Genomic DNA, 72,089 nt, shown 5'->3' on the forward strand with positions numbered 1-72,089 from the left:
CAGGAAATGCCATTGGCTTAATTTTATGATTATTTGCCATACCATTTCATTTTATAGGACGAATTTTGCAATTAGGGCTGTTCGGTTTGTTAAGAGACCTATAAAAGTTGTCTGTGTTTTAAGATTGTATGCAGCCTTTCCAGAGTGCATAGAGGTGCTGAGCCCGTGCGTTGCTGGATAGCCTATGCCGGGCGTCATAACAAATTGCTAAAACTTGTTAAAACAGACTAAGCTGCTTCTGCTTATTTGACCAATTCCGGGACCGAAAGGCCCCTCTTGGGCGTCCAGATTTACAACAGTGGACGTATTATGATAACCTCCGTCATTTCAAACTTGGGATTCCCGGAAATAAGTGTCTGTGGGTGTTAAAACTCTCAAGGGCTTTCAAATGAAAGGAAAAAAATTACAGAGGCAGAGAACAATGTCACAGCAGTTTATTTTTACATTATTACTAAATAGTACACTGACCATGATTTCTACTGTTGCACTTACTTTGTTTTGCCCTTTAATGACACGTTGATAAGGAACTAATCTGACAAAGTGATAATCGGAATGTTGGAGGAGCCAATATTCCTCACGTTCACCATCCTGACCTGCACGTCGTGCCCCCACATTCATTCCAACAAAATCTCAACTCCATTACAACTTAAGTGTTGTTGAACTGCTCCTCACTTGGGGTCACGTAGAAATTTGAAACCCAGACTGGAAACGCTGTGACACAGTCGGCTCACTTTCAGACGTGCAGTGTTTTCATTCATTGTGTAAATTATGCCATTGGAGATTTCAGCGAATGCTTGATTTGGTGCCTGAACTTGGACTGAGTTGCTGTGTAAATTCATGAGTTTGTTCAGAAACTCAACCCCCTCAAGCCATGTTTCTAAATTCTTCAAATATTATTTCGGAATTCGTGTAGTCTAGTCCTCGAGTGATATACTTGAAGACAACCAAAAGAATGATCCATCACAGAAGTGTCAATCTGGGTTATATTTCAGTGGGTCACTGACTGAATACAAGTCTAAACAATACGTACTTTCAATCTAACCATCAGAGAGGGAGACAGACTGATGTTAGGTCTGATAGAAGGCAGGGTGAAGACTGGCGGTAGGTATGACAATGTGAGAGAGAGAGAGAGAGAGAGAGCACCGTTGCTAAACAAAAATGTTGGGGGATCACTTTCAACTCAAGACAACAGCGAGGGAAACAAAGAAAGAGACTGGGATTTTTATTCCTCACGTTTTAATTCATTCATTCAAATTTCTGTCTCGGAGAAAGTGCAGGTAGACCTCATCAAACACACACACACACATAAAAACACACAAAGATACAGGGGCCCACCACGCACACAGAAACGTAAACACAGATGAACATCGAGACAGAGAGAGAGAAACGCACACAGACACATATACAGTATATGTTCCTATTCTAATATCAGTGAATATGAGAAAAAGAATCACATTAATTGAATAAAGGTGTCGTTAGTGTAATCTATGTTCTTTCTGAGACTTGAATCCTGGACTCTCAGGTTAAAAATAATGAGACTGAAGACTGAATTAGCAAAAACTAAGACACTATTTGCTATTGAGATTGAATTACATCCGAAAGATGAAATTCAGGTGTTGAACCGAGAAAAGAACACTAAATCAAATTGGAAATGACTCGCTAAACATTTGGAAGAATAAACCAAAAGGAGGTGATGGAAGAAGAATGACAAGAGAGCAAATAAAGTGACAAAATGTGCAATGTGCAAACTCGAGACTTTTTTAATTTGCTGTGACTTGAAAAACATATTGTCCTTCTTCGACCATCAACCTGCACATGTCCACCCCAAACTCAAGCTGCTGCCATCACCATGTGAGCATTTTCTCGCCAGTCAGATGCTGCTATTTGAAAGACACAACTGGAGACCACACTTCTGAGTAATTCAGAAAGGAAAGCAAAGTTAGATCATGGTGAAGTGTGGCGCTGGAAAAGCACAGCATGTCAGGGAGCATTCGAGGAGCAGGAAAGTCAACGTTTTGGGCATAAGCCCTTCACCCTGATGAATGGTTTACGCTTACAGCATCAGAACTCCTGATTTTCGTTCGTGCTATTGGTGGTTAGGTGCTGGGCGGGCCTATTGGGATCATGGACTTGCTTCTTGTTCAACGTGCATTGTGCATGCATGTTGGACTTACCTCCTTTGATAATCTCCAAGACCTTCCTGAAAATCCTCTGGGTAATTAGTTGTGATTGTATCCTGCCAGCTATATTCTAACAGCAAAATTCTGAGCCAATCAAGGTGAATTTTTATCAATTGCGCCCCATCCAACTTGGGCCTGAGCCTTTTGCTAAAATCAGTGGTAACTGAAACTGCTGCTTAATCATATGAAACCATCACTGAAGTTGTACACTTAGTGTGAAAAGGTTACCCAGTGTTGGTTGTCAGTCGAATCGAGGTCTTAAACAAACTTAATTTGGAGTTCAGAGGGCAGTTTCTTAAAGACAAACACTTCAATCAATGATATGGCTGCACCAGCACTATACTGCATTAGAGCTGGGTGACCATTTCAACAGGTACTTACTTTGGTCAGTTCTGGATTGTGAGCTGCAAAGCAATTGAATTGTTGCAAGCCAGGTGTAGGTGGGCTTCCCGGAGTGTGCACCCTCCTGGATACCGCCCTATGAGTTCTCTTACTCAATTCAGGCCCAGTGGGACACTTCTTTTCTGACACTTCTAATTCCAGCAGCAGCTACATTGTCTTTCACAACCAGGCCCTGAAGGAAACGTGAACCGCTTGGCAAAGACTTGATTTTGCTTTCGAGTTTTGCTGTGGGCTGATCTGGAGACCCTCTGTCCACGATATGTCCTGAGTGAAGCTGTGTAATTGCCTCCACTCAAGTGGGAGCCCCAGCGCAGTTGTTCTTGCGAGGGTGTCTATGTGCATCGACATACGCTGAAAATCCTATGCTCCACTTGCTGCATTTCCAGATGGCAAAGCCAATTGAAGTGCCTGTTTGAAGTTCGGTGTGGCTTCAGTGAGTAAATGTTTTTGCAAGGTTATTTAATTAATCCCAGTGCCACAGATGCCACTATCCCATCTCCAAATGATCCTTCATTTACACCTGAAAAGCATTTGACATTTTTCCAGCTTCTTCAGACTAAGCTTTCAATGAAGAGAACTCTGACACTCCCATTTATTTTTTTCTTTTTTCTTTTTTGCTTCTCTTTTTTTCTTTTTTTTAATTTTATTAACCCCCACACTACCACCTAAGTGCGGTAGTGCTTATTTTTTTACCCAGCACCCATGGTGTGTGTGTGCAGGTGTGAGTCCCAGTGAAAGACACAAAGTTAATGAATTTCTATTCAATTTCCACCACCAGGAAGATCGGAAAACACCCGAGTGGCCAGTGACAAACACTGCCCTTCACATCAAAGGGCAGTGCTGTTTGATCAAAAACAGTGAAGGGGAAGGTAGGGACTAAATAAAAATAGAGTTGGAGGGAGAAATGATGCACTCCACTCCCTGCGGCGCTCACCTCTCCCTGAACAACTCCAGGGTGTTGGTCGACACCGCGTGCTCCTTCTCCAAGGACACCCGGGCTCTAACGTAACCGCGGAAGAGGGGCAGGCAACACTCCCATTTATATTAGTCGGCCGGGACACCCTGATTGGATCAGGTTAACAGCTCCAAACACAGAAGTCATTTTATGAAATTGACCTGGTTCACCTTAGTATAAGCACAACACCAACTACATTCTAGTTGGCGTCTAACCCCTCCTCACTTGGCTCTCTACATGCCTGCCACATTAGCATCCAAGCCACCTTGCACCCCTACTAACCTGATGTCTCACTTCATTCCCCCTTGGTCAAATTACTCATCCAGCACTCACAAATTGTCCTTTCTGCATGTCACAAAGATGGTTCTGTTTTTCCAAAATCTGGACCTTTTTCTGAGGATACTGTGTCCTGTTTTTTTTTTCCAGAGGGGTCGTAAATGCTACCAGTGCCGATTAAGTGGATTTGGTATAGAGATTAAAGCGTATTGAGAGGCTTTTTTTATGTGTAACCAGATAAGAATTCAGGACAAGGTGGTCATGTTCTGGAAGTTACCTGTATAAGGAAAGAGTAGTGGTCAGCTCTCTAGCAGAGCAGTTCCGTTCAGTCCAGAACTAGTTAGGAGTTGAACAGTGAGCTGTGTGGAAGATCTCTCTCTCTCTTTCTGCCCTTCTAAATTCAACCTGTAAGCATCTGCTCCATTTTCCTTCCTGACATTTAACGGGCTTTGCCTATTGGAACTGTTGTGTATACTCAGAACAGCATAATTAAGTCTAGTTTGGATAGATGGAGTTCAGTATGGGTTCTATATTCTGTTCTTTGTATTTTATTGTATAATTTTGTGAATAGATTATTTTGTCTGTTTGAAAACCTGGTAGTCAACTTAGCTAGCTTACTCTGTGTAAATCTCACTGTACACATACTGAAACAAATTGCAAAGTTATGATCTGGGTTGCCTGCCGAAGATATTTTCGAGTGGTCTGGCCTAGTCCATAACAGATTGGGGCTCTTTGCGGGATTTTAAACAGCAAGTGGTAGGTGCTGGTGTCTTTACTTCGGGTGTTGGGTTGGTTGGGTAGGCAAAGCTTGGGATAGTAATGGCTCTTTCTGTCGCCAAAAGTTTTCTGAAAGAGGATGTGGTGATTTGGAAGTTTCATAAAAGGTAAACAAGACCAAGCTGCAGGAATTAGCAGACGAGCTAGAATTGGACCTGCCTGCTTCTGTGAGGAAAGGAGAGGTCATTACAGCAGGAGCTCTGCAGTTAAACTTGCTGGAGAAACCATCAGAATCAATAGAGATGGCAAGAATGTAATTGCAAATGAAGCAGCCTGAGTGAGAGGCGAGAATAAAAGGAAAGGATAGCAGAAATTGAATAGTTTGAGTTGCAATTAACTGAAGAGGAGAGGGAAAACGAGAGAGCAGAGAAAGGAAAAGGAAAGAGCTTTTGTACTTCAAAAACTGACAATTAAAAAGGAAAGAAATTTTAAAAGGCAGGAGATAAAGGCTGAAGGTCATGTGGAAAAGCAGACATTTAAAATGGCAAGGGGAGCAGCTGAAGTGGCTGATGATTATGTGCTGACCCATAAAACTCGGTTTGGCTTCCAGAATCAATGTCAGTCCCTGAGGGAGATAAATTTGGGCAAAGAGACATCCTCATGTGGAAAGGGAAAAGTAGATCTCAGCGAAGATCATAAGGAGAACTTGCCCCAGGGTAAAAAAGAAACCATTGAGGGGGACAAAGAAGTTCATTTTGTAGTAAAGTGAGCCACATGCAATCACAGTGTTGTTATGCTAGGTGTGGAGAAATCAGACAAGCCTGGAAGTTTTGCTGGACTCGTAACAAAAAGCACAGGGAAATTAGATAACTTCCTCGGAGTGTACAAGATGATCAGAAGTTAATTAAGGAGGAAGTGCTAGATTTGCTTCAAAAATATACATGCAAGGGACACATTGGCCAGAAGTAGTATGCAAAGAGGTTACAATATTAAGGGACACAGGATCCTATCAGTCTGTAATGCTGAAGGATGAGAAGATATGCACTCCTGAGGGACTATTGCCAGTACAGGTACTTGTAACAGGAATTCATGCGGAGACAAACAAGTGCTCAAATATATAAAGTGAGGCAAGAGAGTCCAGAGGAGAGTGGAAAATTTGTACCGAACAAACTCTCAGCTGCAGGAATACAATTTGTCCTTGCAAATGATATAGCTGAGAGAGCGTAGGCGTGCTGCCTCATCTACTTGAAAAGCCAGTGGAGACACAGGCAACTGAAGAAATCAAGAATGTTTTTCCAGAAATATTCCCGGATTGTGTGATCACAAGATCAGAGGAGCACAAGTTGAAGCAGCAGAGATCACAAGGCATAGAAAAGGAAGCTGACAAAGCTTTATCCAATACGTTTTTTTGATCAGGTAAGTGGCACAGAGCAGGAGCGAATAGATAAACATGCAAGTATCTTTAGCTCTGCTAAACTGATTGAATTACAGCAGAAAGATGAGAACTTAAAACACTTGTATCAAAAGGCATTTAGAGAGAAGGAGAGTGAATGCATGCCTGTGTGTCTTTACTAAACAAATGATGTCTTTCTAAGGAAATGATAACCAATACACTTACAAGCCGAGGAGAAATGAGCAGGGATTCATCAAATTGTTTTGCCCATAGGGTATAGAAAGGCAATGATGCGAGTGGCATATGAGTGACCACGTGGAGGTCATTTGGAGGTGAGGAAAACTCAGGTAAAAATACAAAGGCATTTTTTATGGCCTGGACTATACTAGGATGTCGTTGAATTTTGCCAGACGTGTCTAACATGTTGGCTAATCAGAAAATCGCAGGCAGTAATAAAGCCTGCACCTTTAATACATATTCCAGCATTGGAGGAACCTTTCGCAAGAGACTTGATTGATTGTGTAGGTCCCCACCGCAAACAAAAAGTGGGAATATGTATTTATTACAATAATGGATGAGTAGTCTAGAGTTCCAGAGGCAACACTACAGCTAAAATGTTTGGAGAAGAATTTCTTTATTTTGTTTATTGGATACGGACTATCGATTGAGATCCAGTCAGATATAGGATTAAACTGCACATCCAAACTATTGAAGGATGTTATGGAAAACTTGGGAATAAAGTAATTCAAATCTATTGTGTACCATCTGAAATCGCAGGGAGTGCTTGTGAGATGGCATCAAAGATTAAAGCCCATGTTGCCGGCTTACCGTCAGGGTCATACAGATGATTGGGATAAGGGGGCTCCGTTTGTGTTTTATGCAGTTAGGGATACTTCGAATGAATCGACCAAATTGAGTCCATTTGAATTAAATTTTGGGCATGAACTAAGAAGACCATGAAAATTGATTAAGGAGAAATGAAGAAGTCAGAATTCAGAGACCACCCATTTGGACTATGTGTTAAACTTTCGAGAACGATTAAATAGAGCTGGAAAGCTGCCGAGACAGCATTTAAAGTATCACAGCGTACAATGAAACAGGAAGTGCATAAGAAATCACGATATGGCAATTTTGCAATTGGGGACAAGGTATTTGTGTTATTTACATTTATAGGTGACCCTTTAAAAGCAAGGTTTAATGGACCTTATCGAATTGAAAGGAAACTAAGTGAGGTGACCTACTTGATAAGGACTCCAAACAGGAAGAAATCTCACGAGAGCGTATCATGAGAATATGCTCAAAAGGCATTTTCATAGGGAAGGAAGGCAAGAGGAGAAGGTGTTAATGATTACAGCAAAGAAGGAAGAAGCAAGTTCAGAGGATTCTGAACTGGACAGTCCTCAAATCAGATTAGACAATGAAGAAGTCGTCAAAAGTTGGGGTAAAGTATTGAGTTACCTTCCACAAGAAAATCGAAATGACCTGAAAAAGTTATTACTATCACATGGGGAGATCTGTGGAAATAAACTGGGAAGTACTAACTTAATTGTGAATGATGTAGATATAGGAGATGCAATTACAATGAACAACATTCTTGTGGGCATAACCGTCCAAAGTTGGCACAGGTTAAGAAGGGGATTGCATGCTCCAAGATGGCATATTCAAAATAGGATACAGTGACTAGAACTCACCCTTAGTCATGGTGACAACGATGTTACCAACGATTAGGTGTGGACTATTGCAAACTCAACACCATTACAAAGAATGAAGCATATCCAATTCCACAGTCGGAGGACTGTGTCGAAAAAGTGGGACAAGCAACTTATAATTCTAAGTTTGACTTGCTCAGAGGCTACTGGCAAGTATCTCTGTCAGAAAGAGCAAATGAGATTTTGACTTTCGTAACGCCAAATGGACAATATCAAATCATTCGGTGCGTAAAACGTTCCAGCCACATTTAAGAGACTGACTAATAAGGTATTTGCTTCATTTGGTACAGAGATTAAAGGGTATTGCGAGGTCATTTTGCTTATATGTAAACAGATGGGACTTCAGGCCATCGTTGTCATATTATGGAAGCTACCTGTACAATGAAAGGGGAGAGGTCAGCTCTCGACCTGAGCAGTTCAGTTCAGGCAAGAACTAGTTAGGAGTTCAACAATGAGCTGTGTAGAAATTCTGTCTCGCTTTCTGCCCTTCAAACTTCAACCTGGAAGCATCTGCTCCATTTTTGTTTAACTGATTTTTAAGTGGGTTTGCTTATTGGGAATGTTGTGTGTTTTTGGAACAGCATAATTAAGTCTGGTTGAGATAGATTAAGTTCTGGAGGGGCTCTATATTCTGGTCCTTGTGTTTCATTGGGTATTTTGGTGATTTTTTTTGTCTGTTTTAAAACCTGTAAGTCAACCTAGCTAGCTTACTCTGTGTAATTCTCACTGTACACGTACTGAACCAAATTGAAAAGTTATGGTCTGGATTGCCTGCTGAATAAGGGTTTGTGTGTTCTGCCTTCGTCCATAACAATTATAAGACAGTTCGAGCCAGGAAGCAGCTGTCAGGATGGAAATATCGTGCCGCATTTCTGAGGGTGCTCTGAATGGAATCTCCTTCCAGAAATACAGAGCTCCCTTCTTTGATCAGAGACAATGGGGCTCAAGTGGCTATCTGTGTGAGATGCCTGCTCACAGAAAATCTCTCCATTATTTTGTTGATGTAAGAAGCAACAATGAAGGAGAACCTACACCTCAGTATGTTATACAATAGCTTTATTACAAACAGTAGCCCATTGTTCAACTTTTTGAAAATATTTGAAAAGTAGTCTTTTACCTTTTAACGTTACTTCTTTATTTTTTGACTTCATACTAAGAAGGATTGTAATGTTTAACTCTTAACTTTGTTTCTATACTTTTCTATTATTGGCCCAATGTTTTGCACCAAGGTTCCTTAATACCTAAGATGGTGCTGGAAATGGCGAGATTGCACAATTTTCACTGCACTCAGGTACTTCTTTCCTTGAGTACACGTGACAATATAACTTAGTCCTACTTCTCGGGAAATTAATGGCATTTCTGTCATCAACACAGATCCTGTTGCGCTGTAACCCTCAGAGGAAAGTGCTTTATTTGATGCTTGTTTAGATTACTATGACTAATGTAATTAGTGATTCAAACAGATTTCGGGCCTCACAAGAAGTTTGGCTTCCAAATAAAATGAGGTTATCTTGACAATTTTATTGTATTTCGGCGGACAGAATCATTGTCTCTACAGCAACAAATGGACCAGCGTGGAACAGAATGAAATATTCAGCAATCTTACAAATAGCAAGAATCTACTACCCGATACTTGCAACTATTGGAATTCTTGGTAAGTGATCAAATCCACTAATATTTGTGTTCAACGTGTTTAACTCTACTCCCCATTCTTTTATGAAATTTGACACACTTTCCCCACTTTTGCTGACTTCCAAGTTACGCATTCCTCATGATTTCACCAATAGTGTTGATTTCCATGTGCTGAAGCTGTTTTATTTAAGAACGTTTCACAGAATAATTAGTGCAATACTGAGGAGGCTGAGTCAGCATTTATTCCCCATTACCGAATTACACTTGAGAAGATGGTGGTGAAGGGCCTCCTCAAACAAGTGAAGACCAGTTGTTGGAAGAGCACCCACATTGAGTCATGCAGCACAGAAACTGATCCTGACGTCCACACTTGCCCGCCTATGGCCCACGTCCTGCTAAAGTGTTCCACTTCAAGGAACTGTTCAGATATCTTTCAATTTATCCATAAAACTGAACGAAGGGCCATGTCTTTCCGTGATAGGAAAGTGAGTGGCTTGAAACGAAGTTGCTAGTGTTGCCATTCCCATACATCTGCTGCTTCGAGACAGTTGTGGTTGTGAGGTTCAGAGGGGGCTGCCCGAGGAGCCTTGGTCAGCTTCTGCAATTCATCTTGCAGATGGCACCCACTGCTTTCTCTGAACGATAGTGGCGGGTCAGACTGAAGCTTTATGGATATGATGACAATCAAGCGGGCTGATATTTCCTGGAAAAAAGGCAAACTACTGCAGAGTATCTTCAGTAAAGAAAGGAAAAGTTAGATAAACCAGAAAGAGTTGGCGGTTTCTGTGTAGAGTTAGGAGGTGAGTCTTTGGCTGCAGAATTCCTAGCCTCAGACATACTGTTATGGAAACAATCCTGATGTGGCTAATCCAGCGCAATGTTGGATCAATGGCAATCCTCAGGATGTTGATAATGGTGGTTCACGTGATGGTAGTGTCTCTGAATATCAAAGGGGGATGGTTAGAACCTCTTTTGTTGGAGATAGCAATTGCCTGACACTTGGGTGGATCAAATGTTAATTGTTACTTTCACAGAGATCATGAGACTATGAAGTAGAGGAGCAAAGCTAACCCATTTGGCCCAACGAATCCTCTAGGCCAATCGATCATGGCTGAAGGGTTTCTGAACCCCATTCTTATGCCTCCTCTCTGCCACCTTTGATTCCCTTACTCATCAAGAAATGATCGCTGTCTTAAATGCACACAGTGATGGCCCCCGCAGCCTTTCTATGACAATGAGTTCCACACTTTCTGGCTGAAGACATTCTCACATCTCAGCTCTTCAAAGTTTCCCTTCCCCCTAACACTGTGTCCTCGGATTCGAGTCTCCCCTCCGAGAAACATCTTCTCCACGTCCTCTCTATCCGTGTCTCGGTGTTCTGTAGGTTTCAGACTTCCCCTCATTCATCCAAACTCCACCGAGTACAGATACATTGTCCTCAACTCCTCCTGAAATAACAAATTATTCTTCTCCAGGATCATTTTTGTGAAATTCCTCTGAAACCCCTTTAAGACCAAGACATCATTCCTTAGACTACATGTTCCAAAATTACTCATGATGCCTTGAGTGAGTTGTAAATGTCGCCTAATGAGAATATGAAAATAATGAGTACATGGAACTTTCACTTTTATTGTGTATATGAGCTCGTTACCTTTTCACATAGTTCACTATGATTTCACTGTTTTGTGATTATTGCAATAATTTTCCAGTGATTGTTACTTATGAAATATATTCCCCAATTGCTGGTGATTACATGGTCCTGAATTCAAGCTTATGTATGACTGATTGTTTTCAAAGGCCAGTTATTGGAGGAAGATGTAATATTACATCCAACATTATCAAACACATCAATGCAAAATAACCTCAATTTAGAACCATCAGGTTAGTCCCACCATGTTCGCCTCATATAATTATTGATGCCACTGTATTTGTCCGTTATGAGCTTGAATAAATATTTCCTCAGTATGATGCCTGTGATTAATTAATATGTACTACGATAATCTGACTGTTACAATTTAATCTGGTCGAGTTGCATTGCCTCCACAGTAAATTGCTGGCAACATTCAGCTCTCCTGTCTCGATGCTCTGAGTCCCAACCTGTGGACCACTACAAGTCCCACCTGCTTCACAGATGTGTCATGACATCTCTTAAGAGGTTGATTCGAAAAACATATGGTTGCGTTTAATTACCTGGTGTTGTCATTAAAGCCAAGTCAGATCATGTGTGGTTTTGCAGGACATGTTCAGATTTTTCTTCCAAAAATAATGTTGAGTTAAATCTGGTATTTTTTCCCAGAAGTGCACATCACGTTTATTTGTGTAATTTAATGTTATAAAATTGTGAAACAAAGAGGATTGATGAGGGCAAAGCGGTAGATATGATCTGTATAGACTTCATTAAGACATTCGACAAGGTTCCTCACGGGAGACTGGTTAGAACGTTATATCTCATAGAATACAGGGAGAACTAGCCATTTGGACACAGAACTGGCTCAAAGGTAGAAGACAGAGGGTGGTGATGGAGGGTTGCTTTTCAGACTGGAGGTCTGTGACCAGTGGAGTGCTGCAAGAATCGGTGCTGGGCCCTCTACTTTTCCTAATTTGGACAAATGATTTGGATGTGACCAGAAGAGGTACAGTTAGTAAGTTTGCAGAAGACACCAACATTTGAGTTGTGTGGACAGCGAAGAAGGTTATCTCACATTACAACGTATCTTGCTCAGATGGGTCAAAGGGATCAGAAGTGGCAGATGGCGTTTAATTTAGATAAATGCGAGGTGCTGCATTTTGGGAAATCAAATCTTAGCAGGACTTTTGCACTTAATGGTAAGGTCCTCGGGAGTGTTGTTGAACAAAGAGACCTTAGAGTGCAGGTTCATAGCTCCTTGAAAGTGGAGTCGCAGGTGGATGGGATGGTGAAGAAGGATGTTGCCATGATTTCCTTTATCGGTCAGTGTATTGATTACAGGAGTTGGAAGGTCATGCTGCAGCATTGGTTAGGCCACTGTTGGAATATTGCATGCATTCTGTTCTCCTTCCTATCGGTAAAATGTTGTGAAACCTGAAAGGGTTCAGTCAAGATTTGCAAAGATGCTGCCAGGGTTGGATGATTTGAGCTATAGGGAGAGGTTGAATCGGCTGGGGGCTGTTTTCCCTGGAGCGTTGGAGGCAGAGGGGTGATCTTATGAGGTTTATAAAATCATGAGGGGCATGGATGGGATAAATAGACAAAGACTTTTCCCTGGGGTGGGGGAGTCCAGAACTAGAGGACATAGCTTGTGGGTGAGAAAGGAAAGATATAAAAGAGACCTAAGGGGCAACATCTTCACGCAGAGAGTAGCACGTGTATGGAATGAGCTGCCAGAGGATGTGGTAGAGTCTCCCACATTTTTAACATTTAAATGTCATCTGGATGTGTATATGAATAGGAAGTGTTTGGATGGATGTGGGCCGAGTGCTGACAAGAGAGGCTAGATTGGCTTGGGATATCTGGTCAGCATGGACAGGTTGGACCGAAGGCTCTGTTTCCATGCTGTACAACTCTCTGACTCGATGACTCTGAATGGATATTTTGCTCTACAGGTGGACCAACAAGATTGCATATTTTGTGAGAATGATATTTGTTTTCCATTAATTCTGCTATTTCAGCACTTTCATACTCTCTGAATTTTCTTCCACAGAACAGTTCATATATAATCATAGAATGACAACAGTGTGGAAGCAAGCCATCTAGTCCATCGAATTCATACAAACATCCAGCACAGACACATCCCTCTCCACGATCCGTGCAACTTTGCACTTTCTTTGCCTCATCGATATGGGCTGCACATCCCTGAACATGTGGACAATTTGGCATGGCCAATGCACACTAACCTACAAATCATTTGACCGTGGGAGGAAAATGGACCACCCTGAGGAAACCCATGTAAACATGGCGAGAATGTGCAAACATCACACAGTCGCCCGATGTTGTTATCAAAACCGGGTCTCCGGCACGGGGAGGCATTAGTGCTCACCGCTGAGCAACCATGCCAGCTTTGAGCCGTTTCTCAGTTTCTGTGCACCCTCGTGTCGTTGTCAAAGAACAAAGAGCCTAACAGCACAGGAACTGACCCTTTGGCCCAAACGAGCTTCCGCCGATCCAGATCTCAACCTGCCGCCTATTTTGTAAGGATCCGTATCCGTTTGCTCTCTGCTCAATCATGTATCTGCCGAGATAAATCTTAAATGTCGCTATAGTTCCCTCCCCAAAATCCCCACTGGCAATGCATTCTCGGCACCTACCACTGTCTGCGTGAAGAACATTCCACATATATCTCTGCTGCTTTTTCTCTCTCACTTTGAACTTGTGACCCCGAGTAATTGAATCCTCCAATCTGGGAAAACGTTTCATACTATCCACCCTGTCGAAACCTCTCATGATTTCGCAGAACTCAGTCACGTCCCCCCCAACTTCCTTCTTTCCAATGAACATCCTTCTAATCTACTCATCATCTCCTCAAATCGAGCACCATCCATGACAGACAACATTCCATTGAACCTTCGCTGCACCCTCTCCAAATCATCCGCATCCTTTTGGTAACGAGGTGATCAGAACTGTGGCCAGTATTCCAAATGGGGCCGAACCAAAGTCTTATAAAACTGAAACATGGCCTGCAAAGTCAATATCCCGTCCAAAGAAGAATACCACGCCGTTCACCAGAAAGTCCTCTCTACATCAAAGCTTCTATTTCTGAATGTGGTTCTGAATGCTTTCTTCTTGGGGTTCTGCACTCAGCTGTTTGCAAGCAGATTTGTTTTTACAGTTCAAAGTTCAAACATGGCTGTATGTTAATTTTGATGATTGAAGTATTCAACAAACTTTTTTTCTGATTCCCTGGAAGTCTTTCCTCCCATACGTTGATCTACTCTAAAGCTTGAATTCTCACAATGTCATTATCGTTACAAACCCATGGTAACTGAAGGATCTTGATTGGGAATAACAGCATGCTACATCGAAGCAGAAATAGGCTATCCTCAAGCCAGCTGGCTGTTCGATGAATTCAGGGCTAACCTGTTATTTTGTGCTGGTTCCACATATCACTTAACTACATGAAATTTCAAAAATCTAACTACCTCTTCTTCAAGTAATTTCAGCGAGCTAACTTCCAGAATTTTCAGTGTTTCGAATTCCAGGCAGTCACTAATCTCAGAGAAGCAATTCAGTTTTAGCATGCCCAGTACGTTTGAGAGTGACACCAACTTCCGTGGTGAAGTAGACAGTAAAAACGTTTTCTAAAATTACAAGGGGACCTTGAACAATTGGGCCAACAGGCCGAGGAGTGGCAGATGGAATTTAATTGAGATAAACATGAAGCATTGCATTTTTTTTTTACCAGGGCAGGACTTATATAGTAATGGAGGTTTCCCGGGACTGAATGTCAAACAGAGAGGCCTCATGGTTCAGGTGCACAGTTAATTCAAAGATTTGTCGCAGGTAGACATTTGGAAAATAAGGCATTTGGCTTCCTTGCCTTGTAGCTCAGATCAACGCATGTCAGAGTTGAATTGTCATGTTGCATTTGTACTGGCCGTTTGTGAGGCTAGTTTTGGATTATTGTGTAAAATCATGCGGGGCATAGATAAGAAGAATAGCCAAGCTATTTTCCTTATGGTCGGGGAGTCCAGGATTAGAGATCATAATTTGAAAGGAAAAGGAGAAATCTTTCGGAGGGGCCTGAGGAGCAACGTCCACAGACAGAATGCCCTTCGTATATGTCGTGAACTGCAACAGGAAGTGCTGGATGCAGGTGCAGTTAAACTTAGAATGTATTTGCACAGGTGAAGGAACAGTACAGCTTTAGAGGGGTATGGGTCATGCACAGGCAAGTGAGACCAAATTAGTTTGGGGAAACTGGTTGGCAGGGACAAGTTGGACTGAAGTGTATGTTTCCGTGATGCATGATTTTATGATTGTCTGATTGAAAACAAACATCAAATTTAAGATGAGTCGCATCAGAGAAACGTTTAATAAACACTATCTATTGCTTCATGGAGTTGTGTTTCATTAAAGGAAACAGACCTCTATAAATAAGAGCCAACGTACATTCCCAGTATTCAACTTATTTATCGCTGAAGCTTACTTTTTAGATGAAATCTTAGAGTAACATAAACCGATCTACACTTTAATTGGAAACCACCACTTTGGCCCCTGGAGGTGGCAGCCTTAAATAGTAATGAGGGACCCATATGCTAGCGGGATTATTGAATTGCATTTGCAGAAGTAGAATATTGGAATGTGGTTTAATAAAGCACGCATTATAAAGCTGCAACGTAGCGATAAGGGTGACTGGGAAATATCACAAGATCATGGAATACTAGCAGTCATCTATAAAGACTATCCATCACTGACATCTCGTCACATTGTGAATTGGATTGGGAGCGTATGTAAGTAATTAATAACATGATTGTTCTGTAATTGCTGAAGGTGGGACAAAATAAATGCGCAAAGGTTTATATCTTTCCTTTGTTCAGTGAAGAAGCTTCTGAACCTTCAGATGTTTCTACGCATTTGTTTGACATCAATTATCTCTTTGAAGGTAGAAGTGGAATCCGGGGATCAAGTGACTTCTTTTGTCATTCCACCCAAAAGCATTTGTTTCATGCCAAAAAAATCTTTTCAATGCAAGTTATCTTAAAATGAACTTACATATTCAAACTGAAATCTGGATTCATATTACGTCATTTCTTTCATTCATACGTGGGACATGAGCATAATTGGCTGGGCCGGCATTTTTTGCCTGTCTCTCATTGCAATTGAGAGGGTGGTGTTCAGTTTTCTTCTTGAAACGCCGGAGTCCACCTGCTGTGAGTTGACCAGAATGCTTCAAGAGAAGGAATTCCTGGATATTCACCCAGCGACTGTGAAGTAACAGCGATATATTCCGAAGTCAGGGTGGTGAGTGGCTTGGAGGGAAATTTGCAGGGGATGTTGTTTCCTTGTTTGGCTACTGTCCTTCTGGGTGGAATTCTTTGTAGATACGGAAGATGCTGTTCGTGACATTTTGCAGTGAATCCTATCGATAGCACGCAATGCACCGAATAAGTGTTATTGGGTGGAGGAAGTGGATGATTTTGTGGATGTAGTGTCAGTCAGGCAGGCTGCAAACACACCTTCCAAATACTGGATTATTTTTCTGACAAAGGACCACATCTACTAAATTCAATAATGATTCTCACATGCTCCTATACATCCCCATCCCCCGGCTCTTTTGCACTCAATTTGCAGCTCCTGCAGATTTGTGATAAGCATAAGGGAGAAAGCATGGACGCTAGTAAGTGACAGGGCCAGTCCAGTAACCTAAACCTCATATTGGACCATTTGATTTCCCCTTCCAAACAAAAATTATCCTAGCGGTTCACGTGCTCAGTTTCTGCCTGGGTGAATTGATGTAAAATACCTTGTCCTTATTCCCACTTTAATTTGTTTTGCTTTTCTCCATGTTACCAGTTTGATAAGCGTGGAAAAGGTTATTAAACGTTTGTTGAAACTGTCAGCATCACATACTTGCATTAAAATATTGCATTCATTATAATTGTCATTCCTCGCTGATTGATTTAGTCTGTTTGTCCATTGGTTAAAAGCTCATCTTTCTTCTCTCCTGGAGTTTGCTTGAATCCATAATTCCATTGTATTTTTTCACCATGAATGGTATAATATGAACCTGAGTCAACTGGTTTGATTTAGATGACCAGTTAACCTATTGTTTTTGCTATGAATATAATCATGCGGAGGTGCATCTCTCTTTATTTTTCTTACAGTTAACGTAGTGGCAATTGTGATTCTGAATCGAGGCAGGTGTGGACTCTCTCGGTGCATCACTCGCTATTTGTTAGCAATGTCAACAGCAGATCTACTTCTCGTCATCCTTAATGTCTTACTGAACCGAATTAACAATCTTTATTTCGCAGTTACTTTCTTATCCATTACTCCAGTGTGCGCTGTGAGAGTTGTTCTATTCCTCGCAGCACTGGACTGTTCAGTTTGGCTCACAGTTGCTTTCACATGTGATCGGTTTGTAGCAATTTGTTGCCAGAAACTCAGATCAAGATACTGCAACAAGAGAACTGCATTTGTGGTCATAATAACTGTGAACGTGGTGAGCTGTTTGCGCTCAATTACTTGGTCCTTTGTATTTATTCCTTCGTTTGTTATTGACAATATACCATGGTTTTGTATCGCAGTACCAAGCTATTACACATCATTATTTTGGAAAGTGTATGAATGGGTTGACAGTATAATTACGCCGTTGCTTCCAATCGTACTGATTTTGATATTCAATGCTCTGACTGTCAGACATATTATAATATCCAACCGCATCCGCTGTCGCCTTCAGATCCAGGGAAATGGACAGAATAATACTGACTCAGAGGTGGTAAACCGGAGAAAATCCATCATCTTGCTCTTTGCATTGTCTGCTAATTTTATAGTGTTGTGGATGACCTAAGTCACACGTGCTTTAATATGGCAAGAAACAAACTATAATTATGAAGACCAGACTTCAAACGACCCAATATTTACCTTTCAAGAAATTGGATTCATGCTCCGGCTTCTGAATTCGTGCACCAACACCTGTATTTACGCTCTAACACAAACAAAATTTAGGAAGGAGTTAGTCAATGGCATAAAATACCCGTTTATTCGAAATGTTAAGCTATGCAAATAAGCATACAGGTCTGACCTCTATTTGAAGACATACTTCTAGTCAAAAATCAGGATCTCCTTTTTGAAAGAGCTTTTGGAAAATCTCTGGTTTCACTAGCTGAAAAGAAATTCATGTCCTAAGAATTTGAAAGAACATTTCCAGTTCCTCAACTTGTAAATAATTCACCCGATGGAAAAGATATGAATTGAAATTAGCATAATTTCTCAAGTAAATTGTGCCTTTCTAAAGCATGTTGCTGCTCAAACGGCCGTGTCATTGCTTTTGTGCTTGATGTTAACACCCTTCCTAATTTCTATAATTTTGAATTTTCTGATTAATAAGTTTCTGTTCTTCTGCCGAAAGGGCAGTGGCAGCCTCATGTGAATATGTTTACTGACCAAATACAAAGATTAAATGTAAAATCTTCCCAACTGCTGTCGCTGAGGAATCTGACATGACAACAGCTGTGACCAAAATACACAACGTTCAGAAGTATTTTCCACAATACACAGTCTCTGGCATTGCTTCATAAAAAAAAAACACTTGAGTGATCGTTCATGTTGTTGTACACCATATCCCACAATCCATTCTTGAATCTGCCTCATTGCCAACACATCTGAAACTTCTTCTTTGGGTGTTCCTTGCATGCTCCTTTTCAGCTGTTATAGAAGACCATTTGAGTTTTCAGCTCCAAAATGTAGTTGTGAGCTGTGCGCATTAAATGCAAGGCACATTGGATAATGACCTACTTCACCATGTCAGAACAGTTTCCCGAACATTGAAACTGAACACCAAAAATCACCGTGAAAGAAATTCTGTGGACTGACACTAATGATGAAGAACATTCTTGACCACTGTGAACGAAATCTTTTACGAGCCAGGATTTGCAGAGGTAAGTGGAGACAAAATGCGCGATCTGCTTTGATCAAACGATGAGCCCATGGTAAACACGGCGACTTACACCCTTCGTCTTTGAAATAAACCCTTTGTTGACCGAAATGGAAATGAGTGTCAAGTGGTTGGGTTAGCATTGTGAGCAACGTTGGGCCCCATACCTCGGGAAATATGTATTGGCCCTGGAGCGGGTCCAGAGGAGGTTCACGAGAATGATCCCAGGAGTGAAAAGGCTTAACAAATGAGGAACGTTTGATGACTCTGGAACCATACTCGGTGGACTCGAGAAGGATGGTGGAGGTGGTGGGAGTGGGTGGGGGGTCTGACTGAAGCATTCAGAATACCGAACAGTCTGTATGGAGTGGATATTGGGGAGATGTTTCCATTGTCAGAGAGATGACAACCTGAGGGCACAGCCTGAGCTGAATGGGAAGACATTTTAGAACGGATATAAGGATAAACTACATCAGACAAAGAGTGGTAATTGTGTGGAATTTATCACCACAGAAGGCGGTGGAGGCCATGTTATCGAGTATATTTAAAACAGAAGTGAATAATTTTGTGATTGCCAAGGGGATCAAAAGATGGGAAATAGTGGGAAAATGGGTTAGAAAAACCTATCGATGCTGAGTGAATGGTGGAGCGGACTCGATGGACGAATGACCAAATTTCTGCTCCTATCATTCAGAGTATTCTGGTTTTAAGTAATTCCTCTCAAATAAGGAATGCATGACGCTTCATGGGAATATTGCATAGATGGTCTATAACACAATAAGGCAATAATAACTGAGGCTGTCCGTGTCCTGAAACCGATCCCACAATTCAATAGGATCATGTCGGGTCTGACAGCTCATGCATCCACTTTCCTACAGATTCCCAAAAGACTAAATTCCTCGACTGATCAAAAATGTGTTTCTCTCAGCCTTAAACATACAAGAGGACCCCACGCAGCTTTTTTCCCCTGCAATAGGGAGTTATAGAGTTATAGAGTCATACAGATGTACAGCACAGAAACAGACCCTTCGGCCCAACCCATCCATGCCGACCAGATATCCCAACCCAATCTAGTCTCACCTGACAGTACCCGGCCCATATCCCTCCAAACCCTTCCCATTCATATACCCATCCAAATGCCTCTTAAATGTTGCAATTGTACCAGCCTCCACCAATTCCTCTGACAGCTCATTCCATACACGTACCACCCTCTGTGTGAAAAAGTTGCCCCTTAGGTCCTTTTTATATCTTTCCCCTCTCACCCTAAACCTATGCCCTCTTGCTCTGTACTCCCCGACCCCAGGGAACAGATTTTGCCTATTTACCCTATCCATGCCCCTCATAATTTTGTAAACCTCTATAAGGTCACCCCTCAGTCTCCGACCCTCCGAAAACCACCCCAGCCTGTTCAGCCTCTCCCTGTAGCTCAAATCCTCCAATCCTGGCAACATCCTTGTAAATCTTTTCTGAACCCTTTCAAGCTTAACAACATCTTTGTGATAGGTTGCATCCTTTCATATATTTTGAACCTTTTATATCCTTTCACAACATTGATAGGGAAGAAATCCCTCCTCTTCCCAATCTTCTTTTCATTTTCCTGAACCAGCTTGGCTGCTGGGGTACAACTCCAATAGCACCCAAGAAGATTAACACATTCCAGGACAAAGCAGCTCCCGCTTGATAGGCACCACACCCAGAAACATCTATTCCTTTCACCACTGAAAGGACTACGAGCCCTACGGGTGTAGGGCTACGAGGGAGAGAGGGTCGTGTCGTTTTGTGGCTAGCTGGTGTTCGTGTATCTAACCACCTTACCATACATCAAATAAGTTTCAGAAATGACAGCCAGACTACTAAAACCCTCGGAATCCCAGTAGCACACAAACCCACCAACACTCGCAAACAAAAACTAACAAACTTAAATGACCCAGTACATCCCATGGACAAAACCAACGTAATCTACAAAATTCTATGCAAGGACTGCCACAAACCCTACATAGGGCAAACAGGAAGAAAGTTAGCCACCAGGATACACGAACACCAGCTAGCCACAAAAAGACACGACCCTCTCTCCCTCGTAGCCCTACACAAGGATACAAAAGCCACCATTTCGACTGGGACAACACATCTATCCTGGGACAGGCTAAGCAAAGACATGCCGGAGAATTCCTAGAGGCCTGGCACTCCAACCACAACGCCATAAACAAACACATGGATCTGGATACCATCTATCAACCCCTGAGAAAACGAACAGGAAATTACATCACCACAAACCCCAGGAACCCCATCCAAGATACAAACAGAAAGCAGGAGACAACAGCTTCGCTTCACTTGGAGGTCGCCACTGATGATGTTACCTAGCCAGGTAATGAAACGTCTGGATATCAAACCTACAGCTCAGCGAGCAAACCTACATCCTAAACCTCAACCTGAGCTACAAACCTTCACAAACCTTGCATTTGAATAATCTGCAATAAGCACGAACATTGAGCACATGAAAGGCCCGGCATCATCAATGGGTAAACGAGACCAGGGTTTAACTTTGGTTGAGACAATCGCTCTTGCTCCCAATAATGAAATGCAGTTCTCTTCAGTTTTGGATGAGATTAGATTAGATAAGATTACTGATTGGGCATTTATCAACTGTGAGAAGCCATGTTTTGTTTGTTTAAATTCCACATGAAGGCAAAACGTCGAATCAGACTTTACAAACAGTAGGACCGGAGCAGTTCATTCTGTAAACTGGATTTGTTTGATGATTTCTTTACTTTACAACCTCCTGATGATTACCTCTGCTTTGTCTGTAAGGGAAATAGCATTAGGCTGGTGTTACAGAACCGTGGAATTGTCTCCTGGGCACCGTGCAAGGTGACCTTGGTTCCCTTGATAATCCCTCGACCTTGTTGAAAGATTTCCGGGTATTTCATTAGGACTTCACTCAGGCAACCATTTACAAATCAAAAAAAAATGTGGAGCCAATCAAAGTGATTCGTTCTCAAGCAATTCCGTCCCCATCAGCCTTGGGCCTGAGTCTTTCACCACAGTCACTGGTAACTGAACGAGTTGATTCTCATGCAAGTTTGAATCCGAAATTTGCCCTTAATCTGTAACGGTACCCAGACATAGATTCTCAGTGTAGCCAAACTCTCACACACACCTAAGGGTTGGAGGTCAGTGCGCATTTTGTGAAAGACTGTCTCTGTGTCACTGACAAAGCCGATCTGGTATAAACCTCAATTAAAACGGAGTGACCATTTAACCAGGTGGTTATTTTGTGTGATTCTGATTTGGATGTTCCAAAGCACATTATTTGTTCCAAGTCAAATGTAGCTGGGCTTTCCAGTGCGGCCAATCGTCTGGGTACCGCCCTATGAATTTTCTAACTTAATACAGGCCCGGAAGGAGTATTTTGCTGTCTCAAGTCAGCACACTGGATGCAATTACTGTGGCTTGCCTGCCTTTGATACTGAAGAAAATGTGACCTGTTTGGCCGAGGTTTGATTTTGCTTTGGGATTTTTCTCTGGTCTGACCTGGACTCCCACTGTTCAGGATCTGTCCTCAGTGATGCTATGCAATTGCCTTCACTAAAGTGGTGTTCCCCAAATGAAATTGGCCAGCCGTAAAAGTGTCCAATTCCATCGATATACCCTGCAAACCATGCATTCCACTTGACACATTTCGGAAGGCAAAGCTAAGTAAAGTGTTTGTTTGAAGTGCAAATGGACTTCAGCTGGTAGGCGATTTTGCATGGTTAGATCATTATTCCCATAATTGGCTCGATTGACATAACTCCATCGAGGCCGGTATCCCATCACCAAATAACCCTTTATTTACACCTGCATAGTAAGTGACACTGATCCAGCACCCTGAGAGCCATCTTTCAGAGAGAACAGATCCCCTGACTCTCCTGTTTAGATACGTCTGTCAGGCCTCCCTGATTGGACTAGCTTAACAGCCCCAGTTGAGGAACTCATATTCTTTAAAGTCCACCTTACAATCGCTACACCACCCCTATCCCAGTTGGTATTCTAACCATTCCCAGGTTGGTGCCCTACAAGCCTGGCACCATGACCACTTTGCCCTCTGCTAATCTGGGGTCCCATGTCATTTTACATCGTGACCTTAACTATTACAATATTGTCCAATCGCACTTTCTTCATGTGTTACAAGACAGCTCTCGCCTGGAATCACCAGTCAGCGTGGAAGTCAGGTTCCACGTTCCTGAGGGTAGCCTGAATGGAATATCCACACAGAAATGCAGAGCTCCGTTCTTTCATCAGAAAGAAAAGGTCCAGAGTGGCAATCTGTGTGAGAATCCCACTCACTGGAAAACTTGACCCAGTATTTTATTGATTTTAAAGGCATTAATGAAGGGAAAAGCTGCATCTCAGTATGGCACAGAATAGCTTTATTGCAAACGGGAACGCATTCTCCTGTCGATCATAAATTTTTAAAAAATACTCGTCTTTTAATTTTACTCCGTTTCCACTTTATACTAAGAAGGATTGTAATGTTTCTTTACTTTTCTATTCTGTACTTAAGGCTTTGTACCGACGTGACTTTATGCATAACGTGACGCCGGGAGTGCTGATATTTTGAACTTTCACTGTAGCCATATACTCACGTACAGAAGGATATGAGAACACGTGACAGCAAAAACAAATATTAATTCGCCAGAAATTAGTGTCATTTCCTTCTTCAAAATACATTCTGTGGCGCCATAACACTCAGAGAAAAGTAGTCAATTTGCTGCTTGTTCAGATTACTGCAACCTGCGGAATTCGTGAATACACCGATCCTGACTGGGTCGGTTGAGGTTAAATAAGTTGCCCTTCTTAGCATTTAAATTTAAGTTTTTCTCCTTTAACAATTTGACCGCATGAAAAATCTCTAAAACATTTTGGTCAATCTGTCAGAATGACATACTTGCATTAACATATTTCATTCATTATAGTTTTTGTTCCTTATTTCTCTATAAACTCATTTACTCTGTCTCTGGGTTCAAAGCATGTCGTTATTTGATTCTTTTTTGTTTGAGGCAATAATACAGTTGCATTTTTTCACGTGTACAGTGTAATTGAGTTGATATATTTATGTGAAGAAATTGATTTGATTTAACAGACTTATGAAGATTTTCTTTTTGTTTGCGTTCTGGTCATGAAGAAACAAAAAAAAATATTTTTCTTACAGTTAACTTCGTGGGAATTGGGGACTCTCTACATGCACCACTCGCTAGTTGTTGACAAAGACTACAGCAGATCTATTTACCGTCACTTAATTTCGTCCTGGACCGAATTAAGAATCTTTATTTCCCAGGTAATTTCTTATTCATCACTCCTGCGTGTGCCTTGAGCGTTGCTCTCCACCTTGCAACACTGGACTGTTCAGTTTGGTTCACAGTTGCTTTTACATTTGATCGGTTTGCAGCAATGTGTTGCCAAAAGCTAAGAGCAAGATATTGCAATAAGAACATTGCATTTGTGGTCATAGTAATGTGAGTGTGGTGAGCTGTTTGCACTCAATTGCTTGGTATTTTGTGCTTACTCCTTCATTTGTTATTGACAATGTGCCATTCTTTTGTGTCACAATATCAGACCATTGCACATCAGTATTTTGGAAAGTCTATGTGTGGATTGACTCCATAATTACGTCGTTACCTCCAATCATATTGATTTTATATTGAATGCTCTGACTGTCAGGCATATTAAAAAAAGCCAACCCGCATCCACTGCCGTCTTCAGATCAATGGAAATAGGCAGAATAATACTGATCCAAAGGTGGGAAATCGGAGAAAATCAACCATTTTGCTCTTTGCATTATAGAACATAGAACATTACAGCTTCGGCCCTCGATGTTGCGTCGCCCTGTCATACTAATCTGAAGCCCATTCCCCCTACACTATTCCAAGTATATCCATACGGCTGTCCAATGATGACTTAAATGCACTTAAAGTTGGCGAATCCAATACCCATGCAGGCAAAGCATTCCATACCCTTACTACTCTCTGAGTAAAGAAACTACCTCTGGCATCTGTCTTATACCTATCACCCCTCAATTTAAGGTTGTGTCCCCTTGTGCTCGCCGTCACCATACTTGGAAAAAGTCTCTCCCTGTCCACCCTATCTAACCCTCTGATTATCTTATATGTCTCTATGAAGTCACTTCTCAATCTTCTTCTCTCTAACGAGAACAGCCTCAAGGCCCTCAGCCTTTCCTCGTAAGACATTCCTTCCATATCAGGCAACATACTAGTAAATCTCCTCTGCATCCTTTCCAAAGCTTCCACATCCTTCTTATAATGCGGTGACAAGAACTGTACACAATACTCCAAGTGTGGCCATACCAGAGCTTTGTACAGCTGCAGCATAACCTCCTGGTTCCGGAACCCAATCCCTCTATTAATAAAGGCCAAAACACTGTATGCCTTCTTAACAACCCTGTCAATCAGGGTGGCAACTTTCAGGGATCTGTGTACATGGACACCGAGATCTCTCTGCTCATCTGCACTCCCAAGAATCTTACCATTAGCCCAGTACTTTGATTCCGATTACTCCATCCAAAGTGTATCACCTCACACTTGTCCACATTGAACTCCATTTGCCACCTCTCAGCCCAGCTCTGCATCCTATCTATGTCTCTCTGCAACCTACTACATCCTTCGTCACTATCCACAACTCCACCGACCTTAGTGTCATCCGCAAAATAACTAACCCACCCTTCTAAGCCCTCATCCAGGTCATTTATGAAAATGACGAACAGCAGTGGACCAAAAAGCCAACCCTTGCGGTACGCCGCTAGTAACTGGACACCAAGATGAACATGTTCCATCAACTACAACCCTCTGTTGTCTTTCAGCAAGCCAATTACTGTTCCAAACTGCTATGTTTCCCACAATCCCATTCCTCCGCATTTTGTATAATAGCCTACTGTGGGGACATTGTCTGACAATTTTAGACTGTTTTGGATTACATATGGCATACACGCCTTAAACTGCAAAGAAATAAACTACAATTATGAGGACAAGACTTTTAATCATCCAATATTTGTCTTTCACAGAAGTTGGATTCGTGCTACGCCTTCTGATTTCCTGCACCACCACAAACAAAATTCAGAAAATACACAATATTCCAAGTGCGGCCGCAGCGGAGTTTTGTACAGGTGCAGCATGACCTCGTGGCTCCGAAACACAATCCCTCTACCAATAAAAGCTAATGCGCCATATGCCTTCCTGACAACACTATCAACCTTGGTGGCAACTTTTAGGGATCTATGTACATGGGCACCAAGATGAGTCTGCTCATTTATGCTGACAAGAATCTTAACATTAACCCAGTACTCTTTATTGCTGATGCTCCACCTAGAGTTAATAAACTCACACATTTCTGATTAAACACCTTTTTCCACCTCTCAGCTCAGCTCTGCAGCTTATCGATGTCCCTCTGTAAACTACCAACATCCTTCAGCACTATCCACAACTCCATCGACCTTAATGTCCTCCGCAAATTTACTAAATCATTCTTCTATGTCATCATCCAGTTCATTTATGAAAATGACAAACAGCAGTGACGCCAAAACAGATCCCTGCGGTAAACCACGTGCAACTGAACTCCAGGATGAACGTTTCCCATCAACCATCACTGTCCGCCTTCTTTCAGCTCGTCAATTATTGATCCAAAACGTGAAATCACCCTCAATCCCGTCCCTCTGTATTTTCTGCAATAGCCTGCCATGTGGAACCTTTAGAAATGCCTTACTGAAATCCATTTACACCACATCAACCTCTTTACCCTCATCCACCTGATTGGTCACCTTCTCAAAGAACTCAATAAAGTCTGTGAGGCACGACGTACCCTTCACAATACTGTGTTGACGATCCCAAATTAATTTATTCCCATCTAGATAAGTGTAAATCCTATTTCTTATACACTTCTCCAACACTTTGCACACAATCGAAGTAAGGCTCACTGACCTATAATGACCAGGGTTGTCTCTCCTCGCCTTCTTGAACGAGGAAACAGCATTTGCTAACCTCCAGTCTTCTGGCACTATTTCAGTCGACAATGACGACATAAAGATGAAAGCCAAAGGCTCTGCAGTCCCCTCCCTGTCTTACCAGAGAATACTCGGATAAATCCCATCCGGCCAAGGGGGCCTATCTATTTTCACACTTTGCAGAAGTGCTAACGCCTCCTCCTTGTGAACCTCAATCCCGTCGAGTCTCGTAGACGAGATCTCACTATTCTCCTCACAACAGTGTGTTTTTCCAGTATGAATACTGAAGAAAAATATTCATTTAGCGCTTCCGCTATCTCCTTGGACTCCACACAACTTTCAACCACTGTCCTTGATTGGCCCTAATCTAACTCGACTCATTCTTTTATTCCTGATTTTTGCCTACAGAAAGCTTTAAGCTCCTATAAGCCAAAGTCTTCTCCTGTCCAATTCTGGCCTTTCTTTGCTCCCACTTTCAGTCTTTACTGGCTAACTTGTAACTGTTTTCTTAAATTTCAGTTCAGATTTTTGCATTCATTTGACACTGCAATAACTGCACATAGGCTGGTATTCATTCACCCAGACACACTTTATTAACATGTGCACAGCACATGTTCTCTGACCAACCAGCTCAAAGCCAGTCCCAAGAGTGAGGAGATTCTCGTGTTTATTTATTTTTAGAAATGATCTCGTTCGACGTAACAGCACTGTTCACCTCCATCAACATCGACCTGGCAAAGGAAACACTTACCACACTTTTAGAACAGACCAACACACACACACCAACCACCATCAATCACATTACCAATGAAAACATCATGAAGCTCGTGGACCTGTGCCTCACCACCCACTTCACTTTCAACAACATAGTCTACAAACAAACTAACGGCACACCCATGGGATCTCCGCTATCAGGATTCATAGCAGAAGCAGTAATGCAAAGACTAGAACAAACAGCCCTACCAACCAACAAAGCAAAAATCTGGGTGCGCCACGTAAATGACACCTTTGTCATCACAAAACGAAACAAGATAGAAGGGACATTAAACATCATCAACAACACCCTCACAGGCATAAAGTTCACCAAGGAGGAAGAAGCCGACAACAAACTCGCATTCCTGGACGTCACAGTCGAAAGAAAGGACAACGGAGAATTACAAACCGACAAACACTGACCAAATACTTAACTACACCAGCAACCATCCCAACACACACAAACAAAGCTATATCAGAACACTATTCCAACGAGCCTTCCTCACACTGCAGCACAGACGAAGTTCGGAAAACAGAGCAGAACCACCTATAGGAGAAAGTGAGGACTGCAGATGCTGGAGATCAGAACTGAAAAAATGTGTTGCTGGAAAAGCGCAGCAGGTCAGGCAACATCAAAGGAGCAGGAGATTCGACGTTTCGGGCATAAGCCCTTCTTCAGGAATCCTATAGCACGTATTCAAGAAGAACGGATACTCAAAAAATACAGTGCGCAGATTCCTCAAGAACAAACCACGACAAGCAGACCAAACACAATCAGAAACCCTAACCACCTTACCATACATCAAAGAAGTTCCAGAAATGACAGCCTGACTACTAAGACCCCTCGGAATCCGAGTAGCACACAAACCCACCAACACTCTCAAACAAAAACTAACAAACTTAAAAGACCCAGTACAGCCCATGGACAAAACCAACGTCATCAACAAAAGAAATTCCATGCAAGGACTGCCAGAAACACTACGTCGGACAAACAGGAAGAAAGTTAGCCACCAGGATATACGAACACCAGCTAGTAACAAAAAGTCATGATCCTCTTTCCCTCGTAGCCCTACGATGAAAGAAAAACACCATTTCGACTGGGACAACACAGCTATCCTGGGACAGGCTAAGCAAAGACATGCCAGAGAATTCCGAGAGGCCTGGCACTCCAACCGCAACGCCATAAACAAACACATAGATCTAGATGCCATCTATCAACCCCTCAGAAAACGAAGAGGAAATGACATCACCACAAACCCCAGGAACCCCATCCAGGAGAAAGATACAAATAGAAAGCAGGAGACAACAGCTTCGCTTCACTTGGAGGTCGCCACTGATGATGTTCCCTAGCCAGGTAATGAAACGTCTGGATATCAAACCTACAGCTCAGCGAGCAAACGTACACCCATAAAAATGTCCATTTTCTATTAATTTTGTTTGTACCATACACTTCCAATGCAAAGCAGTAACGCTTATCACTCACTCACATCACCAGTGCTCTCTTGGGTCTGTGTGTGTATGTATGTGTATGCACACGTGCATGTTTGAGGACTCAGTAAAGAAAGACACAATTATGAAAGATATTTCTTCCACATTTTCACCGGCATGGAAATCACCCACGTGGCCAATGAAACATTAACAAGCAAAAAGTGATAATGTCAATATCTATGTGAGAAAACAATACGTAGGAGGGGAGGGATAAAACACAAATAGGGTTGGAGGAGGAAAGAATGCACTCCATTGTCCGTGGTGTCCACCTCTCCCTCGAGGCATTCGTGGACAACGCGTACTCCCTCTGCAAGGACATCTGAGCTCAAACATAACTGCAGTGGGGTGCAGGCAGTCTGCACAGAGGGTGACCTGTTTATATCTGTCAGACAGCACGCCCAGATTTGTGCAGGTGGACAACCCCAATCAAGGACAGCATAGTCAATGAGATCCATCTGCCCTTCATTCCAATCACTGTATCACACACACACCCTCCACCTCCCAACCATCGATATCTGCCTCTGCTGTTGCCCAAAACGTAAATGGCACTGGGCGGGTCTTACAGAATTGCATCCTGGCCAACCTGCGAGATGAGATTGGTTCCTTTGATAATCATCCGACCTTGCTGAAAAACTCCCAGGTATTTAATTGTGACTTCACTCAGACAGCCGTTTACTAAAATTAAAATGCAGAGCCAATCAAAGTGAATCTTTCTCAACAAATTTTATCCCATCGGACTTGTCCAGAGTCTTTTACCACAATGAGTGGCAGCTGAAGGAGATGTGTCTCATGCAAGATCGAAGCCAATGTGGTACCCTTAACCTGTAACTGTTCCTCGGTTTAGATTCTCAGTGTAGCCAATCGCTATTGCAAACATGAGGTTTGAAATCCAGAATGAATTTTGTTAACAACGTGCTCTAAGTCAGTTATACAGCCCTACCATATAAACCTCCATTAGAAACAAATGACCATTTAGCCAGTTGGTTATTTTGCAAGCAAACAACAAATTGACCGTTCCAAGCGAGATGTAGGTGAGCTTGCCAGCGTGGCCAGTCTCCTGAATATCAGCTTATAAGTTCTCTCATTTCATTCGGGCCAAGTGGAACTCTTGCAGTCTCTCGTGTGCAAACTGGAACTGATTACTCTTGCTTGCCGGCCGGGGACTGCAGGAAATGTGACCTGCTTGGCTAACGCTGGCTATGTCTTGGGTTTATTGCTGTGGGATGACCTGGACTCCCACTGGTCAGGATATACCCTGAGTGAAGCGATACAATTGCCTTCACTGAACCGGTGCCCCTGAAGCTCAACTGGCCTGGCGAGAGCGCCCACTTCCCAACAGCATACCCTGCACACCACATGCTCCACTTGACACATTTCCTGAAGGCAAAGCCTTTTCATGTGTCCGTTTGAAGTACAGAAGGGCTTCAGCAAAAAATAAGTTTTTTTTCACGGTTAAAACAGTAATCCCAGTCTCATCTCCTCTGAAATAACTCCACAGAGGCCGGTGCCCCATCGCAAAATGACACTTAACTTGCACGCGCATAGTGCTTCAAAGTGATCCAGCTCAATCAGAGCCAGTTCTCCGAGTGAACAAAACCCCTGACAGTGTGGAGGCACAGTGGCGCAGTAGTTCGATTCCAGCCTCGGGCGAGTACCTGTGTGGAGTTTGCACATTCTCACCGTGTTTCCATGGGTTTCCTCTAGGTGCTCCTGCTTCCTCCCAGAGTACAAAGATGTGCAGGTTAGGGTGGATTCGCCATGCTAAATTGCCCATTGTGTTCCGGGATGTGCAAATCAGGTGCCTTAGTTGGGGTAAATGCAGAATAATAGGGTAGGGAAATGGGTCTGTGCAGGTTACTGTTCGGAGAGTCGTTGTGAACTGGTTGGACTGAGTGGCCTGTCCCCTCACTTAAGGGATTCTATGGATTCCACGATCCTGTTTAGATATGTGAGGCAGCGTTCTCTCATTGGACAAGATTAACAGCCCCAGTCGCGGAACTCATAATGAGATCTATCTCGCTGGCCACGTTTGAATTATTACATAAACCATGCCCGAGTTCGCATTATAACACCTCCCTATTTGGCAGCCTACATATGTGGCACTATAAGCACCTTGCTTCCTATTCACCTGTTACACGACATCATGAAACAACTGGAATCTGACTATTGCAGCACTGACAAATTATTGTTCCTGTCTGAATTATAAAGCCGTTCTAGCCAGAATAGTTATTTTAGTGTGGAAGAACGAGTCCTCATTCTGCAGGACACCCTAAATGAAATCTGCTCTCAGAACGGCAACGCTCTAGACACTCATGAGAAAGAAAAGGAACCGAGATAATCGGTACTAGTTTGCCATGAACTGGGAAATCTGCCCCAGTGTTATGTTGATTTCAAAGGCAATAAAGCTTTATCTCAGTATGACATGAACTTAATATGAATAAAGCCTGTACTGTTTAATTTTAACTCGCTTTCTTCACTTTTCTACTTTGTATCTGGGCGTCCTTGTATGTAAGATGGCCCCGGGAATGGAGACATTGTGCACTTTTCGCTGTACTCCTGTACGTCTGTACTTGAGTACAGTGACAATATAATCAAATACTAACTCTCAGGAAATTAGTGACATTTTATTCTTCAAAACGTATTACTGTGAAGTAGCCCTCAGAGGAAAGTTGTTACTTTGCTGCTGTTCAGCTTACTGCAATTAACTCAGTCAGTGATCCAAACGTCTTTATTGTCTCACGGGACATTTAGCTTCTCAATAAAATGAGGTTATGTTGACGTTATTATTATTTTTCAGCAGACAGAATCATTGTCTCTCTTCTAACAGACGACCTGACTGGGACATAATGAAATACTCAGTAATCTTACAGGTAGCACGAATTTACTACCCAATACTTGCAGCTGTTGGCATTGTTGGTAAGTCCGTACATATGTCTATTTTTGTGTAAACCTATTTAACTCTACTCTCCCATTCTTTATTGAAATTTGACGCAGGCTGCTCGGCTTTGGTTAATTGTAACCTTTTGCATTTCCCGTGGTTTCACCAGGAGTTGTTTTTTTTACTGTTGTTTCCTTCCATCCGTGTAATCAGGTTTCGCAATAAATATTTTACAGACTGTTTCATTGTATCATAGAGCAGACTGAGACAGCAGGATTGGCCATCCAAAGTTACACTTGAGAAAGTGGTGCTGAGCTACTTTCTCAAAACACTGCAGACAATTGGCGTAAGACCATCCGTGTATAGTTACAGAGACATCCAGCATGGAAACATACTTTTCAATTTAACTCGTCCCTGCCGACCAGGTTTCCTAAACCTAACTATTCACATTTGCCAGCACTTGACTCATGTCTCGCGACACCTTTCCTAAAAGTGTAGACATCCAATTGTGTTTAAACTGTTTTAAGTCCAGCAAAAATGAAGGAACAATGATGTGTTTCCAGCCAGGAAGGTGAGTGGTTTAAAGGAAACTTACAAGTGCTTCATTCTTGTACACCTGCTGCTTCTAGACAGTAGTAGCTGTGAGGGTGACAGGGAACTGTCTGAAGAAACTTGGTGAACAGAAGTCGGCTGTTCTGTCCATCAATTCTGCTCCACCATTCAATGATGACTGGTATATTTCCAAACCACATTCGAGGTGTTGTAGTTCAACTTCCATTAATTTAAATCATTCACCGAGGACGTAAAACTCAATAAATTTTGGGTCATACTCCCGAAATTGTCCCCCTCTAAAACTCCACTCATCTATCCGGGCTCATTTCCAAAAAGCAGGGCTAGTATAATTCCTTGCTTGGTTAGACTGTTTACATATTGTGTAAAATAAACTCTCCTAAATGGTCGTTACAACTTCTGCCCATCCAAGGCCCCAGCACGAAGTGAGTAGCAGTCAATACCATATCAGTCACCGTATCACTCACCATGTCTGTCCTGCTGTTTCCAAAGTTTTGAGCATCTTTCGAAAATCTGTATGTGTATTCTCTCTTCAATCTCCCGTGGCTGTTGTGAGGTCTATGGTATACCCCAGCATTGAGAATTCACTTTCCCTATTCTTGAGTTCTACCCAATTTGCTTCACTCCACGGGCCGTCAGTATTACCGTGAGATACTCATTTAAAAGTATTCGATCTCGTCCACCGCTTTTGCATCCCTTTCTATCACACCTGAAACATCTAAAACCTGGGACATTCAGCTGCCAATCTTGTCCTGCTTTCAGCCAAGTCTTCGTAATTGCAATGATGTCATATTTCGAACCACTTACCAAAGCTCTGAGTTCATCTAACTTGCCAAAAAGAGATATTGAGCTTGCTGTTGGTGTTGCACCATGTCAACTTGTACATTGGCAGTGACTTCAGATAGTTGAATATAATGATCATGACCCTTTAAAGTTTATGGAAAAAAAAGTATCAAAATTTCAGACTGCTTAGGTGGAGCTCATTACTGTAGAACTTGAGAAATGTGCACAGGGCACGACGAGAGGACATAATTGCTGATGCAATTACGTGATTTTGGGGAAGAAATTTGTAAGTGTTTGGTGGAAGAAAAGGAATACGGACTGAAATGGATAATAGTACTGAATGCTTGTATGCTCAAAGTGAATGTCAGATATATTTATTGCTGTGTACAAGTAGTGTAAGACTAAAGGTTATTTAAGATCAATGTATATTGATGTGTTACTTCGTGGGGAGAGTTGTGACGAGACTGTGGCTTCAAGATGTGAAATTTGTCCTGTGTTTGTTTGAAAAGAGATTTGAAGACAGAGGTAACAAGATATCTATTGAAAGCCCTTGAAGTAAATCGCTTCAATTCTTGGAGTCTTTTTTATTAAAATGTTGGAACAATAGAAGAGCTTGGGTGGGGCAAGCTCCTATCCAAATATGACTTCTAACTTTAGCTTGTCAGGGGCATCAGTTATTTTTTAAAGCTGTAGAAGCCACTTTATTTCTATTTTGGTTGTATCTAAAATCTGGGGGTTCTCTGCCTGCTGCCAGAATTGAATTGAGGCAAACTATTTTACTGAATTTTCCCCTCTCAAGAGTGTGTTTATAGCATGTTACTGAACTGGAACAGTTACTGATTAGTAATTTAATAATGTATCATTCTCTTAAGATTTCCAATAGAGTTAATTCATTCTAAATTCTTCTTTCTCCCGTTGCATTTTAAGGAGGAGGCATGAATAAAATTCTGTACTTCAGCTCTGGTAAGTTATTCAATTGAATTGCATTTGGAATGCAAGACCTGGAATTTGGTTTTAAAAGAAGAAAAGGAGAGGGCAGGGCTTTCTTTTGGATATATTTTGACGATAGTTTGATCTGGGCCATAACATTTTTCGAACAAATTGCCGCCTTCATTGAGTTTCATAACAATTCTCATGAGCTACTATGCTTCGCATGCCATGCCTCAGTACTGATCTTCGCCTTATTACCACGTTAATTTGATTTATTTTATTCATTAACAATACAATAACCATCAAAAATCTACTGAACCCTTTGGTGAATTCGCCAGGATGCCATATTTGCATTAACATATTTCAATCATGATAGATTTCTTTCCTTGTTTATTTATTTATTCTGTTCATCTATTCGTTCAAAGAATACCTTTATTTAATTCCGGTTTGCTTAAGTCAATAATACACTTGTCACTTTTCACCATGTATAGTCTAATTGATTTCATAAGTTGATCTGAGGCAGCTGGTGTCATTTAGCAGACATATTAAGACAACGTTGCAGTCAATAAAGTCATGAAGAGGTGTATCTTTCTTTATTTTCTTACAGTTAACTCCATGGGAATTGTGATCCTGAATCGAGGCAATTGTGGGCTCTCCCCATGCATCACTCGCTATTTGCTGGCAATGTCTACAGCAGATCTACTTCTCGTTATCCTTCATGTCTTACTCGATCGAATTAACATTCTTTATTTCCCGGTTAATTTCTTGTTCATCACTCCTCTCTGTGCCTCAAGAGTCGTTCTGTACCTTGCAGCCCTGGACTGCTCAGTTTGGTTCACAGTTGCTTTCACTTTTGATCGGTTTGTTGCAATTTGTTGCCAGAAGCTGAGAGCAAGATATTGTAATAAGAGATCTGCATTTGTGGTCATAATTACTGTGAGTGTGGTCAGCTGTTTGCGGTCAATTACTTGATATTTTGTGTTTACTCCTTTAATCGTTATTGACAATGTGCCGTGGTTTTGCATTGCAATATCAGACTATTTTACAGCATTATTTTGGAAAGTGTATGTATGGATTGACAATATAATGATACCATTGCTTCCAATCGTATTGATTTTGGCATTCAATGCTCTGACTGTCAGACATATTATAATATCCAACCGCACCCGCTGTCGCCTACAGATCCAGGGAAATGGACAGACGAATACTGACCCAGAGATGGTAAACCGGAGAAAATCAATCATCTTGCTCATTGGATTGTCTGCAAATTTTATACTGTTGTGGATGACCCATGTCGTGCGCTCCTTTAACTGGCAAGAAATAAACTATAATTATGAAGACACGACTTTTGATCATCCAGTATTTGTCTTTCAAGAAATTGGATTCATGCTCCGGCTTCTGAGTTCCTGCACCAACACTTGCATTTACGCTTTAACGCAAATAAAATTCAGAGAGGAGCTAATCAATGGAGTAAAATATCCATTTAATCGAATGGTTAAAATATGCAAATTGGTCAAAAGTTCTGACCTTCGTTTGAGACAGATTTTTCATTCAGAAACATAATCTGCAGGTTGAAATGGACAGTGGCATTCCCCTGGCTGTATTAAATGCAACGACATCCATGTATTCAGAATTGGAAATGTGCCTTATGGCCACACAATTTGGAAATAATCAGTTCTGGTGAAAATTAACGAGTTGATTTTAGTATGATTTTTTCAATGAAAACTGAATATCTGCAAAGGATGTTGCTGGTGAAAAAGCTGTATTTTTCTTTCGTGTTTCGTGTTGAGACATTCTCCAATTCTGATGTTTTTATGATATTGTTTTTTTCTCATTAATAACTTGATGTTCTTGCACTGTAAGGCCAGCGGCAGCGTCATGTGAATATTTTCACTGATTAACTACCACGGCAATCAAATGCAAAAATTAAACTTTAAATATTCCAAACTTCTGTCATTCTGGGATCTGATTTGACTTGTATTTTTAGCAGCTGTGGCCATAACATACAATATTCTGAAGCGTTTTCCACAATTCACTTTGGTTGTACTTTAGGAAAAAAAAGGTACCTTGTTGCCCCAACTATATTGTCCTATCACCCACAATCCATCTTTAATCGACTGCACAGTCAACATTTCTGAAAATTCTTCATTCGGTGTGCCTTTCATTTTGTATTGCTTTTTATAAAAAAAGACTCATTACAGTTGAGGTTTCCATTCATTTATGCGATTATGACTCGTTTTTGATACTTTCCGCAGTTTATTTCCGGTCACCGAAAGTACAATGCACAGTGGATGGTCATTTTCCTCACCATAACTGAGAAGCTCCCTGAGCATTGAGGCTGAGCGCCAAGTTTCACTGTGGAAGAAATACTGAGCACTGACACTATTTATGGAGAAACTTACTGACTACTGATAAACGTTGTGAAGGAGATTATGGACCGGTCAGGGTGTGCTGAAGTAAAAGTACAAACAGCCCCATGATGCATTTTGTCCGTCATATGAGCGCATGGTAAAACCACCAACTTTCTTGTAAAAGAAACCAATTGATGTTTGCAATGGAACTGAGTTTCAAATGACTTTACAAAGCCACTTTCTCTAACAAGGGATATGTAGAATTTGGTGACTCAGTGGAACATTACAGAAGTTGTCTTTCAGACTGTAATGAACTGAAAAGAGGACAAAGTCACTTGAACGTACAGTGGTGTGATGCCAATTGTCACAAAGCTGGTCCTTCATTTGAAAAACAAACAAGCGATCCTTTTGTCAAGGATACTGTGCCCTTGTTTCTTTTATTAAGAGTGGTTGTTCAACAGCTCCGGCTCTGAATCGCCCGAAGTGGTACAGAGATGTAAAAGGTATTGGGACGCCGTTTTGTTTACATGTGAACAATTGTGTCTTCAGGCCAAAGTTTTTATGATTTAGATGTTACCTGTATGAAGAAAGGGGGTGGGGATGTCAGTCCTGAAACCTGAATTCTTGTTTTTAGTCACTTCAGTAGTGGTGTGTGTGGAGAAAGGCTGTTGAAGTCAGTTAACTGAGACTGGAACATCTCTCTCTCCTTCTGCCCTTCTCACTTCAACCTGAAAGCCTCTGTGTTCAAGTGGTTTGTTTATTGGGACTGTTGTGTATTGTTGGAACAGCACAGTTAAGTCTAGTTAGGACAGACTAAGTACTGTAGGTATTCAGTATTTGGTTCTTTGCGATTCATTAAGTAATTTTGTGAATAAAGTTTCATCTGTTTTAAAACCTGGCAGTCAACCTAGTTGACGTACTCCGAGTAATTTTCACTGTACAATTAACGAAACAAATAGCAATGTTTAAGTCTGGACTGCCTGCATGGGAATGTTGTGAGTGGTCTGGCCTCATCCATAACAGATTGGGGGGTCTTCGAGGGAATTAAAGAGCAAAAGGTAGTTGCTCCTGTCCTTATTTCGGGTGTTGGTTTGGTTGGCCAGACAAGGGTTGGGAGAGTGATGGCTCTTTCAGTCGCCAAGAGGTTTCTGGAGGTGGACGACGTGAGCGTGGTAGTTTTACAAAAGGTGATTCAGGCCAAGCTACTGGAATGAGCAGACAAGCTGGGGTCGGCGCTGCCTCCTTCTTTGAGGAAAGGAGAGATCGTTATAGGAATAGCTCAGCATTTAAACTCGCTGGAAAGTCCATTAGAAACTGTAGAGATGGCAAATATTCAATTGCAATTGGATCAGCTTGAGTTAGAGGCGAGGAATAAGGAAAGGGCAGCACAAATTAAACAGCTTAAGTTACAGTTCAAAGCAGAAGGGAAATAAAAAGTACGAAGGGCTTTAGCAGAAGAGAAAGAACAGGAGACAGCTTTCGAACTTCAGAAATTGACAGTTAAAAAGAGAAGTCAGCTTAAAAAGCTGGAGATGAATGCTGAAATTAAAATGAGTGAGGAATCCCCTGGTAGTGAGGATAAGCAAGCCCCTGGTAGTTAAATGCCTCTTGAGAAAACGTTTCAGTATGTTCAAACATTGCCTAATTATGATAAGAAGGACGTGAATACCTTTTTTCATCTAATTTGAGCAAGTGGCGAAACAAATGCAGTGGCGAGTGACCATATGGGCTTTGTTGATCCATACTAGGTTAGCAGCTGAAGTGGCTGATGATTATGAGCTGGTCCATAAAACACAGCTTGGCTTTCAGGATCAATTTCAATCCATGAGGGATAGAAATTGGGGCAAAGGAATATCCTCATGTGGAAAGGGAAAGGTAGATCCCCGTGAACATCATAAGGATAACTTACCACAGGGTAAAAGGGAAACGCTTGAAGGGGAAAAAGAAGGCAAAAAGCTCCGATGTTTTCATTGCAAATACAGTGGAAATACACGTGAAATGAGAGTGTTTCTGGGCTAGGAGAAAGTTAGATGGAGGAAATCAGGACACTTTAATTGGACTGGTTACAGAAACCACAAGGGAAAGCTGCATCAGAGTGCATAAGTTGTTTAAAGTTTGATTAAGGAGAAATTTCCAGATTTGCTTAAAAAATATGCGTATTCACATCGGCTAGGAGTAACAGGTAAAGAGGTCATAATATTACAGGAGAGTCTGTGATACTGAAAGATGAGGAGATATGTACTCCTGAAGGACTATTGCCAGAAAAGGTACTGGTAACGGGAATTCACAGCGGGACGAAAAACACTCAGTTATATTCAAGTGAAGCTAGAATGACAAGAAAAGGGTGGAAAATTTGTGGTAGGAATACAAGACAAACTCTCAGCTCCAGGAATACAATTTGTCCTTCCAAATGATATAGCTGGTTCACCAGTAGGAGCGCTGCTTACTTTCTAGTTGAAAAGCGAGTGGAGGTGCAGGCAAATGAAGCAATGCAGGATGTTTATCCAGGAATCCTCCCAGACTGTGTCTTCGCGAGATCGGAGAGTCACAAGCTGAATCAGGAGAGATCAAACGGCACAGATAATGAAGGCTGAAGAAGCATTATCAAAGAATTTTTTTGATCCAGTAAGTGGGACAGAGCAGGAGACAAATGTTAAAAATGCTGGTACCATTTGCTCAGCAAAGCCTGCTGACTGACAGCAGAAAGATGAGAACTTGACGCAGTTATGTCAAAAGCCATATGCAAGGATGCAGAGTGAATGCATTCCTGTGTGTTGTTACCATACAAATGGTATTAATGATGAAAGAGACAATCACACTTGTAAACAAATGAGAAACAGGCAGAAGCTAATCAGCTCGTTTGCCAGAAGGGTATGGAAAGGAAGTGCTGCAAGTGGCGCATGAGCTATCACTTGGAGGTCATTTCGGAGTGAGGGAAACACCGGCGAAAATACAAAAACATTTTTACTTCCTTGGACTACACAAGGATGTAGTTAAATATTGCCAAACGTGTCATACATGTGAGCTAATCGGTTAACCACAGGCAATTAAAAAAATTGTCTGCACCTTTAATAAGTATTCCACTATTTGGCGCACCTTTCACAAGAGCACTTTGATTGGTTGTTTAGGTTCCCTACCTCAAACAAAAAGTGTGATTAAGCATTTTGTGACAATAATATGTTTATTGACAAATTTCCAAGGCAGCTAGAAGGGTTGGAGGAGAACTGCTCTTTGATTTTCACGAAATATGGACTACCACTAGAGGTACAGTCAGATAAAGGGTCAAAAGATATATCCAAACTATTCAACGAGTTTATGGATGTTTGTGAAGAAAACAGTTCATATCTACTGTGTACATTCCAGAATCAAAGACGGAATCAAATGTTCAAGACCATGCTGAGGGATAAGGGAGTTCCGTTTGTGCCTTTTTTGAGAAGAGATGCTCCAAATGAATCGCCCTAATTCAGTCCCTTCGAATTAATTTTTGGGCATGAAGTAAGAAAACAGTTAAAATCGATAAAGGAGAAATTAATAAGCTAGAACTAATTCGCCACAAATTTGGATGATATGTCAAATCTTAGAGAGCGAATAAATAGTGCTGGAGAGTTGGCTTTACAGTGCTTAAAGTTATCCCAGAATACAGTGAAACAGGAAGTGTTCAAGAAGTCTAAAATTCGTCATTTTGTCGTTTGGGACAAGGTATTGGAGTTACATCCAGGAATAGGTAAACCTTTAAAAGCAAGGTTTAGTGGACCTTATCAAATCGAGACGAAATTGGGTGAACATAGAACATTACAGCGCAGTACAGGCCCTTCGGCCCTCGATGTTGCACCTACCTGTCATATCAATCTGAAGCCCATCTCACCTACACTATTCCATGTACGTCCATATGCTTGTCTAATGACGAAAAGAATGTACTAAAGTTGGCGAATCTACTACCGTTGCAGGCAAAGCATTCCATACCCTTACTACTCTCTGAGTAAAGGAACTACCTTTGACATCTGTCCTATATCTATCACCCCTCAATTTAAAGCTATGCCCCCTGGTGCTCGCCATCACCATTCTTGGAAAAAAGCTCTCCCTGTCCACCCGATCTAACCCTCTGATTATCTTATATGTCTCTATTAAGTCACCTCTCAACCTTCTTCTCTCTAACAAAAACAGCCTCAAGTCCCTCAGCCTTTCCTCGTAAGACCTCCCCTCCATATCAGTCAATATCCCAGTAAATTTCCTCTGCACCTTTTCCAAAGCTTCCACAGCTTTCTTATAATGCGGTGACGAGAAGTGTACACAATACTCCAAGTGCGGCCCCGCCAGAGTTTTGTACAGCTGTAGCATAACCTCATGGTTCCGGAACTCGATCCCTCTATTAATAAAAGCTAAAACACTGTAAGCCATCTTAACAACCTAGTCAACCTGGGTGGCAAGTTTCAAGCATCTGTGTAACTGGACACCGAGATCTCTCTGCTCATCCACACTACCAAGAATCTTACCATTAGCCCAGTACTTTGCATTCCGGTTACTCCGACCAAAGTGAATCACCTCACACTTGTTCACATTAAACACCATTTGCCACCTCTCAGCCCAGCTCTGCAGCTTACCTATGTCTCTCTGCAACCTACAACATCCTTCGTCACTATCCACCACTCCACCGACCTTAGTGTTGTCTGCAAATTTACTAACCCACCCTTCTACGCCCTCATCCAGGTCTTTTATAAAAATGACGAAAAGCAGTGGATCCAACACCGACCCTTGCGGTACACCACTGGTAACTGGACTCCAGGATGAACATTTCCCATCAACCACAACCCTCTGTCTTCTTTCAGGAAGCCAATTACTGATACAAACTGCTATATCTCCCATAATTCCATTCTTCCACATTTTGTACAATAGCCTACTGTGGGGAACTTATTCAACGCTTTGCTGAAATCCATATACACCACATCAACCGGTTTACTCATCTTCCTGTTTGGTCACCTTCTCAAAGAACTCAATAAGGTTTGTGAGGCATGATCTACCCTTCACAAAACCATGCTGACTATCCCTAATCAAATTATTCTTTTCTGGATGATTATAAATCCTCTCTCTTCTAAACTTTTCCAACACTTTACCAACAACTGAAGTAAGACTCACTGGTTTATAATTACCAGGATATGTCTCTACTCCTCTTCTTGAACAGGGGAACCACATTTGCTATCCTCCAGTCTTCTGGCACTATTCCTGTAGACAATGACGATTTAAAGATCAATGTCAAAGGCTCGGCAATCTCCTCCCTGGCTTCCCAGAGGATCCTAGGATAAATCCCATCCGGCCCAGGGGACTTATCTATTTTCACACTCTGCGGGATTTCTAATACCTCTTCCTTGTGAACCTCAATCACACCTAGTCTAGTAGCCTGTGTCTCAGTAATCTCCTCGACAACATTGTAGTTTTCTAGAGTGAATACTGTCGAAAAATATTCATTTAGTACTTCTCCTATCTCCTCTGACTCTACACACAACTTCCCAAAACTATCCTTGATTGGCCCTAATCTTACTCTCGTCATTCTTTAATTCCTTAAATACCTATAGAAAGCCTTAGGGCTTACCCTGATCCTATCCGCCAACAACTTCTCATGTCTCCTCCTGGCTCTTCTGAGCTCTCTCTTTAGGTCTTTCCTGGCTAACTTGTAACGCTCAAACACCCTGACATCTCATGCTAATATAAGCCTTCTTCTTCCACTTGACCAGAGATTCCACTTCCTTCATAAACCACGGCTCCTACGCTCTACAGCTTCCTCCCTGCCTGACAGGTACATACTTAGTTAGGACACACAGTAGCTTTTCCTTGAATAAGCTCCACATTTCTAATGTGCCTATCCCACGCAGTTTCCTTCCCCATCCTATGCTTCCTAAATCTTGTTGTGGTTCTGTTCGCCGAGCTAGGAATTTGTGTTGCAGACATTTCGTCCCCTGTCTAAGTGACATCGTCAGTGCTTGGGAGCCTTCTGTGAAGCGCTTCTGTGATGATTCCACCCCTATAAATGCCGGAAGAAACAGCACAGAAGCGCTTCACAGGAGGCTCCCAAGCACTGAGGATGTCACCTGGACAGGGGATGAAACGTCTGCAACACAAATTCCTTGCTCGGCGAACAGAACCACAACAATGAGCACCCGAGCTACAAATCTTCTCCCAAACTTTGAACTTCCTAAATCTTGCCTAATCGCATCATAATTGCCTTTCCCCCAGCTGTAACTCTTGCCCAGTGGTATGCACCTATCCCTTTCTATCACTAAAGTGAACATAACAGAATTGTGATCGCTATATTCAAAGTGCTCACCTACTTTCAAGTCAACCCAGTACCAAATATAATGTGGCTTCGCCCCTTGTTGGTCTGTCTACATACTGTGCCAGGAAGCCCTCCTGCGCACATTCGACAAAAACTGACCCATCTTTAGTACTCGTCGTCTAGTGTTCCCAGTCAATATTTGGAAAGTTGAAGTCCCCCATGACAACTACCCTGTCTCTCTCACTCCTATGGAGAATCATCTTTGCTATCCTTTCCTCTACATCTCTGAAACTATTCGGAGACCTATAGAAAACTCCCAACAGGGTCACCTCTCCTTTCCTGTTTCTAACTTCATGCCATACTAGCTCAGTGGATGAGTCCCCAAACATCCTTTCTGCAACTGTAATACTGTCCTTGATCAACAATGCCACACCTTCCCATCGTTTACCATCTTCTCTGTTCTTATTGAAACATCTAAATCCTGGAACTTGCAACATCCATTCCTGTCCCTGCTCTAACCATGTCTCCGAAATGGCCACAACATCGAAGTCCCAGGTGCCAATCCATGCTGCAAGTTCACCTACCTAATTCCGGATGCTCCTGGCATTGAAGTAGACGCACTTCAAAACAGCCTTTTGCTTAATGGTGCCATCTTGCATCCCTGAAACTTGATTTTGGACCTCCCTACTCTCAACCTTTTCTCTCCTCGAACTACAATTTTGGTTCCCATCCCCCTGTTGGATTAGTTTAAACCCACCCCAATAGCCTTAGCGAATTACCGCCCCAGGATATTGGTACCCCTCTGGTTCAGATGAAGACCATCCTTCTTGTAGAGGTCCTACCTACCCCAGAAAGAGACCCAATTATCCAAGAATCCAAAACCCTCCCTCCTGCATGATCCCTGTAGCCACGTGTTCAACTCCTCTCTCCCCGTATTCCTTGCCTCACTAGCACGTGGCACGGGCAACAAACCAGAGACAACAACTTTGTTCGTCGTAGCTCTAAGCTTCCATCTTAGCTCCCTGAATTTCTGCCTTACATCCCCATCTCTTTTCCTACCTATGTCGTTGGTGCCTATGTGGACCACGACCTGGGGCTACTCCCCCTCCCCCTTAAGGATCCCCAAAACACGATCAGAGACATAACGAACCCTGGCACCTGGGAGGCAACACACCAACCCTGAATCTCTCATCCCTACAGAACCTCCTATCTGTCCCCCTAACTATGGAGACCCCTGTGACTACTGCTCTGCTCCTCTTCTGTAACTCCTCTCAATAACCCCCTCTGCCTCCCGAATGATCCGAAGTTCATCCAGCTCCAGCTCCAGTTCCCTAACGCGGTTTTCGAGGAGATGGAGTTGGGTGCATTTCCCGCAAATGTAGTCAGCAGGGACACTAGTGGTGACCCTTACCTTCCATATTCTGCAGGAGGAACGTTCAACTGTCCTAACCTCCATTCCCACTATTCTAAATTCCCAAAGAGACTGTTAAAAAAAAGGAATAAAAAATAACTCGTTACCTTACCAATTTGGTGCAGAGGTACTTTTCTTTTGGTTAGAGGAGGATGATGGGTGGGAAACATTACCCGAGTAGTGTTTCGGGTAACGCAACCAAACAAATATATGACTTCCCAGAAGTCCTTCGCTCCTCCCTCGTACCTCTCGGCAAATGGAGGCCCGACTCGTGAGGTAAGTCCCTTTTAATGTGGGTGTACTCGCCCTTCCCGGCAGCCCTCGCTTCACCTCTCCTTCTTTCCTCGCCGCTCTGGCAATAGTGAGATGAACTACTTGATATGGACTCCAGAAATGAAAAGCCTCACAGAGTGTGTTCATGTGAATATGTTCAAAAAGTACTTTGACAGAGAAGGAAAACAGGAAAAGGTATTAAAGATGAAGTTGAACATTACACAATACCAGGTTATACTCCTGATTTAGAGATGCCGGTGTTGGACTGGGGTGTCCAAAGTTAAAAATCACGAGCTTTCGGAGTGACGCTCCTTCATCAGGTGATTGTCACAATCACCTGATGAAGGAGCGTCGCTTGAAAGCTAGTGCTTCCAATTAAACCTGTTGGACTATAACCTGGTGTTGTGTGATTTTTAAGGTTATATTCCGACAGGTTTGTTTGGAAGCATTAGTTTTCAGAGCGCTGCTCCTTCATCAGGTGGAAGAACAATCACACTATAACTTGGGTTGTGTGATGTTTAATTTTGTCCACCTTTGTCCAACACGGCCTCCTCCACATCTTGTCCTGGATGGTGTGACGCTTCTTGTATGGGGTAGAGCTCTCCCCATGTGAGTGAGTGGATTAAGGGGAATCCACTTAGGACGGAGATGAGAAGGGATTTCTTCTTTGTAGGTGATCAAACCGGCATTCACAACGTGCTTGACTTTTAACTGCTCAATCAAACAGCTCAATCCAGCAGGACAAGCGTTCTGAGAAGATAAATCTGCACTTTGCCTGGAAGTCTCTGTTACAATCTAATGTCGCTTAATTATCTATGCTTGCCACATTTGGTATTGAATAATTAGAATCGGAGGAAGAAATGGATTCATTGAGCACAATGTGCACAAATTGGTCAAGAGGATTTAAAGCTGGACGATTTCCGGTCTGAGGAAGGGTCACGAGAACTGGCGCTTCAACTCTGATTTCTCACTAAAAATGCAATCAAACCTGCTTTGAGCAATTGCTTTATTTATTTCATATGCAATAGTTTCAGGTGATCTTTGATGGAATTGGGTCATCACTGTCAGCTGGTGGAAAGGCAGGACTGGAAAATAGAGACAGCTTTTACCACAAACCAATGGATCCCATCAGTGTGTTTAATGTCACTGTCTGAGATGAGTATCATTCTCCTCAGAGAAATTGTATCATTTATCCACGCAAGTTTGTTTCAGGTAACATGCATCCCATTAAATTCCTGAAGAGATTTCCCTTTTTCGTGACTGCTCCGAGTTGTCTCTGTGTGTTTTCACAAGGAATTGATTCAGAGAAGCAGTGTTTTTCCCTTTCTCACACTTGATGCCTCTCCATCTCTGTCGCTCTCTGTGTTCTCTTTTCTTCCCTGTATCTGGGGTTTTCTCTTTATTTCTGTCTCACCCTCTGCCATTCTTCGCTGTTGCACTGCTTTGAACCAAAGACAGACTCACAGAACACAGAAAATTACAGCAGAGTTACAGGCCTCTCTGCCCTCGATGTTGCGCCGATCTGTCGAACCAACCTGAAACCCAACTGTCCTACCCTATTACATTCTCATCCATATGCCTATTCAATGACCATTTAAATGCCCGTAAAGTTGGCGAGTCCACTACTGTTGCAAGGCAGTGCGTTTCACGCCCCCACTACTCTCTGTGTAAAGAAACTATCTCTGATATCTCTCCAGTATCTATCTCCCATCAGTATAAAGCCGTGTTCCAGAGTGCGAGCCAAGGAAAAAGCCTCTCACAGTCTACCCTACCTAACCCTCTGATATTCTTATATGTCAATTAAGTCACCTCTCAGCATTCTTCTCTCTAACAAAAACAGCCGCCAGCCTCTCAATATTTCGTCATAATACCTTCCCTCCATAGCAGGCAATATTTTCGGAAAACTCCTCTGAACCCTTTCAAAAGTTTCCATAACCTTTCGATACTGTGGTGACCAGAAATGTACGCAATACTCCAAGTGCAGCCGCACCAGAGTTTTGCATGGCTCCAGCATGACCTCGTGGCTCCAAAACTCAATCCCTCTACCAATAAAAGCTAAAACACCGCATGATTTCTTAACAACCATACCAATCTGGCCAGCAACTTCCAGGGATCTTTATACATGGTTACCGAGATCTTTCTGCCCATCTATACTGCAAGGAATCTTACCTTTAGCACAATACTCTGGATTGATTTTTGCTCCTTCCAAAGAGAATCACCTCACACTTTTCTGCATTAAACTCCATTTGCCACCTCTCAACCCAGTTATGCAGCTTATCTATGTCCCTCTGTAACCTGCAACATCCTTCAGTACTGTTCACAACTCTAGCGACCTTATATGTTCCGCAAATTTACTAACCCATCCTTGTATGACCTCATCTAGGTCATTTATAAAAATGACAAACAGCAGTGACCACAGAACTGATTCGTAATTGAACTCCAGGATGAACATTTCCCATCAACCACCACCCTCCGTCTTCCTTCAGCTGGTCAATTTCTGATCCAACCCGATAAATGACCCTCAATCTCATGCCTCTGTATTTTGTGCAATAGCCTGACATAGGGAACCTTGGCAAAAGCTTTATTGAAATCCATATTCACCACATCAACTGTTTTAACGCCATCCCCTGTTTGGTCACCATCTCAAAGGGCTGAATACAGTTTGTGAGGCATGGCATAGTATTCACAAATCCATATTTTTCAACAGTTTACACACAACAGAAGTAAAGCTCCATGGTCTATAATTACCAGGGTTGTCTCTAACAAGGGGATAGCATTTGCTATCTTTCAATCTTCCCCTACTCTTCCTGTAGACAATGATGACATAAAAAATGAAAGCTAAAAGCTATGAAATCTGACCCCCGCCCACCGGCTTCCCAGAGAATCTTAAGTGAAATTATATCTGACCCAGAGGAATTATTTATTTTCACACATTCCAGAATTGCTAGCACCTCCTCCTTATGAACCTCATTCGCGTCTCGTCTAGTAGCCTGTATCTCAGTACCCTCCTCAACACATTGTCCTTTAATTTAGTGTTTCTCTTATCTTCTCTGATTCTACGTACGACATCCCACTACTCTCCTTGGTGGGACCCAAACCTTTCCGTAGTCATTATTTTATTCCTGATATAACCTGTCAAAAGTTTTAGGGTTTTTCTTGATCCAATCTGACAACGCCTTCTCATTTCTCCTCCTGTCTCTTAGCTCTCTTTTTCAGTATTTACTGGCTACATTTAAACTCTCTAGCACTCTAACTGAGCTTTCACGTCTCATCCTAACTTAAGCCTTCTTCTTCATCTTGACCACTTCATCCCTGCCTGACAGGTATATAATTATCAAAGGACACGACGTTGCTGTTCCTTGACAAAGCTCCACATTTCAACTGTGCCAATCCGGTGCATTTCCTTCCCCATCCCCTGCATCACAAATCTTGCCTAGTCCCAACATAATTTCCTTCCTCCAGCAATAACCCAGAAATACCTCGTCCTTTCCATCACTAATGTAAACATAACCGAATTGTGACCATAATAAGCTCACACCAAATCTAACCAGATTCTTCACTGGGTATCAAATTTGACCTCACTCTTGTTAGCTTGTCTAAACCATCCTGCACAGTTTGGACAAAAACTGACTCAACCAAAGTACTTGAACTGTAGCATTTCCAGTCAATATTTGGAAAGTACAAGTCCCCTATCGCAACTACCTTGTTACTTTCGTTCCCATCCAGAATTATCATTGCTACCCTTTCCAACACATCTCTGGATCTATTCGGAGGTGAATAGAAAACTCCCAAAAATGTGAACTCATCTTTCCTGTCTCTAACCTCAGCACATACTAGCTCAGTAGACGAGTCCTCAAACATCTTTTCTGCCACTGCAACACTGTCCTTGACTGACAATGCCACACCTCTGCCTCTTTTACCATCTTCTCTGCTCTTACTGAAATGTCTAAATCTCGGAACCTGCAAAACCATTCCTGTCCCTTCTCTAACCATGTCTCTGAAATGTCCACAACATCAAAGTCCCAGGTATTAACCCATGCTACAAGTTCACCCAGCTCATTCGGGATGGTTCAGGTGCTGAAATAGACACCCTCCAGCTATCTTCCTGCTTACCAGCGAACTTTTGCGACATTAAAATCTCATTTCTAACATCATTACTCTCAACGTCCTGGGGACTGGAACTACAGTCTCGGTTCCCACCCCGCTGACTCTTTAAAGGTGATCATCCACCTTCTACTCTAAACTGTCAGAAGTCACTCTGTTTTGATCTTCTTTTCACCAGTAGTCCAAAACGATGCAACTGCGTCTAAAGCAGTGATTACTGCTCCTGGAATTCAAGAAAATCACCCCACAAGAAATCAACTACTTCAAAAAAGGGGCAGTTTTTTCAGACACAATTTTTTTCGTTATCCATCTTGGATTACCAAGAATCCATTCAGCCGAGGGCCTGAGCTGACTCATCACAACCAATGTATTGAAAACGTGCAAAAAAAAGGAGTATTTGGTGATGGCTTTCTGACCTCTGTGCAAAAAAAAACCCTGGAGATTGTATCCGCAGACTGCCTGCCCTTTTTCCACGTTTATGCTCAACCACCGGTGTCCTTGAAGATTGCACATGCCACGTTCTCTTGATGCCTGCAGGGAAAAATGACCACCACCGGGGTGGGGGTGTGGTTGTGGTGGAATGCTCGATTGTCCTGTCCAACTCCATCCTGACCTTCCGTTTTCATAATTTTTTTTCTCAATTTGGCTTTGCACTTCCAGGACTTTGCTTTTTAATGGTTCACTCCCCCCCCCCCCCCCCCCCACCCCGCAAATAGATTTTTATTTTCTGTGTTGGAAATACACAATAATAGTCTTGATCAATGCTGACTGATGTACTGAGCCAATGGAAAAACAGAAACGTGGTTGCACGGGCGAAGCGGGGTAATGTAAATGCTACAGCTTTAAGGTAGCAGTTTAGGTTGTAAATTTAAAAAAAAAAGAAAAAAGAAAGTAAAAAAAAGACAGGAGATTCTCCTTCCTCGAGGTTCTGACATTGAACCAGCTAGTCAGAGCCCATGTAGTATTCACGTGTAAATGAAAGGAAACGAGGCACCAGAATACTGTTCTCTGTGCAGTTATTTCAGGGTTAAAAATGTATTGCGTTTTAGAATTGATTAGAAATCTGATCTGGAATGAAAGAGAACGGTCACTTGTGTATTGACAGACTGAGTGTGTCAGTTGCCACAAGGAGGAACCAAAATCCACAACTATTTTAATTGGTTTGATGAGTACAAATTACCAGGTCAGCTTATTTCCTTTGTGCAATGATGCAGGCTTTGCAGCTTCTTCAGAATTTATTGCCCGTCCCCAGTTGCCTCTTGAGAAATTGATAGTGAGCAGCCTTCTTGGGTGACCCAGAATGCCATTTGGGATGGAATTCTATGATTTTCCCCCATCAACACTGAAGGGACAGCGATAGGTTTCAACTCTGGATACTGGGTGACTTGCAGGAGAAGTCGCACGGATTGATCTTCCCGTTTATCTGCTGATCTTGCCCTTTGAGACGGAAGTGGTCGTGGACTTGGAAGGTAGCATGCAACGGTCTTTGATGAATTTCTGCAGTGCATCTTGTAGATTGTACACACTGCTCCTATTTCATGTTGGTGACAAATGGAGGGGATGTTTGTGGATGTGAAGCGGGAGCTGTGCCCATGTAGGCAATTTGATTAAGCGGCGTCAATTTCAGAGTGAGAAAAGGGGGAATTCCTTCCCTCAGAGAGTTACCAGCCTTCGGATCTCCTTGTCGCATCTCGTTTTAGGGAGCAGAACCCCTACGTAAATTTAAGGCGAAAAGACACAGATTTTACATCAGTCATAGAGTCAAGCGCTGTGCCGAAAGTGCAGGAAAGTGGATGTGAGGAATGCGGACTGGGCATGATCGTATTGAATGGTGGAGTTGGCTTGAGGACGAACAGCCTCCTCCTGTTATTATTGATGAACAGCTTATGGTTTTATAGACCGTTTACACAATGTTTCACTCAGCCAGCAAATGTCACGCATCCTTTGTTAGAGAGGAACGATTTAACACAGTCACTTGATATTCAGTTTCATTTCAATCATTACTTGGTATTTTTCATAGCTGGTGGGGAGTCTGTCGCTATGTGTACAATGTGCGTATCCACTGTGTAATGGAGATCTTCCACTTGTGCACTTTTATTTTAACACATTTTGGCTGGGTCAGGATTCCCTTCACAGTGCGTTTCAGTGGTCAATAATTTTATTTATAATTAGTGTCAGTGCTCAATCTTTCTTTCAGTGTTGGTGCTCTGTCTCAATGTTCAGGGAGCCTTTCATGTATGATGAGGACCGTTGTGTGTAGTACTTCATGTGCCTGGAAATAAATTGGACAAAGTATTAATACAGTGTCACCATTGGAGATGGGTGATGATTTGGTTTATTTTATTGTAGTCACATGCACCTGAATACAATGAAAAGATTTGTTTGCGACCAGTAGAGGTACCGCAAAATAAAGAAGGACAGGCTGCTCATAGGGTGCTGAGAGGAAATAAGGCCTGCAAGATTGGGTCTGCATAGGAGATACGCAAAGCTAGATCGAACTTAGTAAGATCAACATTATATGAAGTTGGAGAGATCTATTCAGCAATTTAATAATGCAAGGGAAAAAATTTTCTTTGAAATTGTTACCGCTTATATTTAAGCTTCTGTATCTTCCGCCTGATGGAAGAGATAGAACGAGATCATTACGGAGTGTGAGGAACTTTTGATGATGTTGGCAGCCTTTCCTTAGCAACGAGAAGTGCAAATAGAGTCTCTGGCTTCCATAATTGTCTGGGCTGTACAAACAACTTTCTGTAGTTTCTTATGGTCCTGGGCAGAGAGGTGGCTATTCCAAGCATTTATGCATCTGGATAAACTGCGGCCTATGGTGCATCTGCAAAGGTTGGAGACGGTCTTTATGGCCAAGCCGAATTTCTGAAGATGCCTGCGGATGATCAGCCGTTGTTTTGCCGTCTTGACCGGAGCATCTATGTGGGAGGTAGTTGGTTATGGTCAGTCATTGGAAAGTGATGCCTTCGACCCTCTCCACCTCAGCTCCATGGATGTAGATAGGGGCTCCTTCTCCTCATATCTTCCTGAGGTAAATGACCAGTTGGTTTGTTTTACAATACTGAAAGAGATCGTTATCATTGCACCACAAACCTCAACTAGCATTGTATAACAGCTTAAAAATGCCAGGTACACCCAACGAAGAAGGTTCTGGAGAACTGACGGTCGGGTAGATTAAAAGACTGATATTAGGGTAATGGTTTGCAACAAACGGACGAGTTGGTTATAGAAAGCACAGCTCGAGATTGAACGTGAATCACGGCAATCTGTTTTGAATATTATGTATTATGGTTCTAGCTGCGATTAATATCGGTAAAATCAAATCCATGTTGAAAGCATTTTTGGAAGGTTTTCAGTTTAATCTTTGCATTTAGTTGCCTTGGTAGTTCGTCATGGAACATATTCACATGAGGCTTCCGCTGTCCTTTCAACACAAGATCATAAATCTATTCACAATGAAGTGCACAGGTGAAAATACATTCGAAATAGGAAAAGTTCTCAAAAGGAGCACAAAAACAAATTCTCAGCCTTTTCAACAGCATCGTCTTTGACAGATACTCAATCCCGTTGAAATATTATTCTAATTTCAACTCGTTAATTATAATGCAGAGCAGAGTATTTCCCACTTGAGTGGCTGAGAGGCTCCTTTTCAATTCCTAGAACATGGAAATCTTTTCATTTGATGCAGCAAGGGAAATTCCACGAGTTGTTTCAAATTGGAAATTCTGTTTTATGATTGAGTATGCATTTTCAAAGAATCGTCAGACCTGTTGAATGATTTGCATATTTTAATAATTATGGTAAATGGATATTTAATCCATTGATATACGCTAGAGCGTAAATGCAGGTGTTGGTGCAGGAATTCAAAAGCCAGAGCATGAATCCAATTTCTTGAAATACAAATATTCGATCATTAAACGTTTCATCTTCATAATTATATGTTGCTTCCTGACAGTTGAAAGAGGGTATGACATGCATCATCCACAACAATATAAAATAAGCAGACAATGTGAAGAGCAAGATGATGGATTTTCTCTGGTTTACCAACTCTGGATCAGTATTGTTCTGTCTATTTCCCTGCTTCTGAAGGCGACAGCGGATGCGGTTGGCTGTTATAACATTCCTGACAGAGAGAGCATTGAGTGCCAAAATCAATACAATTGGAAGCATCGGTGTAATTATCGTATTAATCCATACAATCATTTTCCAAAATAATGATGTATAATAGTCTGGTACTGCAATACAAAACCATGGCACATTGTCAATAACAAATAAAGGTATAAATGCAAAATACCATGTAATTGACTGCAAACAGATGACCGCACTCACGGTTATTATAACCGCGGCATTTTCCTCTTAGAGTCGGCAACAAATTGCTGGAAACTGATCAAATGTGAAGGCAATCGTGAACCAAACTAAACAGTCCAGGGCTGCAAATAGCAAAACAACTCTCAAAGGGCACACAGGAGTGATGAATAAGAAATTAACTGGGAAATAAAGAATGTTAATTCGTTCAAGTAAGACATTAAGAATGACAAGAAGTATGTCTGCTTTAGACATTGCCAACAAATAGCGAGTAGTGCATTTGGAGAGTCCACAATTGCCTCAATTCAGGATCACAATTCCCACGGAGTTAACTGGATGAAAAATAAAGATACACCTTTTTATGACTAGAGTCAGAACAAAAACATCAACTGAACATGTACTAAATCACAACAAATGCCTCAGATTATACTCCTCACTCAGTTGCACCACAGATGGTGTTAACTTGCAATGAAACAATTGATGCAAGCAGAGAATGAAATAATGACTTGTGTTGGAAAAAATAGACAAACAGAATAAGTAAATAAATAATTGAGGAAAAAATACCACATGGCGTGATATTTTCTAATGCAAGCATGTCAAGTTGATAGATTCAACGAAATGTTTAAAAGATTTTACACTCTTCCCAAACTGGTAATGGATAAAAAATCAAAATGCTAAGAGGAACAAGTTATTTTACATTAATAAACTCAACTAGCAACACAGTACATGAGCAGTCACAACAATATAAATTTTGTGAAGGGCAATTGGCATGGTTGATTATGAGGTTTAGGTAGTTTGAATGTAGTCACATGGTTTCTTACTTATGCTGGTCACAAAACTGAAGTGGCAGTTGGTCGCGGACGCTGCAATCAGATTGGGAAACGCAGGAGCAGATGAAAATCATTATGCAACTCGGTAAATGCAGGACATTGTCAGAAGACTAACACTATAATTGCAAGTTGTGATTGCAGTATGCTTCATTGGCAACACATCCAACCACTCCACCATCAACACTCAGTCGTTGCAGTGTGTCCTGCAGAAATTTACCAAAGCTTCAGAGACAGCACTTTACACGCCTATAAATAAATGCACCTAAAACGGCAAGATTTAGATTTCACCACCGGAAATGACATCACCACTGGACGTAACATCACCAACCCAAAGAAACCCTAACATATAAACAGAAAGAAGGAATCATGTACACTGCTTCGCCTGAAGTGCACTGAAGATGTTACCTAGTAGAGTGATAAAACGTCTGGAACTGAACCTCCCAGCTCAGCGATCAAAGCTATTTCCAGAACCTCAGCCTGAGCTATATAATCTTCTCAAAACTCGCTATGTCAATTACATTGATGCCAACTGTAAGTTACAAGTGGACTTGATCAATTACAGATGACAATTTCTTTTCCCCCAAAATAGCATTCGTATTCCAGAAGCGTTTTATGGCAATGGTTAAACGGTCACTATGAGACCAGTTGATACTGACTTCACTCCAACAGTTCTTTATCTCCAGTCCTAGCATGTTCATTTCTTAAACTTGTGACTGCATTTCTTTTCTCATGTGTCCACTTCCCTCTATATCCAGAATAGTGGCTTGCCATTAAAGAGAGAGAGAGATGGGGGGGAAGGGAGGCTATGGTATTCTATCCTAAATTCCTTGGGCATAAGCACTTCTCAGTCCAATTCGATACAAAGAAGATGTCTAAATTTCACGTGTTCATAAAACGTGTACTGGCTTGGCTTTGTACTCCTTTTTATTTACGAAAAAATATCAATAATGTGAGTGAGTATTTCAACATGCTTTTGAACTGGTCTTTGAACTTGGACTGTGTCACAGTATAATTAATTGTGTTTGTGCAACAATTTAATTCAGTCATCATAAGCGCAATTTGCAGGCAGATATTTCCAGAACCAGTATAATAGTTGAGATTTTTTCCTGCAGTAGTTGACGAATGGAATAATTACTAACGACAAAAGCATAAACTGCAGGATACAGAGAAAAGTATACTCATGAACCTCCTTCTCGCCATTTCTGGGTTATTTTGATGCTCACCTATGCTCTGATCCTTCAGTCCCTTGTGGACATGACTAGCCACTAAAATATGTCTGATTATTAGCGCGTTGAACAACAGAATGAAAACAAAAATACTTAATGTTTCAGGCCAACTCTCAGAGTTAAAGTCGGAGGCAGCATAGTTGCAGAGCTTTGGATTTATACCCCGTGGAATTGCGAAAGGCCCAGAATGGTTACAACATCGCAAATTCCAACTTCATGTTCAAAATTAACAACTAGATTACAACGTCCAATTAAACCCAGTATGTGGCAGAAAATATTGTATTCTGTGCTTGCAACGGATGCTGAAAATAATAGACTTATAGATTCACAGAGTGAGATCATGTATTTCATAGTCAATTATTTTCTGATTAACTGTTCTAGTTAATGTCCATAAACTCCTGCGAAGGATTTATTTTGATTGAGACGTATAGAGGGTTGCAAGCTGATAGCAATTACCGAGTAATTCTTTTTCTTGGTCAATTCCTTGGGATTATGCTACGATGGGGAATCCACAGGTTACAGCATAAATAAATGTATTTCTGCAAAAACATAACATCTGCTGCATAAAACCAATAACAGTGAAGTGGTACAGGATTGATTACATGAATAACGTAACAGAAGAAATGTATAACAGTGATTAACCAGAGAGGATGACCCTCCCAAGTATAGTGAAGAGCAAAAATCACATACCTCCTTCTGCTCTCCATGTCTGTGTCTCTGGGATTATCTTCTTTATTTTCATCCTTCAGCTTCGTCCGAACTCGATTTGTCACTAAAACGTGTCTGACTGTCAGAGCATTGACCAACAGAATTAAAGCGAACGCTGGTGAAGAGGTTAAAACCGGATCAGGCCAACCTATTGCCACACACCAAGTCGTAGTAAATCAGCTTGATTTTACTTCACAGTGGAATGGCACATTGTTCATGATCACCCGAGTTTCCTATTCAAAGTAGAAGGGGATGTTTTTCAGGAAGAGTGCAGTGCAGGTTGCTGATAGAACCACAGTCGTAGTTTTGTCAGTGTAACAATTTGTTCTCAGCTTCTGACAAATGGTCACAAATCGGTCAAAGGAGGAGAAAGTGAGGACAGCAGATGCTGGAGAGTCAGAGTGGAAAAGGGTGGCGCTGGAAAAGCACAGCAGGTCAGGCAGTGTCCCAGGACCAGGAGAGTCGAATTTCGACTACAACCACTGCATCAGGAATGTGGAGGGAAAAGTGGAATGAGAGATTAGGTTAGATTCCCTACAGTGTGGAAACAGGCCCTTCGACCCAACAAGTCCACACCGACCCTCCGAAGAGCAACCCACCCAGACCCATTCCCCTATATTTACCCCTGACTAATGCACATAATACTATGAGCAATTTAGCATGGCCAATTCACCTGACCTGCACATCTTTGGATTGTAGGAGGAAACCGGAGCTCCCGGAGGAAACCCACGCAGACATGGAGAGAATGTGCAAACTCCACAAAGGCAGTCGCCCGAGGCTGGAATTGAACCTGGGACCCTTGTGCTGTGAGGCAGCAATGCTAACCACTGAGCCGCCTAGCCGCCCAAATGGAAGTAAATGGAGGAGGCGGGGCTAGGGATAGGGTCGGTGGTAAGATTGGTGGATGCAGGTGCGGGGTAATTGTGAGAGATTGCTGGGGAGATTGGAGCAGATAGAACAGGTCAAGAGAGCAGTGCTGACTCAAAGACAGTTTAGCTGGGCGTTGCCATCAGCGTTAGTTCCTAAACTAGATGGATCAACTTGGCATTGTATATATTATAGAAAGAGCAATCTGTCTCGGTTTACGTAGTCAGAAGTCTTCATTTATCAGGCTACTGTTGTCTTATTCCTTTTGATTGAATATGGATGAGAGGCTGGGGCGTCCTTAAAAAATTAAACACGAAAGGAATATCTGCGTTTGTTACTGCAAATAAACGGCGCCAATGTTGGGTTTAAACTATCTCTACTGATTATCAAACACTCATGATTCAAGGTGCAGCTGAGATATGGACCAATGCAATGCATTTAGATTAGTTCATATAGTGCATTAGTTATTTGATTTTTTACTGGGTATTCAACTACAGTAAACATCACTCCCACCTGTCATTCAGCGATATCATTACCGAGTATAAACTGTATTTACTGGAAAGTCTCAATAGGTTGGGTCTGTTTTTCCTGGAGCATTGGAGGAGAGGGGTGACCTTATAGAAGTTTATAAAAATCAAGAGATGCATGTTTAGGATGAACAGATAACGTCTTTGCTTTAGGTTTTGGCAGTCCAAAATTAGAGGTCTTCGGGTTAAGGTGACAGCGGAAAGATTTAAACTTTTTCACCCAATGGGTGATACGTGTGTGGAATAAGTTGCCAGAGGGAGTGGTGGAGTCTGGTACAATTGCAACATTTAAATCTGGATGGGTATAGGAATAGGAAGGGTTTAGAGGGATATTTGCCATATTCTGGCAAATGAGACTAGATTAAATTAAGATATCTGCTCAGCATGGATAAGTTGGTGTGAAGGGTCTGCTGCCGTGGTGTAAAACTCTACCACTCTGTGCAATGCTGATGGAAGACGTCGTAAATCCAGTGAAGACAAAACTTCCAGATTTGTGACAATTTCTGGCTGGATAGTACAACATTTCAACATGAAGGTGTTGACGGGAACAGAGTTAGCTATGAATATCTAAGAGTTTGTGAGTAACGTTTCAGTCCACATCAGAGGGAGACGTGTGTGTGTGTGTGTGTGTGTGTGTGTGTGTGTGTGTGTGTGTGTGTGTGTGTGTGTGTGTGTGTGTGTGTGTGTGTGTGTGTGTGTGTGTGTGTGTGTGTGTACACTTGTTTGTGGATGATGCTGTCAATTTGGATGGTGCAGTGAGATGGTGAACTCCCTCTCAGCGTCACTGACTGAATCCATGAGGATTTTCACCTTGCACCACTCCCAACTGCACTAGCGAGGGGAGGCCATCAGAAGGTAGTCTTGTATCATTTTCAAAACATGAGAGGTTGGTTGCATCATTAGGAATCTGCACACATTGACAGGAAATGCCTGATGAGAATGCATTAGAGTAGCAGCCCATTGGCATTGGGAAGATTGATGCTGACAAATAGCAAGCCCAGCCATTTGTTAAGATTGGTCTTGTAATCACATGATGCAATTTTTCACGTCGAAGATGCTCATAGTAGCTGTTTGTGACATAAGTCTACACTCTGTTGAATTGTTACTGAGCAGTGAGACCAGGTATTTAATCGTCAAACATTTTCTGACGAACGTTTCTATTTAATTTCATCAAAACCCACCAAAGCATTTGATTTGTTGGAGACTTACAGAGGGTTCCAGGCTGACAGCCGTCACCCAGGAGGAAATTCCACTTCCCCAGACAATTCCTTTGGATTGTGCTACAATGAGGAATTCGCAGGTCCCCAGTTCAACACTGACCCTGCACTGGGCCTGAGTACTCTATGTGAGGAGTGTGATAGAATATCCCCCATTTTCCCTTGTTGGGTCAAATCCAATAACACTCAAGAAGCTCGGCACCATCCAGGACAAAGCAGACCCCTCTTCATTGATACCACAGCCACTAACATCCCGTCCCTCTTCCAAGGATGCTCTGTAACAGCAGAATATACCATCTTCGTGGAATACTGTAAAACGTCACCAAAGACCCTCAGGCATTACCTTGCGAGCCCACACCAATTCGATCTAGAAGGACAAGGGCAACAGATACAAGGGAACATCACTGCCTGCAACTTCCCCTGCAAATCTTTCACCATGCTGCCGTTCCTTCACTGTCGTTGGGTCAAGATTCAAAAATTCCCTCCCGCAGGGCGAGGAGAATCTATTTACAGCACACGGATTGCAGCAGTTCAAGACGACAGCTGACAACTCCTTCATAGTGGCATTTTGTAGGCATGGGTATTGAATTTTGAGCGAACCGGTGATGCACACATCCCGCAAGTGAGAATTAAAAATGATATGCATCGTGTGGAAACCTTAGATATCTACTGTGATCTTCACGAATGACTTTTATTTATTGAAAGCGCAAGGAAGTTTTTCAAACAGGTACTTTACTGCATTACGTATCTCCGCTCTAAATCTAGACAATGTTGCTGCATAAATGAACGTGTTTGTGCAACAACTTAGGTTCTGCAGCATAAAACCAACAATACTGAAGTGGTACAGAAAAGGTGCGTAATCATCAGGGTGGATTTTTTGGATGGCATAATATAAGAAATCTATGACAACGATTAACCATAGGAGGATGAAGCTTCCAGAAATGGTGAAGAGCAAAATTACAGACTTCTTTCTGCTCTCCATCTCTGGGTCTCTGTGATTCTCACCTATACTCTCACCCTTCAGCCTCTTCCGGACTCGACTGGTCACTAAAATATGTCTGACTGTCAGAGCATTGAACAAAAGAATCAAAGCAAATGGCAGTAAAGGGGTTAAAACCATATCAAGCCAATCTAATGCCACCCACCAAGTCTCAGTGAAGTAGCTTGATTTTGTATAACAGTAGAATGGCACATTGTTGATTATCATCATAGGTTCATATTCAAAGTAGAAAGGGGTGTTTTTCAGACAGAGCAGGATGCAGGTTGTTGCTAAGACCACAGTAGCCGTTTTCTCAGTGCAATATTTTGTTCTCAGCTTCTGACAACAAATCGTCACAAATCGGTCAAAGGAGAAAGTGACCGTGAACCAGAAAGAACAGTCTCTTGCTGCACGTATCAGGGCCCCAATAACACTGCAAACAGGAGTGATGGACAGGAAAGACCGAGGATAATAATAAAAGCGAAAACTCGTCAGCAGAATATCAGTGATAATGACCATCAGATCGGCAGCTGCCATGACCACCAGATAGCGAGTTGTGCAAGGGGAAACATCACACTTTCCCCGGGAAAAGATGACAATTGCCAGCAAATTAACTGTGGAAGATAAATACCAAATGACGTGGTGAATTACTGATCAGAAACCCCCTGCCTTTTCCAGACAGTAACAATAAGATTTTACCACAAAAATCAGCGCACCCTGTGAGTGGAAGTTGGAGGGATTGACTGAAATTCATTGAGTGAGGGGCCATGAGTTCAGTCTTCGTCCAAACTCCACAATCTCTAGACTGAGTGTGCAATTTTAAGAGTCTGAGACACACCTGAGTGCCAAATGACTCTAAAGATTGTGGAGTGTGGACAAAGAATGAACTCACCAGCCCTCCGTAGAAAGCAGAAGGAAGGTTTTGATTATGTTCACTTGTAAAATAACTGTGTGAATATCTGTAACAGATTCTTAAAGGTCTCAGCTCCAATTTTGGCCAAAACAGAACCTGATGAAAAAACCCGGTTCCCAAATAAATCATAGCACTGGCGATTAGACTGTCGATAAACCATACTCTCCTTTTCCCCTTAGATCAGGTCATCCCCGGCTCGTAGCATTGGACCAAATCCTGATCAGAGCCTCAACAGAAGGGGAAACCAATGATCAGTCAAGATTGCTCCAAGTGTCTTGTGCAAGTGCAGCATATCAGAGCATACAGAGCTCCTTTAGTGACAACGTAAAAGTGTCAGACTGTGATGTTTAGACTGGAATTCCACACATCTGCACATGAAAAATGTCTCGAGGAACAGAGATTAGGAGGACATTCTGTCAAGATTTGAATCTCCTGACCAGACGGGCTGAGGAGAAGAGAATTTCCAGAAGGGAGGGTAATTAGATGAGGCTTTACGAATCAAAACAGACTGCATATTCACAATACTCAGACGCTTCAAACCGAAGTTGCTCAAAATTAACATTTCAGGTTCATTCTGAGGAAGAGTCCCCAGACCTGAAACGTTAACTTTAATTTCTCTTCAGAGATGCTGCCAGACCTGCTGAGCTTTTCCAGCAACTTCTGTTTAGTTTTTCATGCGGCATATACTTCAACTCCTTTGTTATAACAAAACTAATCTGTCTTTGATTTAAAATTCAGGATCTCCATTGCGGTTTCTGGAACAGAGTTTCAAACTTTCCCGACCTTTGTGCGTCATAGTGCTGACAAACATCTCTCCTGAACACTCTGGCCCTAATTCTCAGACTGTGCTTCCTCACTCTAGATTCCCCAAAGTCCTCATCTGAATAACAAAAGCAGAAATTACTCAGCATGTCAGGAACATCGGTGGAGAGAAAGCAGAGTTTAATGTAACATTTCCAGAGACCCTTCTGCAGAAGTAATTTGAATGATCACTCCTCATACCTTCAAACCGCATGAAACCAGAACAGATGGCAGAACACTGAGATCAGAACATGCAGCAGCAGCAGCAGTGAAGTTGGGAGTCTCTATCAGCAGAGAATTGTACCAAGAATGCTGCTCAGTGAATTTTTGGTGAATTATCCAGATTCTGAATAATGCTGACCAGCTAGTGAGCTTGTGACACGACAGCAAAGAGCGTATCAGCAGCAGATTAATACAAGTTCACTTATCATAATGCCATACCAGGGATCCCGATAAATGCAAGGATGGTGTAAAACACTATTTCCAAAAGTTCAATCGTTAGATTCATTTCTCTGCGAGGTGATTTGTCCCTTCAGGCAGCTGACAAGCTCCGTTTTGAAAATCCTGAGCTGATACAGTCCCAGGGACGCTGCCTTATATTGAGTCGAAGCTCCTTGGGGAGATCGAGGTGAGAGCATTGCTCAGTTTTGATGCTGTTTTTCACATTTCAGTCAGTGAACAAACTAATTGCAATGATGAGTTTAATCCCAATTATGAAGACGTGATGCTGCTTCGAACATTGTCATGAAATAACTAAAATAGAATCTGGAATCTGCCAGCAATAACGCTGCCCACTCAAATATCAAGAGCTCCATCCCAAGATTATGAATTATTTCAATCGATTCTGCAGCGAAACAGCTTATTCCAAGCGTGAATATATGTCTCAGAGCTGTTCTTCTGCACTCTATGGTAGGGGCTGCTCCCTATAAACGAGAACATTTCACTGGTTGATTAAAATATGATTCATTTCACACACTGAATGCGGTTAATAATCATGCAACATCTAATAGTCCAACAGGTTTATTCGGAAGCATTACCTTTCAGAGTGCTGCTCTTTCATCAACTACTTGATAACGGAGCAGTGCTCTGAAAGCTAGTGCTTCCAAGTAAACCCATTGAATATCACCTGGTGTTGTATGATTTTGAACTTTGCCCACTCCAGTCGAAAACCACCTCGTCCACCTTAGTGAATGAATGCATTGCTGCTGAGGTCAACAATTCTTCCTCATCCCCCATTGCTAGGATCTGGAATCACATGAAAAAACAAGTGAGGCGAATATACTGCCTTTTCTGAGAGCACGGGACTCAGTGAACAAGATGGACTTCCAGCATTGTAGACATGACTGACTTCACTGCACATCCAAATACATTCCAGACTTCTCTTTCCCTGTCACTCTTTGTTCAGATACAACACTGATATCACTCTGATTTTCACCGCCCACCCAGATTCATCACTGATCTCAGTCTTGCTATCATTCTCCATCCAAGTAAATCACTCACCTCACTCCTATTGTCACACTCCAACTCGATGCTTCACTGGTCAAAAGTCAGTACTGCAGATGCTGGAAATCAGTGTCTCGGTAAGAGTGGTGCTGGAAAAGCACAGCAGGTCGGGCAGCATCCGAGGAGCAAGATGAAGGACTTTTGCCCAAAGCGTCGATTTTCCTACTCCTCGGATGCTGCCTGACCTGCTGTGCTTTTCCAGCACCACTCTAATCTAGATGCTTCACTGACCTCACTCTTATTGCCATTGGCCATCCGGATCCATTACTGATTTTAGAATAAATCCTTCAGGAAATGATGAGATATTAACTTTCACCTTTAATTATATATTAAGACAATAATCATGATCAAAAGAGAAGAATAAAATGAGGTCCATAAGGAGAGAGCACTGTAACATGCTCATAGAACACAAGGATATGGCAGAGATAAAAAAAATGGATATATTTAATTTGTCTTTACTAAAGTTATGTTGAATATTTGACCATGTTTGTGTGTGTCACAGTGTGACCACGTACATTCAGGAGACAATGTGTACATGCATGTGTGTGTCCATGTGTTTGGGATCATATATGTGTTTGTATGAGTGGCTGTGTGTGTATACATGTGTGACTGTGAGTGTGTGAACCTGCATGCACATGTGTAAGCGCAAAAGTGTGAGACTGCATGTGTTTATGAGACCACACGTGTGAGTGAGCGCATATGTGTGTGACTGTGTGATCGTGTGTGGGTGTGCAGAGCGAATGTGTCTGTGCATGAGTGACCATATGTGTGTGTGTGCGTGTGTGTGTGTGTGGGTGTGCGCATATGCGCACATATGTGTGTCTGTGTGTATGCGTGTGTGAGAAAAGATCGCACGCAGTTGTGAGTGTCCATTTGTGTGACTGTGCAATCTCAATTATGTGTGACTGCTCTGTCTGTGCATCTGAATGCTCGTGCGTGTCTCTGACAATGACTGCGTGTGAGTGACTGTGTGTATGCCTGATCGCATGTGTGTGACTGTATGTGAGTGACCATATATGTGCGAGTGACCACATGTATGTGTGACTGTGTGACCGTGTGCGTGTGTGAGTGACTATGTATGTGACATCGTGTCTGTATCTGTGACTGCATGTTGCTGTAAGACTGTGTGCTCGTGTGCATGTGTGTGTGAATGTGTATGTGTGTTTGTGTGAGCGTGTCTGTGTGTGAGACAGTAACTATGTGGATGACTATGTGATTATGTGTTGTGTGAGAGATCACATGCATGCAACTACTTGTGTGTGATTGTGATTGCGAATGATTGTTGGAGCGGATATGACCACGTGCATGTCACTGTATGTTTGTATGAGATTTCCTGTGTGTGTGTGTGTGAGATTGTGCTTGTGTAAGTTACTGTATGTGATCACAGATGTGTGAGTGACTGCGTGTGGGACCACACGTGTGTGGGTTCTCAAGTGTGTGAGAGAACACGTGTGTGTGAGATCAATTGTGTGTGTTAGACCATGTATAATCGATCGTGTGTGTGTGAGAAAGACCATGCATTTGTGTGACTGTGCATGTGCAGGCCACTGTGTGACCATGTGTATGTGTGTGAACGTGCGTGTGTGTGTGTTTGTGAGAAACCATGAGCGTTTGAGTGACTGCGCTTGTGGATAACCATGTGTTTGCATGTGATAGCGTGTGTGTGTCACTGAATTTGTGTGTGGGAGACCACATTTGTGTGTGAGTCTGTGCATGTCTGTGTGTGTTTGTGTGTGTGAGAGAGAGAGACCATGAGTGTTGGGGTGAGTGACTGAATTTGTATGTGATTGTGTGTGTGATTGACCACGTGTGTGACATACCATATGCACGCGAGACTGCATGCATGTGTGTGTGTGACCATGCGTATGTTGATGCATGTGTGTGACTGCGTGTGTGGATGTGAGATTGCATGTGTGGGTGACCACCAGTGTTTGTGTGATCATATCTGTGTGTGATGATGTCACCGTGTGTGTGAATTGCTGTGTGTGTGTGTATGTGCGTGTGAGACCATGCCAGTGCGTGTGACTGCTCATATGTGTGCGTGTGTGTGTGTTTGTGTGCATGTGTGACTGACTGTGCGCATGGGACCGTGTGTCTGTGAGTGACTGTGCTTTTCTGTGTGTATGATCCTGCATGTTAGAGACCGTGTATGCGTGTATGGGGCCATACAAGTGTGTGAGACCACAAGCGTTAGTGACCACATGTCTGTGTGATTCTGACCATGTGTGCGACAGTGTGACTGCATGGATGTGAGTGTGAATGTGTGGATGTGAGTGACTATGTGTGCGCATGTCTGTGTGTGTATGTGACTGCTTGTGTGTGAAGGTGTCTGTGTGTGAACGTGTGTGTGTGTGACTGCGTGTGTGTTTATGACTTAATGTGGGTCTGTGAGACTGTTTGAGTTTGTGTGACCTTGTCTGTTTGTGAGAGGCCGTGTGCAAGAGTAAATTCGTATGTGTGACCTTGCATGTGGCAGTGTGGATGTGTGTATGTTTGATTCTGTGTATGTTTCTTTCTGAGTGTGTGTACATAAATGTATCTGTGTGCATGTATTTTCTCTTACTTTGTTCCGCTGTGTGTCTGTAGACGCGTGTGTGTATGTCTCTGTGTATTTCTGTTTGTGTCTGTGTGTTCCTGTGTGCATATGTGTATGGGTATGTGTGAGCGTGTGCATGCATGACCATGTATGTATGACTGTGTGCGTCTATGTGCGTCTCCGTGTGTGTGTGTGTGCAGATACACACACGCCCTCCGATCTAAATTGCCTAAAAGATTTTTTAAAATCCTTACCTGATTCACGCTCCATATTGAGTCTTTTATTAGATAGGAAGAGGAAGACGGATACATAACGTTACACGTGTAGTGTTTCAGGTTTAATCACTGCCCGAATATATTAGTTCATGTACCTAGCAGTCGCCATGTACGCTTCCACTCCTGTTCAGCCTTCGCTCAGTTGATTCATGAGGTAAGCATTTAATATTTAAATTTCACTTCCCAGCTGCCCCCTGGCTTCCGCTCTCTCAACTCCCATGGCTGAAATGAAGAAATAAATGCTTCCTGTTAACTTTAGTTTAAGAGGACAGTAAATGAAAAATTCTATGTGGATTTTCAAATCATTGACTTCTGTTACAACTGAAAGCCTTACATGTCTTGCTTTCCAGTACAGGGCCAAGAACACTGTGTAAACATAAACTCTCTTTGGAAAAGTTGATAGTAGCTACGATTAAATGCAACAACGCAAAGTGGCTGCGCAGAGGCTGATAGCTAAGTTTGTGACCCATCAGGATGGCTTCAACTGGTAACTTGGGTTCATGTCACACTAGAGGTGACCGCACTACATTATACACTCTCTCTCTCATGGACACACACACACACCATCTTACATTTTCATGCACTCACGCACATTCTCTGTCTCATACACACACAGACATACAGTCCCCACACTCAAACCCACGTATACACCCGCTCACAAGCTTGTACTCTATCACACTCCCACAGTTTACCAAGCTTGTACACACGATAATACACACAGTCTCACGTGTACTCACACTAACATACATATACTCACATGCACATGCATTCTCTCTCGCAGCCCCACGACACATATATAAGTCAATCAGACTGCATTTGGATTTGCAGAATTATGTTTGCAGGAACATTCTATTTTGCTCAAAAATACACAATCTGCAGGCAGTCAATGCAGGAAATCATTCCATGTATTTTTTTTAAAATTCCACTTTGGAAATAGAATCAGTCTGACTCACGATTGGGATAGAGACAGACTCTAGCCTCACAACTTCAATGCATTGTTTGCGCTCTGATGTCACTTTTTTTGAAAACCTTAAGTTGTCAAGATAATGGGACTTAAAACAAGTACTGGCATAGAAACAACATGGAAGAGCAAAGAAGATTTACAGCCTAGGACCAGGTCCTTTGGCCCTACAAGCCTGAGCCGATCCAAATCCATTGTCTAAACCTGTCGCCCAATTCCTAAGCATCTGTATCCCTCTGCTCCCCACCTACTCATGTTTTTGTCCAGAAATATCTTAAATGAATCTACAGTGCCTGTTTCTCCGAGCACTGCTGGCAACGTGTTCCATGCACCTACCATCCTTTGTGTAAAGTACTTGCCACGTGTATCCCCCTTAAACTTTTCACTTTTCACCTTGAAAGTGCGACCTGTCGTTGTTGAACCCTTCACTGTGTGAAAAAAGCTTATCTCTATCTACCCTGTCGATACCCTTCATGATTTTGTAGACCTCAAGCATGTCCCCCCTCAATCTCCTCTTTTTTTCTGATGAAAACAATCCAAACCTTCTCAACCTCTCTTCATAGCTCGCACCTTTCATACCAAGCAACATCCTCGTAAACCTTCTCTGCACCCTCTCCAAAATGTCCGCATCCATTTGGTAATGTGGTGACCAGCACTGTTGCACAGTATTCTAAATGCGGCCAAACCAATGCTTTGTACAATTTTAACATGACGTGCCAGTTCTTACACTCAATACCCTGTCCGATGAAGGCAAGCATATAATATGCCCTCTCGACCATTTTATCCACCTGTGCGGCAACCTTCAAGGTACAAAGGACCTGAACTCCCAGATCTCTCTGGTCATCAACGTTTCCCAATGCTCTTCCGTTCACTGTATAATTCACTCGAGAATTACTTACCAAAATGCATCACCTCACATTTGCCTGGATTGAATTCAATCTGCCACTTCTCCGCCCAACTCTCCAGAATATCTAAATTCTCCTGTATTCGTTGACAGTTGATTGAGTTTTTTTGAAGAAGTAACAAAGAGGATTGATGAGGGCAGAGCAGTAGATGTGATCTATGTGGACTGGAATAAGGCGTTCGACAAGGTTCCCCATGGGAGACTGATTAGCAAGGTTAGATCTCATGGAATACAGGGAGAACTAGCCACTTGCGTACAGAACTGGCTTAAAGATAGAAGACAGAGGGTGGTGTAGGAGGGTTGCTTTTCAGACTGGAGGCCTGTGACCAGTGGAGTGCAACAAGGATCGGTGCTGGATCCTCTACTTTTTGTCATTTATATAAATGATTTGGATGTGAGCATAAGAGGTACAGTTAGTAAGTTTGCGGATGACACCAAAATTGCAGGTGTAGTGGACAGCGAAGATGGTTACCTCAGATTACAACAGGATCTGGACCAGATGGGCCAATGGACTGAAAAGTGGCAGATGGAGTTTAATTTAGATAAATGCGAGGTGCTGCATTTTGGGAAAGCAAATCTTAGCAGGACTTATACACTGAATGGTAGGGAGTGTTGCTGAACAGAGACCTTGGAGTGTTGGTTCAAATCTCCTAGAAAGTGGAGTCGTAGGTGGATAGGATAGTGAAGAGAGGCATTTGGTATGCTTTCCTTTATTGGTCAGAGTATTGAGTACAGCAGTTGGGATGTCATGCTGCGGCTGGACAGGATATTGGTTAGGCCACTGTTGGAATATTGCGTGCAATTCTGGTCTCCTTCCTATCAAAAAGATATTGTGAAACTTGAAAGGGTTCAGAAAAGATTGACAAGGATGTTGCCAGGGTTGGAGGATTTGAGCTACAGGGAGAGGCTGAACAGGCTGGGGGTGTTTTCCCTGGAGCGTCGGAGGCTGAGGGGTGACCTTATAGAGGTTTATAAAATTATGAGGGGCATGGATAGGATAAATAGACAAAGTCTTTTCCCTGGGGTCGGGGAGTGCAGAACTAGAGCACATAGGTTTAGGGTGAGAGGGGAAAGATATAAGGAGACCTAAAGGGCAACTTTTTCACGCAGAGGGGTGTGCATGTATGGAATGAGCTGCCAGAGGAATTGGTGGAGGCCGGTACAATTGCAACATTTAAGAGGCATTTGGATGGGTATATGAACAGGAAGGGTTTGGAGGGATATGGGCCGGGTGCTGGCAGGTGGGACTAGGTTCGGTTGGGGTATCTGGTCGGCATGGATGGGTTGGACTGAAGGGTCTGTTTCCGTGCTGTACATCTCTATGACTCTATGACAGTCTTCTGTGATTTCTGCTACTCCACCAATCATCCTGTCATCTGCAAACTTGCTGATCATACCAACAGTGCTTCTCTTCCAGGTCGTTTATGTATGTTACAAACAACAGTGGCCCCAGCACTGACCACTGTGGAACACAACCGGTCACCTTTCTCCATTTTGTGCAACTCCCTTCAGCGACTACTCTCTGTCTCCTGTTGCACAACCAGTTCTTAACCACCTAACTAGAACACCCTGCAGAATATGTGACAGCACGTTCTCCATTTGTTTACCATGGGAAACCTTATCAAACGCCGGACTAAAATCCATGTCTATGACATCTCCTGTCCTTCCTCCATCTATCAGCTTGGTCGCTTCCTCAAAGAACTCTATTAAGTTGGTAAGACGTGGTCTCTCCCGCACAAAATCATGTTGCCTATCACTGATAAGCCCATTCTTTTCCAAATATAAATCGATGTCATCCCTCAGTACCTTCCACAGCAACTTTCCCACCATTGCCATCAGGCTCACTGGTCCGTAGTTGCACAGAATTTCCATACTACCTTTCTTGTACAGGGGACAAAATAATTAACCCTCCAGTCCTCTGGAACCTCACCTGTGTTTAAGGATGCTACAAAGATATCTGTCATGGTCCCAATTATTTCCTCTATCGCCTGCCTCGGCAACTTGGCAGATATCCCATCAGGTCGTGGGGATTTGTCTTCCTTAACATATATTCGCTACTTATGTCAACGTGATCCGGAGTAACCAAACTTCTATCTCTAATTTCAAAATTCATCATGTCCCTCTCCTCAGTGAACACTGATACAAAGTAATCATTCAAAGTCTCACCCATTTTCTCAGGTTCGACATATAGCCTTCTTTCCTTATCCTTTAGTGGACCAATCCATTCTCTCGTTACCCGCTTGCTTCTTATATAAGAATAAAAGTCTTTGGGATTCACCTGAATTCTGCTTGCTAAAGTTATTTCATGTCCCGTTTTTGCCTTCACGATTCCTCGTTTAAGACTGATCCTATTCTCCAAATATTCCTCCATGGCCTGTTTTGTTCTCAGCTGCTTGGACCTTATGTATGCTTCCCTTTTCTTCTTGACTAGTCGTATTATTTCTCCTGTCATCCACGGTTCATGAATCTTGTTTTTCCTATCCTTTGGTTTCAAGGTGACATGCCTAATCTGCACTATCTTTAGCTTATCTTTGAAAGTCTCCCACATATCAAATGTGGACTTCCTTTCAAATAGCTGACCCAATCCACATTTCCTAGCTTCTGCCTAATTTTGATTCATTGGCTTTGGCCCAGTTTAGTACTCTTCCCTTTAGACCACAATCACCTTTGTCTATGCGTATTGTAAGAGTTATGGAATTGTGGTCACTGTACCCAAGGAAATCCCCCACCACGACTTCTACCACCTGGCCTGGCTCATTCCCCAATACCAGATCCAATATGGCGCCTTTCCTCGTTGGACTATTGAAATACTGCTCTGGAAAACTCTCCAGACCTCTGACACTAACTGTATCACAGTCAACGTTGGGAAAATTAAAATCTCCTATCACCACCACCCTGTTGCATCTACATCTTTCCATAATCTTTTGACTTATTTTTTCTTCTACCTCATGATCATTTTAGGGATGCCTGTAATATAGCCCCAACAATGTAACTGCACCCTTCCTATTTCTCAATTCCACCCATAATGCCTCACGACTCAAGCGCTCCATAGTGTCCTCCATTCGCGTAGCCGTGATACCTTCCCTTGCCAGCAATACAACTCCGCCACCCGCCCCTTTTACTTCTCTCCCTTTCCTATCTGAAGCGTCTATATCTTGGAGCATTTATTTGCCAATCATGCCCTTCCTTCAACAAAGTATCTGTGATTGCAATAATGTAATACTCCAAAATACCAATACAAGCCATACGTACATCTGCCTTTCTCACTATACTCCTTGCATTAAAGTATATGCACTTCAGGTCACCAGTCATTTTGCATTCATTTCCTCTCTGCCTACTCTTCCCCTTAATAATGCTAATTCTAAGATTCTTATAGTCTCCAGTTTCCACCTCGCTGTCTACCTGTCTTCTCTTCTCGTTCCCAGCCCTCTGCCACATTAGTTTAAAACCTCCCCAACAGCAGCAGCAAAAACTCCCCCAAGGACATTGGTTCGAGTCTGGTTCAAGTGGAGACCGTCCGATTTGTAATAGTACCACCTGCCCCAGAACTGGTCCCAATGTTCAAACAATCTGAACCCTTCCCTCTTCCACTACCCCTGAAGCCACGTGTTCATCCTGCCTATTTTTTCATTTCTACGCTGGCTCGCACGTGGCGCTGGTAGTAATCCCGAGATCAGTACCTTTGAGTCCTCCTTTTTGACTTCTCTCCCAGTTCCCTGAGTTCTGTTTTCAGGACCTCATCTTGTTCTTTTCTTCTATCGTTGCTGCCGATATGCACCAAGGCCAAGGCTGTTCACCCTCCCATTTAATGAACCGAAACCTGCAATCTATTCTAAAAGGTGAAAGACTTAACAACAATCTAGGTTTGTTCAATGTATCATTTCAGTTGCATGACCTTGAAAGGTTTTGCTATAAATTCTGTGTCTTATGGTCTAGCTTGATAGCCACCTGATGAAGGAGCAGGGCTCCGAAAGCTAGTGCTCTCAAACAAATCTGTTGGACCATAACCTGCTGTTGTATGAGTTTTAACTTTGAAAAGTTGAGACAGAGGCATTCTGAAGAAATTAGGTGGGATTGCGAGGAAAATTTCCTTTCTATCTTATTGTATTGAATACATTGCCTATAAATAGAGCTTTAAATCACGCGTCGAATATGAACTGGCGTAGTCATTTTTCAATTATCAATATTTTATTATACCACATTCATGCATTTCTTTTTACTTCAAAAATATATTTCATCCATTTGAAAGACCTTTATATAGAAATAGTCACAAATGTAGGATGGTTCTGTACAACAGCATGACAAGGGACAAAGAAAGGAGTTTGACTCGCTCCAAAAAGCCAAAGACGTCTCTTACACATAAAGGCAATACTTAAGTACATTTGAGGCACTGGAAGTATCCCATAATTGAATGGAGCTTCATCGTGCATTGGCTGAAAGACCTTTAAATGGTGTTCTTTCAGCACTGCACCATGGAGGCATCTGCCTCAAGCTATCGCGTGGCCCTCACAAAATAGTTCTGGACCTTGGAATGTGCCCATCTGTCAGGATCAACTCCTTGTTCTGGAAGACCAACAAGTTTTGGACACATCAATGAGCGTCTTTTTATCAACCTCTTGGTCCTCCAGGCGCAGTCGATGTCTGTTGCAGACTTGGCAAAGGCAAATTCCAGAAGGAGATGTGTGATAGTCTATAGTACATCTCCACACTCCCACACCCCCAACAGCTTCTAGGGCAGCGTATGGTGGTACAGATCCACCGGGCATATATGTGGTTTCTGACAGGCAGTATTCTTCTCGACACTAACCATGGCATGTCTTGGTTCTTGTTTGCAAAATGCTGCTGTTGAGGCATTCTACCAAGTGAATCTGACAGCCTGCCCAGGGAAGC

The 72,089-nt window shown here is 42.3% G+C and overlaps 1 protein-coding gene and 2 pseudogenes across 1 annotated transcript; 2 read left to right on the forward strand and 1 right to left on the reverse strand.

The window, feature by feature from the left end:
* The first annotated feature begins 9,216 nt into the window (after positions 1–9,216).
* Positions 9,217–17,969, forward strand: LOC148146434 (putative G protein-coupled receptor 139; annotated as a pseudogene).
* A 13,947-nt stretch (positions 17,970–31,916) lies between these two features.
* Positions 31,917–35,794, forward strand: LOC148146435 (putative G protein-coupled receptor 139; annotated as a pseudogene).
* Positions 35,795–59,018: 23,224 nt separating this feature from the next.
* LOC148146436 (putative G protein-coupled receptor 139) lies at positions 59,019–61,528 on the reverse strand. Its single transcript, XM_087998637.1, has 2 exons — positions 61,462–61,528; positions 59,019–59,920 (listed from the first exon to the last, which is right to left on the reverse strand). Exons 1-2 carry the CDS (start codon positions 61,526–61,528, stop codon positions 59,019–59,021), a joined length of 969 nt encoding a protein of 322 aa, XP_087854763.1.
* Between the last annotated feature and the right edge of the window lie 10,561 nt (positions 61,529–72,089).

Source organism: Chiloscyllium plagiosum, unplaced genomic scaffold (genome assembly GCF_037043375.1).
Source record: "Chiloscyllium plagiosum isolate Xiang-an unplaced genomic scaffold, Cpla_swu_hap1 HiC_scaffold_21, whole genome shotgun sequence".
Classification (NCBI taxonomy): Eukaryota; Metazoa; Chordata; class Chondrichthyes; order Orectolobiformes; family Hemiscylliidae; genus Chiloscyllium; species Chiloscyllium plagiosum.

Coding starts and splice junctions, on each gene's coding strand:
- LOC148146436 (XM_087998637.1), bottom strand. CDS start 61,528: ATGAATCTAACGATTGAACTTTTGGAAATAGTGTTTTACACCATCCTT. Junction 59,921..61,461: donor TGCATTTATCGGGATCCCTG/GTATGGCATTAT, acceptor TATCTTCCACAG/TTAATTTGCTGGCAATTGTC.